We start from the raw sequence: 72,089 nt of genomic DNA on the forward strand, positions 1-72,089 counted from the left end.
CTAACACTGACCTGAGTGATGAGAACAAGGCTTAAATGATGGCAGAGTCCAGATAACTTGTGCCAATGAGTTTCAAGAAAGTTTCAAGTGATGGAGGTGGGGTGTTATTTAATTTAAAAATAAGCAGCTATCTTATTGGTGTGATGCTAACTGCTATCACCTTTCATTATCATTTAGCTAACACACTGCAGGGCTCTAGTCACTGAATTTCACATTACCCTACATAAGAACTGCTGAAATCTTCCTCTATGAATGTATAGTTAGGATTAACTCATTTGAATGAGGTTAATTACGATCAGCCTCATTCGTTAGCAATGTTAGCACTGTTAATCCTCAAATGACACAGACTGCAGAGCTTAACTAGCCTCTGATTTTAACCTTGACCTGAGTGAGGAGCAAATACAAACAGGATGGCAAGAGACAACACGGTTAATGTTAGACTGGAAAGAGAGAAAAGCAGACATTTTACAGATGAGTTTTTAGGAAATAAAAGTAAGAGTGAGCTGGTAAAAGAGGCTGATATATAAATTAACTGATTTACCTGCTAGAATGGCTAGCAATTAGTATAGAGATAACTGGATTCTCCTGCTAACAGCCTCATTTCAGTATTAGCAAATATTTGAGCTACTGTGTTTATAAAATAAGGCTATGATAACAAGACACTTAGCAATGTTAGCAAAGCTAACTCTTAATGACACAGAGTACAACTAAAAAAGCTACAAAAGCAAAAAAAATAAAGAAGAAAAAATCAAACGCCTGCTTTACAAATGAGTTTTTAAAGAAGGACATGGCTACAAGGAGCCCTGTGAAGGACTGGCGCCCCCTCCAGGGTGTATTCCCGCCTTGCGCCCAATGGTTCCAGGTAGGCTCTGGACCCACCGCGACCCTGAATTGGATAAGCGGTTACAGATAATGAATGAATGAATGGCTACAAGGATTACTAAACTCTGATTAATATAAATAAACCCACGTCTGATTTATAGATGAGGTTTAAAGAAGAAAAAGGGAGAATGTGTTAGGGACAGAGGCTTAAATACTGAAGCCCAGAAATGCTGATATGAACAACACTGACAGTTAAGATGCTTTTTTGAGAGTTCTCATGTCCTCATGTTCCTGCTTGACGTCATCTGCCCCTGTTCCATCCTAGTGTTCAAGGACACAGAAAACACAAAGACTTAAAATACCCAGATGTTGTTCTTGACGCATCGGATCATGACTTGCCAACACCTTTGACCTGAAAGTCCCATCATTCACTTCAGTGTCTTCCTAAGAACATTCTCCAGACTTTGCTTTTCTTGCTGTGGTGAAACAGCCACCATATTTGAAGCAAAACGCCTTATAGCGCCCCCTTGTGGAGCAGTTTATGAATGTGAATGGGCATGAGTAAGTTTAAAACAGTGCATCAAAAATACATAAATTAGTTTAATTCTGCAGTTGAAGTGAAATTTTATTGACAGGAATATGTGTCTTTTTTAATGTACCATTCAATCTCCAGTCCATATATATCATATGTGGCTGGTACAAAGCTGCATAATATACCTTTTACTTAATAGATTGTTGTTAAGATTTCATAAACACTATGACTTCTGATCAAAAGACCAAGTAAACTATCCTTCATCTGCAATATCTGATGGGTTTTAAATGAGAGAAGAGTGTGATGGAGATGTGTTCTTAATTATCACCCAAATATGGGAATATACCTAGGAAAAAACTTGTTTACTGCCATCTATCTACTTTCATTCATTAATTAGCCATGTTGACATTATAAATCCAGCTATGACGACAGAGACAACCCAAATCCATGACCAGACTGGAAAAAGGGAAAAGTAACAGGACACCCCCCCTCTCTCTCTCTTTGATGAAAGGAACAGACTGAGTGGGATTTCTCCTCAGATTTACACACGAACAGTGCCAGACTCTCAGTAATTCCCCAGCGGGGTGTGGGGGGGATTACCCCGTCCAGGCCTTTCCATTTTGGACTGTCTTTATTTAAATGTTTAATTCAGGTTAAGCAGCTGGGACAGAGGAGGACAGGGGGCAGGGCATGTGCTAGTCCTGCCATCATTTACAGTGTAAATATTTCACAGACAATTTCACTTACAATACTGTACTGGGAGTAAATTGAAGCTTGTTACTATGAGATTATACGTCATGAGTCATACATATCAGAAACCATGTTCTAATTATTGATTAATTAATTAAATTGTTCGTACGTTTGTTCATTCATTCATTCATTCATTCGTTCATTCATTCATCTTCTGTAGCCAGTTAGAAAGTGGCAACCTGCATGTTGCCTGGAGGCAGGTGTTCTCCCTGTGTACATGTGGGTTTCCTCCCACTGTCCAAAAACAGTTGGTAGGTGGATTGGCGACTCAAAAGTGTCCATAGGTGTGAGTGAATGTGTGAGTGTGTATTGCTCTGTGAAGGACTGGCGCCCCCTCCAGGGTGTGTTCCTGCCTTTCGCCCAATGATTCCAGGTAGGCTCTGGACCCACCGTGACCCTGAACTGGATAAGGGTTAAAGACAATGAATGAATGAATGAATGACTGAACGAACATGTTTCCAAACACACACCTGTGGACAATCAGCCAATCCACCTACAGTGGTGTGTGTGTTTTGGCTGTGGGAGGAGACCCACGCAGACACTGAGAGAACTGACTGTCCTCACAGACCCGAGGTGGGTTTGACCTCAGGACCATACAATTACCTGTGTGCATGTGTGTCAGCGACACTACATTGCCCCAAAAGCTCACTGAAAAAACTGTTAAAAATGAAAAACAATCCTAAGAAGTACGTTTGACAGACACTGAGTATGAACTCAAACTGAACAGACTCTGACGTCATGCTGACAGACGGAATGACCAGTCTCTCTTCAGAGGGGTGCTGACTTCTTATGCATTTGTGCTAAACTGGTTAGACCCTGGACTCAGACGTGATTTCAGAAGTGATAAAGCATCCCTGCCCCATATTTACACCATATGCTCCACACATGCTTCCTGCTGCAATGTGGGTCACAAGTCGATTGCATTTCTTATTTAGTGAATGTGGTCAGTCCACTCATTTAATCTCTCTCTCTCTCTTTCTCTGTCTCGCTCTCTCTTTCTCTCTCTTTCTCTCTCTCTCTCTCTCTCTCTCTCTCTCTCTCTCTCTCTCGCTCTCTCCATCTCTCTCTCTCTCATATATATATATATATATATATATATATATATATATACACTTCTCTGGGGTCATCTCAGGGCAGTGGCTGGAACTTGAGGCCTGGTTAATGACACGATTGGTGCTGCCTGAAATGTTTGTGTGTGTGTGTATTCTGTGTATCAGATAGTTCTTCATTATGATGCAGTACAGCTTGTATTCAGACTGTTCTGAGCTTGTCTGGGACATGGTGTATATATTTGTGGTCCTCAAAATTCCTAATGCTTTAATCATTATTTCAATGGAGGTCCTCTAAAGTACAGCAGAACCAACATGTGTGCGTCAGTGAGGCAACATGCACTCATTCATTAATTGTCTGTAACCCTTATCCAGTTCAGGGTCACGGTGGGTCCGGAGCCTATCTGTAATCACTGGGCACAAGGTGGGAACCCACTCAGGAGGGGATGCCAGTCCTTCACAAGGAGACACACACTCACACATTCACTCACACACTCACACCCATGGACACTTTTGAGTTGCTAATCCACCTACTAACTCCTCACAGACAGTCACCCGGAGCAGGACTTGAACCCACAACCTCCAGGACCCTGGAGCTGTGTGACTGTGCTGCCCCATTATTATTATTATTATTATTATTAAATAATAATTTTAATATAGCCCTGTGAAGGACTGGTGTTGGTTGGGGGATTGAGTGGTTTGGCGACTCAAAAGTGTGTGAGTGAAATTGTGAGTGTGTGTTGCCCTGTGAAGGACTGGCGCACCCTCCAGGGTGTGGTCCTGCTTTGCACGCAGTGATCCCGGGTAGGCCCCGGACCCATCGCGACCCTGAACTAGATAAGGGTTACAGACAATTAATTAATTTTAATATTAATAATATACCCAGTTGCCCTACTGGTTGATAAGTCATTTCTACTCTAAAAAAGGTACATTATTAAAAAGTGATGAAAGTCCTGGAGGTGAAGAGGGGTGTATGGGATAAACACAATTTTAAAATCTACATTTAATATAGAATAAGGTACAATTATTTTTCCTATTAAAGGGTACCACCACAGAGACAGTTCTCTACCGTTTCTGACCCTATAAGACACAAAGTCATTTCTGAAAATGGACTTTTGACCCAACTCATCATCACATTAATTTCATTTAAAGCTTGCTTTTTCCTCTTGTGAGTGCCTTTGCCTGTTCCTGAACTCACCAGGAACAAACAGGAGGGAAAGTAACTGTTCTGCTCTCAGCTCTTTGATGAAGTCTCTATCAGAGCGTTTGCTCTTTACTCCGGGTCATTACGCAACCCCTCTCCACTCGTCTGTCTTTCACTGCAGATTTGTGTGTCCTTAATGCTGAAATAAATAAGAGCTTTGACTGTCCACCCGAGAGGCCCCTGGCTTTGAAATATGAATCTGTGCTCTTCAATCAACTCTTATTCTGGGAAAGAGAAGTGTGTCAAGCCCTGGGACGGCTGTCTTCTGTTGTGTGTGATGATCTTTTTCTGCCCAGATAAGTCATAAGTCTCCTCATCATCTCAGAGTATAAACATAAGTGTCTCTCTTTCTCTCTCTCTCTCTCTCTCTCTCTCTCTCTCTCTCTCTCTCTCTCTAACACAAACACTATTTATCTATTATTGAATCTTTTTATTTTCTTTTGTCTAAATATATATCTCCCATCTCTTTGTCTTTGTCCCTGTCCCTCTTTCATTTCATTTATTTTTAGTTTTCTGTCTTTAAAGGAACACTAAGTAATATATTTACTTTAAAACTACAGCTCCAAAATAATTGTGATGCTCTGCTGACCTGTAATAGTGAGAACAGAGCCTCAGTCAATGCTTCTCCAAGTTCAGCACTGCAGAAATGACACTATGTAACTTTTGCAGGAGGGTAGAAAATCACACCCTTCACTCTCCACAGAATTACACTCTGCTGCCCAGGATCTTACACTCTGCTGCCAAATCTTACCTAGTGTTCCTTTAACTCTTCTTCATTCCCTCCTTCAAGCTTTAAACCCCTTTCCCTATTTTTGTCTGTCTGTCTGTCTGTCTGTCTGTCTCTCTCTCTCGCTCTCTCTCTCTCTCTTTAATCAAGCCCAGCAGCTAACCACTACTCATCAGATCCACATCTGTCTGAACAGAATGGGTCTGTGCTGTGTTTAAGCTCTGTGCAAATCTCTAATTAAAGTCACAGTATGAAGTGTTGTGGGCAGTTACAGTTACTGACATGGAACAGGTTTTTCCTTTTTTCTCACTGCTGAAAAACCCTGTAAGTTGTTTTTTTCCCCTCTTTTTCTATTTGAGAAAAAAAAGATGGTCTTTTTAGTGTGTGCACAGTTCATGTTAAATGGACCTATAGAAATTATTTAAAATATCTTGTAATAAAGAGGGAGGCACGGTGGAGCAGCAGGTAGTGTCACTGTCACACAGCTGCAGGGACCTGGAGGTTGTGGGTTTAAGTCCTGCTGCGGGTGACTGTCAGTGAGGAGTTGGGTGTGTTCCCTGAACTGGACAAGTGCTTACAGTAAATGAATAAATTAACTTGTAATAAAATATCATATTCCTCTTTTTAAAATATGTTCTAATGCAGTATATTATTATTAAAGCTTTGTCGTTCACTGTTTTTGCATCTAAAATTGGCTGTTTCTGTGAGGTCACAAAATATTGCCCATTCACCCTACAGCAGCCTAGCTGTAGTTACAACACTGACATTACAAAGGGTTTCAGTCCAGAGATCATTTCCATATGTGAGTCTGAATGGCACAGTTACAAAAGCTTATTGTTTGAGAAAACTGGCACTTTACACTATCTCTACGTTTCAGCTCTGAGAAAATCCACAGATGTCTGGATGGGTCTGAAAGGATGTGGAGATGTGTGTAAGAGTGTAACATGACACTGTGCACTATGTGTTTACTGCTGTGTCTGATCCACGCGTACCAGCACAACACACCCTAACACACCACCACCACATCAGCATCACTGCAGCGCTGAGAGTGATCCACTGCCCACATGATACCTGCTCTGTGGGGGTCCTGAGCATTGAAGAACAGGGGGGCAAGTGCGCAAACAAAGTATGCAGAGCAACAGTTGCGCTACAATCTGTAATTGTAGAATTATAAATCCTTCTGTGTGGTCAGTGGAGCTGATAAACTGAACAATGAGGGTAGATACAAGGAAGTAATTTTAGTGTGTGTGTGAGAATATGTATAAATGTGTGTGCATGTGTGTTTGTGTGTGGGGTTTCAGAGGCAGCACAGCTGTAATTATACTCTCACGTGGCATACAGAGTGGACTACGCATGGGTCAACAACCTGTGTGTGTGGGTGTGTGTGTGTGTGGGTGTGTGTGTGTGTGTGTGAGAGAGAGAGAGAGAGAGAGAGAGAGAGAGAGGGAGAGAGAGAGAGAGAGAGAGAGAGAGAGATGGCATCTGGACACTGAAGGATGATGCGTTGACACAGAGCACCTAACAATGTTAAGAGGAGTATGTGGACATTAGAGAAAAAGAGTCAAAAATGACCAAATAAGGCAAAAATCGCTGACTCAGACCCAAAGAAGCAGAGGTCAGTGTGAACAACATTCTGATCATTTCACTAAACCTTTCAACTACTGTCTCCAACTCCAACAAACACAAACAAAGTCATGTGTACTCTAGTGAGACAAGATTTCCCACAAAACATATGACAGCCACATTAAACCGTGTGATGGGATGAGAGTGACAATAACTCTCGCATGATCCATATATCACAAAGAACTGGCTGCTTTAAAAAATAATAAACCATTAACCTACAAACTATTCCAGTCCTTAAACAATGTTCAGTTAGCCTTTTCTTAAAATGTTATTTCACATTTAATGTTGTTATTACTTGCTAACAGTAGTTTGATTTAATTTGACATAAGCTAGACTTTATTTAAATATTTTGTGTCAACATTGTCTTCCAAGGATGTCAGAACCTTGCCTGAAAAATCATTCATTCATTAATTGTCTGTAACCCTTATCAAATTCAGGGTCATGGTCAAGTTCACTCACACACTCACACCTATGGACACTCTTGCATCACCAATCCACCTCCCAATGGGTGTTTATTTTGTTTGGACTGTGGGAGGAAACCAGAACATCCGGAGAAAACTCACACAGACACAGGGAGAACACGCCGCACTCCTCACAGACAGTCACCCGGAGGAAACCCACGCAGACACAGGGAGAACACACCACACTCCTCACAGACAGTCACCCAAAGGAAACCCACGCAGACACAGGGAGAACACTCCACACTCCTCACAGACAGTCACCCAAAGGAAACCCACGCAGACACAGGGAGAACACACCACACTCCTCACAGACAGTCACCCAAAGGAAACCCACGCAGACACAGGGAGAACACACCACACTCCTCACAGACAGTCACCCAAAGGAAACCCACGCAGACACGGGGAGAACACACCACGCTCCTCATAGACAGTCACCCGGAGCGGGACTTGAACCCACAACCTCCTAAGACCCTGGAGCTTTGTGACTGCGACACTACCTGCTGCTCCCTTATTTAAAAGCGATAATTCCACCCTAAGGACAGACGTAAACTAAATTCAAATCCAAAACATTCAACACACACACTACGAACTCCTTCAGTCAAAAGCCTTTTGTTGCAGTCGTTTTGGTCCAACTCTCATCTGGCCAGCGATGATATCTGTGAATAAACCAGAAGTTCATCACCACTGAGAGAATTTAATACATCGATAAGCGGCCAATATGGAGCTAATCCTTTATCTACAGGCTGATAAACCTGATAAACATAATCCTTTATCTAAAGGCCAAAGGATTCCGTAGAAAAACTGTTTGGCCCCGCCCACCTCTCCCCAAGCCAGTAGGTCCACATGTGTGTGTGTGTGTGTGTATGTATGGGTGAGAAATGGGCTGAGGGTGTGTATGTGAGCCTCATTATAATGATGGCAGGGTGTGGGAGGGATTTTGATTTGATTTAATGGTGATTTAGAGGGGGGTAGACAGGCAGCCCCCTCCTCTTCTTCTGTCCTTGACCCACTGAATCACAGAGGTTTTTCTCCCACAGGTGAATTAGTAGACACAACACTGACGGCACCATGCTGCTATTTGAAGATTGGAACAAACATGCTTTCAATCACAGAAGGGTGTGTGTGTGGTATGCATGGGTATGTTATTGTTTTTGTCCTGTTTTCAGACAACAATGTCCTATTTTGTGGTAAAACCAGAACAAGGCTTGCGACATTTATTCATAATATGGGCTTCACACCTCTCTTGCCCACAGTTGGCATTGAGCATGATGAGATTAAGCTCATGTGCAGCTACTTAGACGCTTCCATATTTCTGTTGCCGGAGGCCCACAGCAGATGTGAGTCTGGTGTAACTTTGATGTGAACTAGCACTGAATGATTGGGAGAGATGACGTTTGTTTTTGCCCTGAATGATTCAGCAGCAGAACACAACAGCTGCATTTTTTAGAGTGGAATGAAAAGTTTGAATTCCATCCATCCATTATCTGTAACCGCTTATCCAATTCAGGGTCACGATGGGTCCAGAGCCTACCTGGAATCATTAGGCGCAAGGCGGGAATACACCCTGGAGGGGACGCCAGTCCTTCACAGGACAACACAGACACACACACATTCACTTTCAAGTCGCCAATCCACCTGCAACGTGTGTTTTTGGACTGTGGGAGGAAACCGGAGCACCCGGAGGAAACCCACGCGGACACGGGGAGAACACACCAACTCCTCACAGACAGTCACCCGGAGCGGGAATCGAACCCACAACCTCCAGGTCCCTGGAGCTGTGTGACTGCGACACTACCTGCTGCGCCACCGTGCCGCCCTAAGTTTGAATTAAAAGTCAGCATTGTTGTTACTGGTGTCCGTTTCTTCACGCTAGGGTCTGAACCCTCGATTTCTGTTTCTGTTCATCACTTAGCATGTCTCAGAATGGAACTTATTCCTCAGTTCAGACACTCCGCAGCTGTACTGCTTTGTATGAGTTTTAGGGCGTCAATTACAATCCGTTAATATGAACTGAGAGATCAAGGAGAAATAGAGGTCTCCAAGCACACACACACACACACATCTGTGCTCCAGGTCACTTACACATTTAGTGTTCACATCCAGACTAGTGTCTCCCCACATCTGCCCCAATAAAACACTAAAAGACAGCTGCTGTAATCCTTTAAGAAGCTTAATCTCTCTCTCTCTCTCTCTCTCTCTCTCTCTCACTCACTCATTCTCCCTCTCTCTCTCTCTCTCTCTCTCTCATTCTCCCTCCCTCTGTCACTCACTCATTCTCCCTCTCTCTCTCTCTCTGTCTCTCTCTCTCTCTCTCTCTCTCTCTCTCTCATTCTATTCTCCCTCCCTCTGTCTCTCACTCATTCTCCCTCTCTTTCTCTCTCTCTCTTTCTCACTCATTCTCCCTCCCTCTCTCTCTTTCTGTCTCCCCCCTCTCCCCCTCTCTCTCTCACACACACTCATTCTCTCTCTCTCTCTCTCTCTCTCTCTCTCTCTCTCTCTCTTTCTCTGTCTCTCTCTCTCACACACACACACTCATTCTCTCTCTCTCTCCCTCTCCCCCCCTCTCTCTTTCTCTGTCTCTCTCTCTTTTCCTCTGGACTCCCCCAGTCTCTAACTTTAATTCACTTGTTCTCACTCTCTGTCTCTCGCTCCTTCTCCATCTCTCGCTGCAAAGCCCAAAGAAAAGGAAAAAGGAAAAGGAACAGTCTGAAGCAGCTGCACATGAGCCTTAGCTCAAAATGCTCGGTGCACAGAGACAGCTATAGAGGGGTATACATCCCCCCAGCACTGAGCTCTGGAGCAGTGGAACTGTGTTCTCTGGAATATTGCCATCGTCCAACACCAGTCCCTGGCCTGTAATGTTTTTGAGTATTAATACTGTCAAATATTTATTTCCAGTTCTGAGAGTAAAGCCTTGTGAGAAAGGAGAAGCTGTTACTGCAGAAGAGGAAGGTAGCTGCTTTTTTTTTTTTTTTTTTTGCCTGGATTTCAGAAGAAGTCTAAACTGAGCAGGTGCTCCTTTCTATCTCTTCATTTGACATGAAATGAAAGCTTGATGATGTCGAGACCCAAATGTAGGAGGTATAAACACATATCTCTGTATGAAGGACCTCAGCCTGGGATTGTCATGTGTGTACCGTCCACGCAATCTTCTTTATAGGAACTTTAAAGGCCAAACCTAATCCATGACCAGCTCTGGTTCTCTGGACAGTTCATAATGTCTCCACTGCAGCACAAAGCCGCCGGGATTAAACTCTGACAACTATGGGATTAAAGGAGAAGATCACATCAGAATGAGGCACAGATATCGATTAAGATGCTGCACCTATTTTAAAGTGTTTTAATCTACTTTAATTTATTTTTAATGTGTCTACACCAACCAGCCATAACATTAAATTATGTTGTTTCTACACTCACTGTCCATTCTCTCAGCTCCACTGACCACACAGGAGCACTTTACACTTCTGCAATTCAGACTGGAATCCTATGAATAGTCAGGAGTGGATCAGACACAGCAGTGCTATTGGAGTTTTTAAAAATGGTGTCTATTCACTGTCCAATCTGTGAGAGACTCCTCCCTCTTTGGTCCACCTTGTAGATGTACAGTCAGAGACAGTAGCTCATCTGTCGCTGCACAGTGTGTGTTGGTCTTCCTCTAGTCCTTCATCAGTGACAGAGGATGCTGTCGGCTGGATGTTTTGGTTGGTTTGGCTGGACCAGTTTCCAGGCTTCCCCTGCCATAATGATGTGTATTATGTAACAGATGCAGTAAACTTCAAATCCAGTGTTATGAGGGTAAAGAGGTCATCTATAGTTGTCTGCCAACTAATCCCCTCCCCAAGCCCTTCACACACACACACACACAAAAAAAAAAAAAAAAAAAAAAAAAAAAAAACAAGACAACGCAAAGAAGATACACAGCTTAGCTTTCCCCCCAGTTTCCAGCCTCTGTTCTTACCAGGCTTCACTCTAGCTACTGGAACATGGCCGTGAGAATTTGATTGCTTTCAGCTTCAAGAACAATACTGAAACCCCAAGTGCTGAATGAGTGAGTGAAATCATACGTGAGAGACTGAGAGAGTGAAGGAATGTGAGTGATATTATTGTCTTGTGCCTGTAGCCGACGGTGGGCGGCAGCAGGGGGCGCCAACGGACCTAAATCTCGTACCTCCTTTGGGCACGTGCGCTCAGGTGTGCGGAGCGCGTGTTTACCTGTCCGCGGAAAGAGTCGATGAAAGAACGAGCTCGTGATTTTGAGAGGGAAAAAATATATATATTTCTGAGGATTCAGAACGTCGAGAACGCGGTTCTTCTGAAGTGAGCAGGTTCTAGGGTCTAGAACCTTATCCGGTTGGAGCCGTAGAGAGCCGTGTATTCACTGTTTACACTAAGCGCAGGAGGAAGCGCGCGCGTCACTTGGCACCGAGGAGTCGCTGGGAAACGGCGCCAGTTAAACCGCGTCCAGCGAGCGACGCACCGGGCTCTTAAACCGGGTCATCTTCGCCTTTGAGAGTCAGACCGAGTTATGTGGGGGTCTCTCTGAGCCAGAAACGATGCCTGGTGTCATTTATCTCCTATTTGTTACAGGTGAGTAAATACATAAGCTGTTTTTTTCTGTTTTCCTCGGTTGAAGTTGATTTTAATTAGTTATATCTCATATCGGATATTGCTTTGTCATTTTCTGGATTTTAAATTAGCTATTAAAAACTTTCTGCCTTCAGTAAATCCTTCATATTCATCTGTAGACACATTTTATTTTTTTATTCGTTAGTGCCACCTTAAGCGCATTGTGCTATAGTACAATTTAAGGTGGAATTGAGAGTTCTAAGAACTCTGACAACAGTATCCCGCTGGGTGGAATGTGGGTTAATGGGATGTATGGGTAGGTATATAGGCTATCAATGGGACCCTGGTGGGCTGCCTGTGTTGGATAAAGGTGGGCAGCTCAGTAGCTAGCTCTATATAATAATGTTAATTTGGAGAGATGAAATTTTAGGTGGTCTGCCCTTTTGACCCGTTTTAACCCACACAGGTCTTATCACTGACCCTACAAAGTGTTAATATGGGGATGTCCAACATTTTACCTGTGGGCAGTACTTGCTGGTACCCAGCTGGGCTACTCATAAGGGCCCCACACGGGTGAGTTGGCCCCGTGACACCCCTCTAGTGCGAATTAAGTTTTTAATCTCGTTAACATGTGCCTGTATCACAATCAACCTCACGGCTGAGCATTTCCGCTTTGAAACTGACATGTCCCTAAGATAGTCTTGAATGGCTAGCTTCAGAGAGCAAGGGTTTCTTATTTCATGGTGCAGTAGCCTGCATATGCCTTTCTGCAGTTGTATGTTGAGGCCAGACACTTATCTCAAAATTCAAAAATGATAAACAACATCTCGGGTATCATGCTGCATATTTGTACTTATTGTACATGAAAGATCTGCTGGATCCTGTAAAGGCACGAAACTCTCCACGGTGAATAACTTGGAGTTCACAGAGTTTCTCTAGAACCTTGTTTACATCTTAATCACTTAGTTATACAGATTTGTTTCTTTTAAACATGGGTGGTGTTTCATTGTACGCACCTAGAAACGCTGCTCAGTGGTCAAGGTGCTAACATTATCTAGGACTGTATAAAATATATTGAGGTATTTATGACGAGATAAGAAACAGAGGCCTGACTCTTTGCCCCTAATCAAGATTAACTGAGCACTTTAGAGGTAATATTCTCCCACAGTTCTGGGTTTTAATGAAACATCGGTGACCAGCTTTGGTCAAAACACCACAAGGATCAAACTCCACAGCGGCGGAGCAATATCCCTATCTCTGTTTGTGCTTTTCAATGTTTGGATTTTCTCCGTTGTCTAAAACATGGACGTCTTTAAACCTGATTTACTTAGACTTGCTAATGAATAGCATTATGCTAGCAAAGGAAACGATCAAATCAAATCAAATTCAAGGCTCAAAAAAGAAGCCTGCTGAAGAAGCCAGTTAAAATGTTCATGCATTAAACACAGCAGTATTGAGGGCAGACTGAATTGATTATGTTCTTTTCTGATGTTATGGCTGTGTATTTTACAGATACCTGTATATTATGAGTTAATAGTTGACAACTCAGTTTTGTTTTTCTACCTGTAGAGGCAATTACCTCAGACCCCCCCCCCCCCCCCCCTCACACAACACACACACACACACACACACTTTTCTCTCCCATAAGCAGAGGTAGAGTAAGCCTATAACACCAGACTTTTTTTTTTTTACTGATTTACAGACACTGGTGCTTTGTAAAAACACATTAAAATGGTTTCTAGTGAGGAAACATCTTCTGAAATTTATAAAAGTGACAGTTAATTAAAATCATGAATATCAAATTTAACTGTGACATTTGTAATGCCTTTGGCAATTTCCCTTCTGGCTTAATCACACGCTCAGAAACCAACACCAAGTGCCTAGAGGTTTGCAGCTTGTTCTGTTGGTTTGCAGCTGGTGTGCAGTTGAATGTGTCACCTGTGGGCGTAGTGTAAAGTATCTGAATTTAATGAATAGAAAAAGTGTTTACAAATCATTGGAAAGGTCTATCTGCCTGCCTGTGTGGCTCTACCTGGAAACACTGACTAACCTCTTATCTGTCCTCTGGGCAGGGCAGGTGCTAAAAGAAAGAAACCACAATGCTGTGATTCCTTTGATTCCTTAAAGTTTCATCGCCCACGCATGTGCGTGCACACACACACACACACACACACACACACACACACACACAACAATAGGTTTATTTGTGCACACACTCCAGGATGTGTGTGTGTGAGAGTGTTCTGGTATTTCTATACTTCTGAAGATAACCTCACAACTGAACTCCATAAACACTTAACTACTGTCCATTTGTCTGACATGTAGTGTCTTAACTACATTTGTCTGAATGCTGTATTTTTCCAAGATTTTGGTTTTGAATAAAACACCAAAGTTCCAGAGCAGGACAGGTGCCACACCAAAGGATGAGATTAAAATATAACTATAAACAATAATGTTGCGTAGAAAGCCTGGTCATTTAGAAACTATGGATATGTAACTGGTTTTAATTTGATTTTAAAGCATGCAGGAAAACTTTTTTTAAAAGGACAAGTTTCCTTTAAATTAATGGCATTTGCTTCTGCACTGTATTTCAAATTTACAGCATATTACTGTAATTGAATAATGCAACAATTTACTGTAAATACTGTGGTTTACAGTAAAATACTGGCAGCAGAGTTCCCAGCCTTTTACTGTATTTTACAGGAACACTACTGTATTTCAAATTTACAGCATACTACTGTAATTGAATAATGCAACAATTTACTGTAAATACTGTGGTTTACAGTAAAATACTGGCAGCAGAGTTCCCAGCATTTTACTGTATTTTACAGGAACACTACTGTATTTCAAATTTACAGCATATTACTGTAATTGAATAATACAATAATTTACTGTAAATACTGTGATTTACAATAAAATACTGTAGCAGACTAAATTTACAGCATTTTTTTACAGTGTGGTTTTAATGATTTTTTTTTTTATTATTGTTTATTTACTTAAGGTCAGATTGTTCTCTGCTCTGCTCTGCTCTGGAGCGTTTAGTGTCTTAACATCTGAGATTGTGATAAGGATGAGAAGCTCGGCTTGTTTTCAGGAACCTGTTCTATCTTTTTGTCAAGGATTGTTTCCCAGCATTCTCCTCATTTATCACAGAGATCATCAACTCATCTTTCAGCTCTGGTTCAGTTCTGAAAGCACTCATTCCCATAAAACCTGGACTCAATCGTGACACTTTGAGTAATTTTCGGTCATTCGTCCAGTTTTTTTTTTTTTTTTCTGTCAAACTTACTGGAATGTTATTGCCTCCCAACTAAAAACCCACCCTCCATATAACAACAGTAATAATAATTACACCTCTTCCACTGCTCCTCTGTGCCATGGCATTGCCCAAGGCTCGTTGCTTGGTGCCTTTCTATTTATTCTCTAAAGACTCCTCTTAGTAACTTCCTTTGTCATCATGGTCTCAGCTTCCATTGTTAAACTAATGACATCCAGCTTTATTCATTCTTTCATTTTCTGTAAGCGCTTATTCAGTTCAGGGTTGTGGTGGCTTTGGAGCCTACCCCAGAACCACTGGCCGCAAGGTGGGAACACACTCTGGGAGGGCAGATCCAGCTTTACATCTTCTCTTACAAATCCTTCACTACTACAGCTCCCTCCACTCCGATCAACTGTGTCAGTGATCTAAGGATCACTTCCAGCAACAACCTTTCCTTTGAAATACATGTAATTTAAAACACTGGAACTGATGACACATCACACAACCTCTAAATGAACTTCTTCGGGATATCCAGAACTCAGCCGCACTATTTCTCATTGGTTCCTGTGACGGTGATCACATTATGACTGGTCTGCAGAAATTCTGGAGAAACACTGGCTTCCTGTTTCATATCAGATTTTATTTAGAGTTATTCTCTTCACTCTCTATAAATGTGCTCCCTCCTATCTCACTGTCCTGCTTCTTCGTCATCATCATTTATCATCGCCACACTCCTTCCCAAAGCCTTCGCTCCTCTGAAGGCAAACTCCTGTCCTAATCTTAATCCGAACAAAGTGCCGGACCTGGAGTGACAGAGACTGCATCCCAGTTGTGTACTACACCAATACAATACAGAATGTTATATGAAACAACTTAATAGTATGAGTTTGGCATGATATACACAAAATATTTACCTACTACGCCGTTTCTTACAAACAGGAAGTGATGAACTGTTGCTATGACAGTGCACTTCATATCAAGATGCATCTGCAAAAGCTGAAACTCAAAATGTTGGTCATTCAGCAGCTGTTTCTCCAAGAAACTATTTATATTCCATGTAAGTTTCACATCCCTATAACATTTAGTGTACTGTCTGTGTGTAGTAGACAGTTTCCCATTGGACTGTGGGAGAAGAGTGTTCATTATTACAGCACTGAAAACTGGATTTGTTTTAAGTGTGAACTGTAGATTTCTTAGTATACTCAACTTTGACACTTGTAACTATACACTACACACTCAAACACTAGTTTAGAATTAGTATTTATTGCACAACTGGGATGCGGAGAGACACCTTTTGTTAAAGTTCACTCTCTTTGTAACTCTCTCCTGAAACACATCTCAGAACACTTCTCAAAACTCCCCCTTTCAGATCTGCTTTTAATGAATGAGCTAATGTTGTCCGTATTCACAGCTCAACTTTTCAGATCTGCTTGTGATGAATGATGTAGTGTTTTGTTTTAATTGTATTTCATGGTATTGTATATTTTATTCACTTTTGTCTCCTTTGATTTATTTTTTTTTTTATCTGTGTGTAAAGTGACTGAGTATTCTGAAAAGTACTATATAAATCTAAGCTCATATTTTGGATTAAAGAGACTTATTGTGTTAATGTTATCTTGGCAAGAGTGTCTGTGTTTCTCTGTGTTGACGTCATCGCATGGTTAATTGAGCATGGCTCAACTTACAGTTACAGAAATTGTTCCCGCACACTGTCTCCAGATCTAAAACATTACTCCCCATTTACCATAAGCCTTAAACTTCCCCCACTTACTTACAGTCAGTTACAAACTGATCTGGAAATGTCTTGCACAAACGCCTCAGGCTGTTGGGCACTTCTCAGGAAGTCAGGAGTTTCCCAATGTGCACATTACGTTAGTAAAATGAAAGATTACTAGAGTATAGACATCAACTGTCGTAATTTTGAGAAGTGTTTGTGTCATTCTAGTTCAGCTTAAAATAGAGTAAGGAGAAATATTGCTTTAGGCAGATGTCATACAGTAAATGTTTTTGTTCTCAACTTATTATTGAACTGTTCTTTTACAAATCTCTGTTGTTCCTGGAACAAAAGTAGTTGCTCAAATACAAAAATTCGAAGCATTTTAGACACCCTTGTTTTTGGTAGTGTTGACTAACTTTAGGATCAAGTGTTTCTGTGATATTTAATCTCACCTGTCATTCTTTTAGAAACCCTGCAGCTCCGTCATGCAGGTGTACAGTTAGAGACTAGAGTCTGTTTGAATTGACAGTTTGGGAGTGTTTCCACTGTTCTCTGAAGGGTCCAGTTTGCCACATTTCTTGTGATTTAAATTATATACGAAACTGATCACACATTTGTCCAAAAATCTACAAATATAAAGTACCCTGGGTGGTTAATCAGTGCTGGCAGAAAAGTGTGATAGTTAGAGAAGAAAGTATAGAACACTCAGGTACAATTAGGACTTGATATTAGCCCTAGGAAATCCATTAAAAAACATAAATCTGGAACATTTTCTACTAAACCCATGGCACAGTTTCAGTTTGTGGTGCCAGAGATCTGATTTTTGCTTTAAAAATATCACATCAGGTTAGTTCCTGACCACAGATCTGCTCTTAATTCTTACTTAGTAAACCATACTTCCAGCTAATGACTGTATATATAGACGGCATGCCTTCATTCTTTTCTATTCTTTAGAAACAAAACTTTTCCTTTTCTCGGAACGTCTACGTGCCTCCTCATTTGGGTAAACCTGCCCCCTACTCACAGAGCTCACTCTCTGACCTGCCTACAAATTTGACTCGACCCAGCCCCCTTCTCCAATAGCCCATTCTCTGACACGCCTTCTCATTTGGGTAGACCTGCCCCCTTCTCACAGAGCTCAGTAGACCCGCCCCCTTGTCCCAGACCTTGGCAGTGCAAGAGCAGAGCTGATTTTTTTTTTTTTTTTTTTTTTTAACGCTGTAGACAATCTTAATTTCTCATCATAACCTCTTTTTTTCAACACACATCTGTGTATGTTACAATGCATGTTGCAAAGTCTGCTTCATTTAAGGCGGAATGAAAAGTTCTCCAAGAGACCGTTTAAGGTGGAATGGGTAATTCTGCCTGGGCCCCATAGATGGAGAGGAAAGTGCTGTCTGTGGCAGACTGTAACTGTTGTACCATGTAAGGTAAAGAAGAAAGTCCTGACGAAGCTAAAATGTCATAAAATAAATTTAATTAAAGATAATACATGCCAGTAACCGCTGCACTTTTTAAGGTGGAAATGAGAGTTCTAATAAAACGTTTACTTCACTCAGAGTGGCTGAAGACAAGGTGCCCTGCACATGGTCCATTTTCTGTTAATGCAGCTAACATGTAGATCAAACATCAAAATTCAACACTTAGTTTGCTGTACGTGTTTATCCTCTCCATTTTCTATATACTATAACATTTAAAAATGAGCCAATATTAGCACAAGGAAAACTAACAGCTGGAATTAGATGCTGGAGATGGGCAGTTTAGAAGAGGCTGAAAATGGGCTGCTTTGCCATTGAAAACATATGGGAAATACAGAGCTGCACATTATATCAACTAGCAGAGGCGCTAGACCTGAATTGGCTTTGCTCTTGAGAGACGTTGTGCTGTCCATGTTTTCTACAGTCAACTGGTCTGTATCAAGGCGATATCAGTGCTATGCTGAGAATGGTCCAGCACCCTAATAATATCATGTCAGTGGAGTCCCGTGGTATTAATTTTTCATTAATATGTGGGTCATTAAAGGTGCAGCAACAAGTAATCTAATGTTTGTAGCTAGAAGCCTACCAAGTACAGAGGTGTTTTTGGTGAAATGGATGCAAGTACAAGGCAGGTGTAGCTCATAAACAAGCAGCTAGTTTGGTTTTGTGAAGTGTGCTCTTCATTTTCCACGGATCATAACAAAGTGGCTGATGAATTGGCACTGAGACTGTGCTTAGAACCAGAGAAACCAGTCTAAATGCCATTCATGCCTAACTGTAAATACCCTCCCATTTTTCTCTCTCTCTCGTTCTCTCATGCCCTTTGTTGTACTGTAGTGTCTATCACGCACATGTTCAAAATCCACACACAAGCTTCTATATAATTTTTTAAGAGAATCATAGCATTAAAATGCTAACTAAGGGTTTTGTGGCAAAAAGTAATAATTTATTTTCTTTTACTTCAGGAAAAAAAACTGACTGTAAGTGTCTGAACACAGATGAGATCTATATACTTTGCCTAATGTTGCATTCTTTAATAAAAACTTTTGGTCAATTGTACAAGCTTTACAGAAGAGATAGAAAACATTCAATAAAACAATGCTGTTCACCTCTCACTTTTTACCAAAGTGAAGATGATTTAGAAGTTTTAGTAATAGATTTATGGTTAATGAATCATTCATTTATAATTGTATTAATATATATGTGTGTGTGTGTATAAATTAAATGCAGAAAACAAATTCCTCTGTGTGCAAGCACAGTGTCCAATAAAGTCATTCTAATTCTAATATATAGGGCATATCAGATGCAGGTTTTTGACATGTAAAACGGTTATGTGTTAGCATGCAGTGTTTTAGATTCTGGAACACTGGTCAGTAGCGGTTTGATCACCAGCAAACTAGCATCATCACTGTCCAAAGAAAACATATATCTCGAAAAATATTAACTTTACTATTGTCATACTTTCATACTTCTATACTTTCAATGGAAGTCAAGGTAAAGAGATGTCATTCCAAGTCATTTTGGAGCATTTTCATTGATCCATTCATCATGAAATTTTACACAGTGTGGAGGACAGCTGCTGTGTCCCTAAAAATCGACACCAAGTTCATGCCAAAATTGTGTAGTATTTCAAACTGGAATATTAACTCCAAAATATCTTTGTAGACAAATCTTATAGTCAGATTATTTATGAAAATTTCTGATTTTATTTCAGTTGTCCATTACCAAAGTCTTGCCTCCAGGAGTTGTGGTTGCTATACTTGCATCAACATTTCAGTACAAGCTGTTTGTTAGCATCTGTAGCATTTGTGCTAACAATCTGTACTACAAAGGAACATTCAAATACCAACAAAGAAGTAGATTTGTTGTGTTTTCCACAAGATCTTTCAGCCAGTGTTCATGAAACAATACAGAGGCATGCTGAGGAGAGCATTAATGTGTTTAGACATTTTGATCAGAAACCTGGGTGCTTGCTTTAATTGGATTTCTCGTGCAAACTATCAAGTTGGATGAAGCTAACTAGCTAACTGATCTCGAATCTAATCTGATATTTCTCATTATTAGACCTAATTTAAGTGTTTATGTATATATGAAACTGAATGAGGTTTAGCTTATTTAACAACATCGATTTCTTGCTGTAATTGTGTAAATTGTTGTTAGTGCCACTGTTCTTCCTTTGCCTGATGGAGGCAGAAATGTATAGTGATTAGGCATAATTTAGCAGATGTTGTGTCAGCTGTAAATCTTCATTTGTCTGACTTGGGATTTTTATGTATGTTTTGTAAAGCTGCTCCAGGACAGCAGCAGCTTCTGTGAAACGCATTCATGGGCACAGTTTTTATTGTTGGTTTTGAATGTGATGTATTGAACATTGGAGCAAATGTTCTTGGATAGCAACTGACAAAAATTTGTTTTACTTTTCTCTTTCACTCTATAATCCAGGTTGTTTCTTTGGTGTTCCAGTCCTTTCCGGTGTGAATGTGACGTGTGACAGTTACAGTGTATTGGTGGACTGGAATTTTGAAGGTTTCAGTCCAGATGCTGAGTTCATTCTGGAGGTGGTACCAAACATTCCGTAAGTTTAGTGATATTTCCTTAGAGACTGAGTACTGTGTTCACACAGATGTAAGTGTTGGAAGATGCAGTTTTATAATAGAATATTATCATTAAACAAAAAATAAATATATATATTTAGACTTTTTTCATAATGAAGCCCTTTATTTGCTGCTTTTGCCTTTATGTAGACTTCCAGAAAAGGTTCAATTTCCTACAAGGAGCCGTTCATACAACATATCAAAGCATTTGCAGGACACAGGGTACAATTTGTTTATAGTGAAAGTGACAGCCAGGAACAGCAACAATGAAACCAAAAGTGAAAATTCACCGAAATTTACTTTTGATGATGCACAAAACGCAGACATCAAATGTGAGTTTACATATTTAATTTTTATTTTCTATCAGCACTAAATTCTGTGTGTGTTAAAATATCAGGGTTTTTCTGTCCACAGGTGAACTTGAGTTCCCCACAATAGACCTGATTCCTGGAGATCACCAGCTGACTGTAAAATTCAGAAACCCTTTACAGCTCTACAGACACACACCTGCTCTACGCAACATCACTGACCGTGATCAACTCCGTTATGAGGTCATCAGTGATGAGCCAAGCATTCAGGTACTACACTCACTGCTCCCTTTAAGTATATGATTACACATATTACTTTCCTGCACCAACAATAGCTGCTTTTAGGATATTAGGGCAATAGGGCTTTTAGCTTATACACGTGTGTAAATAAACTTTTTTCTATTTATACCTTTTAACTGACTGTTCTTAATATTGTCTTTTTAGCATATGAACATATTTATTACTAGAGGAACTTAAAGCATTGCCTATATAATGCTTTACTGCAAGTGGAATACATTCAGAGCATGAGATGCACGTCTGCCACGTTTTATTTTCCCGGCTAATGTTTGCAATAAAACCGGAAGTGACGTCATCACCAGCCATGGAAGCCAAATTAAAGTGGTCAAACTAAAAGTTCTTCATATAGATATTATTTTAATATTGTGCTGGTCACTTTTACACTAAACAACAAACAATTATTCATTTTAATAATAGAAAAAGAAGAAACTAAATAAATGCCTCAAGAGCAACACAGAAGTCGTAACAAATGCAGCGACCAATAAAATTATCTTGCTCACCATATTTAAACAATTTAATTCTACGTGAATTTTTTTGTTGAATAAATAGTCAATTGTCATTTTTAATACTACACAACCCTTAGACAAAAGAGACATTAGACAATAATTTGTCATCAAATTCCATTCATACTAACTTCCCGATAACATAAAAGTTCTCAAAATCACTGAAAACGCGGGGTTAGGGAAGAGAGAGTATCAAAATATGCCATGGTTTTCTCATTGCTTAAAAAAATTATTTATTCCATGAGCCACATCTTTAAGTCAAAACAAATCTCAACAGAAAGAGCATGAAATAACCACAATAGACTCCTCATACCAGTCAGAGATTTTATGGACTTTAATTTGGAAAACTAATACATGAGCCACAATATTTTTCTTTCTCTTGTAGAAAGCTGAGCAGGAGTGCCGTCTTGAGGACGACACGTGTGAGAGTAATGTGTTATTCCCAAAAGAGAAAGAGCATTACTGCATCACAGTCTCTGGATGGATCAGACACACCAAAGTCAAGGAAAATAGAAAGTGTTACAGTGGCAGTCTTAAGCCCAGTGAGTACCAAAAACCGAAATCATTATTTTACACTTTAGAAAAACATACAAAATAGTAACTCTATAGTAAAAACTACTCTGTAAATTGACTTTTACACAATAGACAAATAGCCATTGTCAGATTGCCAAAATAATGAAATAATGCTGATATTATTCATTTATATCTATTTTGAACACTGATGATATTTAATAGATATATTGATTTTGCTTTTACTTGATTTATCTTTAAAAAAAATTGGTGGATTACAGCATTTATATTTTTTGTCTGATTTACATTAAGAAGTGGTTCTCAAACCTGTACCTAGAGTACCAATGTCCTGCATATTTTAGAGGTTTCCCTTCTCCAAACATGGCTGTGGAAATTGATGAACTAGTTTCCAAGCCCTTTCAGAGGTGTACTGAGAGTTGGGGTACCGGACCAGGACTGAGAACCCCTGTTCTAGCCAAGAAAGCAACAAGGAAGCAACCACAAGAACTTGACACACTATAAGATAACAGTAGCTAATGCTAACAATGTGGCGTAAAAAACTGGAAAACAGCATCACATTAATTTGTCAGCTCTATAGACCATTGTTTAGTTAAAAAAATTGTATCAAAATTAAAGACTACAAATTCTTTGTTTTTTTTCCGTCACAGGCATTCCCATCACTGTGTACATCATTCCCCTCCTGGTGCTTTTTATATTCACTCTGATCATGGTAATTTTGTGTAAGCTAATTCCCAAGAAAATGAAAAAGGAGGATCTTACCAAATTCCCGCCATTCCTGGTAAGTGACGTGGTAAAACCCAAACTTTAACTTTGTGAGTAGTTTTTGGTTAGCTAATTTATGCCAATACGACAGAGCTCATTTCAGTCAGTGCCACTATGGTAACAACAGTGGGCAAATGGAGTTATTTTTTAGGCTGTTTTCTTTAGATGTATGCAGTTTGTGTTTCTGTGAAATCCTGCTGGTGTGGGTTACTGAGAGTTCCTTCCCTTTTAGGAATGCACATAAATGTTACTTGACTGATGCATTTAATTACCTACAAAACCCATTTCCAGAAAGTTTGGGATATTATATAAATTGCAGTAAAACCAAGAATATATAATTGGTTAATTCTCAAAGATTTATTTACCTGAAAAAGCACAAAGAATAGGTATCCAGTGTTTTCACTGAACAACTTGATCTGTTTTGTAAGTACAAACACATTTTTTATTTGGTGCCTGCAACACACTTTAAAGACGTTGGAACAGAGGCATGTTTACCACTGTGTTATATCACCTTCCTTTATAATTACACTATTAAATCATTTGGGAACTGAGGATACCAGTTGTTAACGTATTGGAATTGGGATTTTTGTGCATTCTTTCTTGATATTAAACTTCACATCAAGGGAAACTTCTCACATATCATCACTGTCCATTTGAAAAACACGCATCTTCATTTTTGTGGATTTTTACTTCAGCAGCTCTTTCATCTTTCATGATCCCAGACAGCGAGCATATATTGGTCCACTAGCATTTAAAGGCTGGCACACCACTGACTGTAGACCACTGCTGGTCCACTACCTCTCGGACCTCTCAGATTACTGTCCTGTGTACAGGATATATCTAATTTTTAATCTCCTCAAACAGATTTAAATTCACAGAGACTTTTATTCTGGAAAACAAACTAATACAAATATTACCAACAACTATGAGAGAAATAATAATGAGTATAAGCCTGATAATAAAATGATTATGCTGAAACTGTTGACACTGTGCTGGATTAAAATTATTTGCTAATCTTATTTATAAAGGATAACAAAAATTGTAAAATGGACTGTGAATGGAAAAGTGCTAAAATTTGGCATTTTGTCTAAAATTCTGTTAAATCACCAGTGGTCCGTCCTGAAAACGCTGTGCAAAACACTAGTGGACCTCCAACTTTCCCCTCAGTGGTCTGCCATCTCCTTGCTCTGATGGAATGAAATATTTTTACATTGACTTCCATTGAAAGTTAAAAAGGTTTTTCCTGCTCCTATAAAATTACTATTTGGGGAGATGCATGTTTTTAATTGGATAGCGACCATATGAAAATCACCCATGCAGGTCACTGATTCACCACATACCATGAGAGATGTCGGCTTTGGCACGTGTTGCCGATAATTGTCCGAATTGTTTGTTCGTCGTTAGCATGGAAAACACAGCGTTCACTTTTTCTGAAAATAAGAGTTTCTGGTTGCATTCCTTGATGCAGCAGCAAATTCTTTTAAATGATACCTTTTTGAAGGGCTTAAAGATCATGCTCATTCAACACTAGTGTCCAGCCTTACCGTACATGGACTGGTAGTTCCTGACTCCTTTCACATTATTAATTTCAGTAGATTTCAATTGAATGTGTTTCCGTTTTAAAAATCCTACCCTGTTCAATAAAAAAAAATGGAGAACAAACCAGCTCCTGAATAAACGCACGTAGAAAAGAATGGCCAGATTCGTCAGTGAGTAAATGTTTAACTTTGAATCAGCTGATATTTAATTGGTGTTTTTTAAAGCTGCTAAAAATAACCTACATGAGACTTTAGCAAAGAGATCTGTTTTTTGTGTGTTGAGTAATTGCGCTACATTTAAGCTGTGCTACCACTGTTTGATTACTGGTTTAACTCATTTCTTCTCTGACAGGTTAACAAGGACATGCACCTGATCTTGCCTTTAAAAATGGAGAAGGAACCTGTTGTTGAAAAGCTCCTGTTTATACCAGTCACCAAAATTCCCCTTATTGTCGACACAACAGGAAGCACTGCGCAACCAGAGACACGCAGCAGCCAGTCTTTGGATTCCTGTGTCAGTCTCATTGGTGAAAACTCAAGAAATGAGTCAGATGGTGATGAGCTGGAAGAAACAACTGTCCACGAGTTTGTAGATCCTTACACTAACGCCATGAACATGTCAGATTATGATTGTGCTCACTGTCCTATTTGATCAGAGCCACTTGGATAGTATGGAGGTCTATGGAATATGTGGATTTGTTTTGAACTCTACAAGGTCTACTAAGAGAAGCTACGAAATACAATCTATAGGTCTGCGACTGGATATAATTTATAAAGCTGTATTCAAAATATAATTACTGTTAGTGTTACTCCTCTGGGACGGAGGAGTGGCGCAGCAGGTAGTGTCACTCCAGGTATCTGAATACTGTGGGTTCAAGCCCAACTCCCGTGACTGTCTGTGAAGAATGTGTTCTCACGGTGTCCTCGTGGGTTTCCTCCCACACTCCAAAAACACACGCTGATAGGTGGATTGGTGAGTGTGTGTCGCCCTGTGAAGGACTGGCGCCCCCTCCAGGGTGTGTACCCGTTTTGCGCCCAATGAGTTTGTGTCTCCAATCATTATGAAATTCTCATTGCAATGCAAAGTGCAGCTTCATTTCTTATGTTCACAACTGAGGATCCAGCTTATGAGTTAAAATTTGAGTAAACAATACAGTAATCCTATATCAGTGCAAACTTAAATTAATATTTATAAATAACCATTCACTTGCAGGTTAACTGTCATCTACGGTCTGAATTGAAATTAGTTATTGTTGAGTACAGATGAATGTGTTTTAAACTATGCTACTAAATTCTCTGGGGAAAATGGATGTGTTTTAAGCATCTGTAGGGAAATTTTCTATATTAACTTTAAAGAAATTGTCTTTATGGAAAGAGTGGTTTATGTTTTTTTTTTTATCACCAAGTCCACCATGACCTTGAGGTTTGTCAGTCCTCTCTTGCAGTACATATGCTCAGTCAGATTCAAGACTGTCTGATATTGCCAGGTGCTCCAAGAGCTTGGATACAAGAAGAACATGTAGTTGCTCAGGACTTGGACTGAATAGGCATTAACACTGCATTTGCAGTTCAGTTGAATAACAGTTTTACGTATTAGGTGTGTTACGTTATGCGCAATTATGTTTATATATATTTTTATAGAATTTTTTTTTATATAAGAATTATGACACAATACCCGATCTAACACAAAATGCCTTGTGTTAATTGTACGTGTGTTATTCATGTTATCATGTATGTTTAAATGTGAGTACCTTACAAATGGAACCCTTCATGTCTTACACTTACGATATCAGATGCTGTCCTCAGCCTTTTATTACTGTTGATATTAAATTGACCTGACCAGCAGGTCCCCCACCAACTTCACTCTCCAGATTAGCAACACTCCAGTCGCAAGTCACATGCAAGATTGAATGCAGTCAGACAGGACGTGCGAGGCCGAAACCTCACAATCACAGGGCGTGCACAGGTTCAAGTGCCCTTTTGTTGTTAGGTTAAAGAATAGGGCAGAGTTAATAGTGCATTATATTGTGACAGCTATGAACAAGGGTTTGAAGTATTGTATTTTTGGACCAAGATTTCGATTGGTCCATTCATTGTGGAATGTTGAAGCAACATAAAATCATTCGGCGGGTTCATGTTTTAAAAAATAAACACTAACAAAGTTAGTTTTATTTCAACTAACTATGTACAAATTAACAAAGTAGGCTTATTTCACCAAGCAGTTTTTCCTCATTAACCCAATAAGCCAAGCCTAGATTTTGAGGACTGTCCGGTAGGAATGTCCCTTAGCTTTTTTCCTATTGGAAAAGTTTGGCTTAATTCTGGGAAAATTCTGACTTGTGGAGTACACCCATGGTATGACACTGGTGGTATTCTAGTTGGAAGAAGCAAAGAACAGCGCTCAGATATATACATACAATTGGGCCACTGAGGCAGCTTTAGGTGAAGTGCTGTGAAACAAAATAGTGCAGTTTCGTGATAATTTTTGATACATTTAAAACATGATTTATTGTATTTAACATTCGTTTTTCCCAATTACAGGAAGTCAGATTTTACAACAGCATCTCATTCTAAACAGGTTAGGAAGGCACACTTCTGGTCAGTCATTTTCTTATTAATGTACACATCCTCAAGAAAATATTATAGCAGCTTTTTCGAGCTGCTTTGTGATATAAACTTTAAATATTGTTGGGAATTCTGATGCTTTAATTTATAAACATGTATATTAAAATAAACTGTTTTGTGTAATTGTATATGTGATGTTAAATGGAATAATCCATAAAAAGTGAACATTTGTAAAGGTCCCATTATGAACTCATTAAAAAAAAAGGAAAATCATGACACCCAAAGATCAGATCTAAACATATACATTTAATAATAGGTTTATTTTTTTGTTTAAGAAACATTTCTGCCATTCAAAAAAAGGCAGTGATTTTCAGAATAACTACTTCAGTGTAGCTCCACCCACTAGGACATGCCTGTTGTGATAATAGAAAATTCTTGAAGTGTTCCACGTACTATTTCCCCTAAAGCATATATCTTCTCTGAACTGCATGGTCAGGTTGCAGTGGGTAAAGATGAAAATGGTTTAAAATCCTAGCTAGAACATCGCTCCTAATATTAGGCCTGAGGCAAGAAGGAACTACTTATATTTATTCAGATACCACTTCGGCACAGGTTTTACTTAACACTTTAAGGAGCTTTAGCATTTTATGTCAGACCAAAAAAAAAAAACCCAACACACCCTGTGCTGACAGGTATACAGTGGAGGTGTAAAGTTCCACTGCACTTCGAGAAGTTATTCACACATTTTTTGAGCTGTCAGTTTTGTTTTTGTTCTCTAAGATAAGTTGCTGATTGAGTTTTACCTGGATTATGGATTCTTGAGCAAAATACCCATCTCTGGCATTAAATAAATTTAGAAAATCTTGAGGTAATAAAGAGAGAGCAGCCAATGTAACAAATCCACGTTGGCCCACTGTGAATCCAGTCTGATCCTCCTTACAATTAAATCCATGTGTTCTCAATAAATGATTTTTTTGCCATACTGAATCCATCAGCAACAACAGAGGGTCTTAGCTGGGCGCTAACAGCAGAGATGTACATGTACATTTATTCTGTGGAAATCATACAGGGAACTGAATATGCAGTTTTCAAAGTCCCACAACCCCATGTCCACTGAGGCTATGACAGCTTCATGCCCTGTACATTGGCCCTCAGACTAACCATCTGCTTCTCCTGCATCTGCTTCTCCTGCTTAAACGCTACCTTATTGGCCTTCTTCTCCATCCGTCGCTCCTGAAGGGAAATGGAAAACAAGGAGACACCTTTAAAAGTCTGCAATCACCAACATGACACAAGCTGATTATGGCTGTTTGGATTTGTAGAAATCTAACCAAACTCTTCATTTACTGTGGGAATGTTAAAATTTCTGCTGAAAATGTTAAAAAGTGGTGTCAATTATAACACAAAAATTGTTTTAATTTGGGATAATAACCCAAACAAAGACATTAAGAGCTTTTCAAGAGCTCCTGGATGTAAATCCAAGGTAGATATGGCATAAAACTATTTTAACAACCTGTTGAAGGCAAGATCAGTTTATTCAGCAGCAATAAACACTCTTTCTGACTTGAGTATGCTGCACTTTATCCCATGAAACCAATAAAAGGGTTTCCACTGTCCCATGTTTGTTCTGCAGGGCTGTACATCGCCATCTCCTGGCTGATTCTACCACCACCGGGAGAACAGGAAGCACCAGGCAGAACACAATCGAGGACCAGCTTTATGAATAAAAAGTCTAAACGTCAGAGAAAAGGCCCAGAGAGAGACATGTACTGCACAGACATCCTTATTTACTTTTCATTGGTGTTTATGATATATAAAATATGAAAATAGTAATAGCTACTTACATCAGAACAGCTTTTTATTGATCATGTGCTGCATCTTATAGTGATGCAAGTTTGTCTTAACAGATCTTTTTTATGTTTTACTCTGGGGCTAGGAATAGCTTTCACATATAATCTATTTTCATAGGCGAACCAGTCAGGATGGAGTACTTTCTTGACGTGTACAACTGTATTTTGAAACAGAAGAGTCGTCCAAAACATGTGCTAAAAATTTGCTTACCACCAAATTATCTACATCTCACCATCACTTGGGAAACAACACGGCTCTGTCCTGTTACTGCAGCACTGTGTGGTGTGATGGCAAACTGTCAAATGCCAATATAAAACACTGGACATGAACACACACAAAAAAGTACCTTCCGCTCTTCTTTAATGGCCTGTTTTCTGAGCTTCCGATCCTCTTTGCTCTCTTCTCGCGACCGTGGCTGTGTGGATGCTCTGGGCATATCAGAGTCGTTGATTCTCTCCATCTGCTCCACCTGCCTTGCCGTCAGTCCCTTCTTAGGCAGAACGTCCAGAGGAATACCGGTCTTGTTTGACACACAAATCTGCTTCAGCTGCCACAGAGACACACACACAGCCATTGCTATAGGATGCAAGGATTAAAGTGAGCTGCTTAAGTGTTGTTAGGCTGCTGCTATGATATCTCCGGTGGTTGCTAAGTGTGTTGCTATGGTATTTGAAGTGGTTGCTAAGGCTGGTTGCTAAAAGACAACAGTGGTGGTATCCCAGGTGGTTGCCAAGTGATTCTTGAAGGTTAATGTGCATAGGTTTATTTGATGTTACCAAGTGGTTATTGTGGAGTTTAAGGTGGTCATGAACTGGAAGCAACATCTAACATGAATCCCAATGTCATATGTGCTAGCAGCTAGACAGTTCATGGTCAAATGTATTACTAAACTGTTTTATTACGACATTACCTTAGGGGGGTCTTCTATCAGTTTTGGATGATTGTAGAGGTTTGAATAAGTGCCTGAAATAGAAAAAAAAGTTTCTTGAATCAGATCATTCAAAACACAATGTAAACTGCATAGTGTCTAATGCCTAAAGACACAAAAACTAGTTTGGTCCCAGAGGTCAGTAAGTCTGAACATATTTTAATCAGCTAGCTAGATGGGGTATTACACATGTTTTATAATTTCTCTTTTTATTTCCTCTGACAGATCATTTACAGTCGTGTAAACCGAAGGCTACATGCAGCAATGCTAAGGTACATATTAGGACAGCATTTTAAATAACAAACAAACATTCATTGTTTGTACGCACTTATCCGGTTCAGGGTCGCGGTGGATAAGGAGCCTACCCTGAATCACTGGGCGCAACACGGGAACAACAAACAAACAAACAAATCAAATTAGTTGTAGCTCTGTGAGTGAATATAAATATCTTACTAATGATGGTTTCGCAGTCCCACTTCTCCGCAGGAGGCTCCTCAATAACGAGCCTTTCCATCTCCTGCTCTTCATCCTCCTCCTCCTCCTCATTTACTAAGGGCAGTTCAGCTGGTCCCAGCTGCTCTGGTGTCTGATATCTACAAACAACAATGAGCTTAGAATGACTGCTGTGGCTGAGGGGGTGTCACTGTGTGTGCTGCAAATGTGTCATGATGCTGGACTATTCACTTGTAGGGTGAGATTTACACTGTTTATTGAAGATACTCTGAATTTCTATATACGAATCTTTTCTATATGCACAGGCGCAAGGTTCAACTAACGATGATTTTACACTGTACGGTATCTACTCGACTCAATCCTGCATGTGTTATATCTTGTACCTGGTTTGTTTTCAACTACCATAGCTTCAACCAGAAACGTAGCTGGCGACAATGCAAAACACGGTCCTTAATGGAAGCCACAGGCTTTGGAATCCACAATAACGGTGGCAGTAATGTTAAGCGCTGTTCATTCACTGTGTATACGAGTGTTACGGTTGTTGTTTGGGACTGAACACAGCTCTGTCATTAGTTCAGACAGAGCAGTAGAGTTTGTTTCTTCCTTGTTGCAGCGTCCAGCTCTCGGACACCAAGGCATGTTTGAACCTCTTCAAAAGACCATGGCTGGGTGTCTGCATTACATGGCATGTTGTGACTAGTCTCTCTGGAAAATCAGCACTCTGCAAGGTTTATATGTCATTATTTAGTCCCTACTCGTCGTTTGGAACCATGAGAGAACAGGGACTAAAAAAAGAACCCACTTCCAGGGACCAAAGTTGCCTAACAGAAAAGCAAAAAAAAATCTGTAGAGACGAGTCAAGTTGAGTTGGTACCATGCAGTGGAAAAATACCCTAATACTACAGTTCCCTTAGGTTTTTGGTATTAAGCACCAATTTTAAAAAATGTATTATGAATATCACTTCCTCAGGTTTTTTCCTTTTAATTTCTTTATCCTTTGAATTCACAAACACGCTCAATGAGAACAACCAGAAATAAAGGCGTGAACTCCTTTAAAGATAAGAAAAGTCACTGTGAGCTGCCAGATGTGTTAAACACTCACTCTTTCTCCTTCTGTTTGAAGTAATCCTGGATGATCTCCTCCAGACGGGCACTGGAAGGGTTAATATAGCCCTCCAGCTCTGCGTTATCCAGAGCACCGATCTCATCATCGTCAAACTGCTCATAAAACTACACACACAAACACACGGTTATGCTCAAAGCCAGTGATATATAATACGTAGTATTGGGACTAGATACCAACATGCAGTTTTCAAAAAGAAGAAGAAAAAAGTAAAGCAAGTCAACAGAGTATGTGTCATATGACCAGGTGTGTCAAACATTTGCCCCATAGCTGTTTGCATCTGTAGTTCACCTTCTCAAAGCGATCGTCCAGCAGAGTGAGATGCTCATTTCTCCTCATCACAGATGAGGTGAGGGAGTAGTCAGTGAAGCGACTCTTTGTCTCACAGTCCATGAAGGTAAACCGCTGTCCTCTACCTTCATCCTCCTCCTCCTCCGACAGCCCACCCGCTGAGTCGTAGTTCTTCTCATCCTCTTCGTCCACCTCATCAGTCCACTCATCATCATCATCATCACTGCAGAAGGGAAGAGCATTGCACATCAATGGGAATTTGTTTTTTCTTCCCAGTTTTCCCCCAATTTTAGTTGTCTACTATTCCACCAGTATTTAGGACCCACCCACAATCATACACAATTCCACCAGCTAGGGCGATATGAGCACAAATCAATATCATGATTAACTGTACATTTTACCATGATTACGATTAATGAACGATTATTTTGTGTTTGTATTTATGACTCTCATAGTTCAGTGACGAGGCTTGTGCTGTAAATCTGCTCCAGTGTTAAAGCTGGGATATATTTTCTAACGTCGCTGGGAGCTTGTTCCTCTCTTGTTTTTCTGAGCACTGTTTATATTTGGCTGAAACTGTTTTTTCTCAGTGTTTACATTTGACTTCTTTTTGTTGAGTGTTGTCCTAATTATAGTCAACATACAGCACGTCCAAACCACTGTTTTTCTTTGGTATGAGCTGCTTGAATCCTATGGGGCAGAGTCATGTGACTACAGCTTGGTAGCATGTTTTTAAAGGGACAGTACAGGAACACACAGTGGGGACATAACAGAATAAAAATAATCGATATAGACAAGATTATGTTGATTAGAAGTTCTGAATTTCAATTTCGATTAATTGCCCAGCCCTACTACGAGTGGCACATGCCACTGGAACACACTTGGAAAAGACCATCAACTTTAAATCTGCATCGCCAGCTTACATTTGCCTGCAGTGATTAGTAAATGTAATGGCTGTATATCTGCAGAAGAATTTGACCCCAGGTTCCTATCAGTTCCACCATAAAGAACTGTGAGTAATAAAGTTTTATAACAGAAAGAGCTCGTTGTTTTGTAATAACTTTTCTTTACTGAAGGAAACAGTCTTTATCCTGACACCCAGTGATCTACATGTGTCAGAGATTCTGTGCTGACCTGTTTTAATCATGGAGGCCACCATGTGGAGGACTCTATAGAACGAAACAGCGCATTCAGAGATGACAAAGCAATTTGATTCTTCATCTCATGAGTTGTACTAAATACACAATCACTTTCATAAATTATGATTGCAAAGTTATGGTGGGGTGAAGGAAGAGGGGAAAAAAAACAAAAAAAACGTAATCCTTTATAATGTTTAGATTTAGTAGACCATTGAAAATCTGTCCTTACCCCATACCACCACCTCCTTGCAGGACGTCATTGGCCTTAATGATGAAGTCATCCTCCAGAACATTCTCTGGGTCATTGAAGTCAAAGTCTTCGTCCATCGCAGCAACAATGTCTGGGTCCATGTCCAGCCTCGGACCTGACGGGGCGAGAGAAATCATTTCGGTTTTTACAGGTTATACCCAGCACAGGATAAATTGAAAAAAAAAATGTAACAAAAAACAAAATAAATTATAGTAAATAATTATATATTTCATTTGATGTTTATGTCATACTCAAAACATCTCAAATCAAATGGAGGCAACTAGAGTGACTGTGATGGATCACATGGAATGGAGTTTATTTAATGTGCTCAGGAAGGAGCAACTACACACGCGCCTGCTGGTGACCTTCTTCCACTCCACCATAGAGAGCCTACTGACCTATGACTGTGACAGTGTGGCACTCCAGCTGCACAGAGGCTGACAGAAAAAGGCTGCAGAGGGTGACCAATACTGCAGGAAAAATCACTGGCTGCCCTCTGCCTTCCATAAACTCCTTCTACAATTCTCGCTGTCTCAGTAGGGCCAGGAACATTCTGAAGGATAACACCCATCCTGGCTTCCACCTCCTTAACCTGTTGCCTTCTGGTAGGCGCTACAGGTCCATACCGGCCAAAACAAACAGACTCAGAGACAGCTTCTTTCCCAAAGCCATCACGATGCTAAATGGGAATCTGCACTAACTGACATTTACAGTGTCTCATCTGTTTTGTCTGTCCTATTTGTCTATTGGGTACTTATATGTGTAGTTCTTGTCTGTGCACAGTAGCGTTTTTACACAGTAGTCTTTATTAGTTAGTTCTAACTTTTCTATTTAAATATTGCACTGTGGGCACTTTTTAAGAAGCAGCTTCCAATTTCGTGGTACTATGTATACTGTGTATGCTGTGTATTATGACAATAAAGGCTTTCTATTCTAATGGTATATATTGGGAACTATATTTATACACTTCCCCTTACCAAAACATTCTAAAGGGTCATACAAATTTTTAAGGTGAGATAAAGGGAGGAGGGACGGGGCGGGGGATCACTGTAGGTGTACATAAATGTGGGGATCTGGACCCCAGCAACCAACACACTGGGACATATAGGCCAACCCAGTCTGTAATTGGTGTTCAGTTGTAGAAAAGTAGTAAAATATGTCTCCTATTTTTACAACATGTAGTCACTGCCAACTCCAAGCTCTTAACAAGATCTCAAGAAGTAATGAATTACTTCATAGACTGACTGGTGCTAGAGGTCATGATGTGTAACAGACGTTACACCAAGAGGATCTACAGCACAAAAGGTTTCTACACTTCTCGTTCTGAAAGGAAACACTTGGGCAAGTGGTTTCATGTTGAAGGCATTAACAGGACACCCATCACCACGCCTGACAGGAAACAGGAAAGGAAAAGGTAAAAAGCAGTCATATTGCAACATGGTGTTCATCACGTGTCTTAAGGTGGGTTAAGGCAGTCAGATCCACAAATACTGCATCCTCTAGTTCTCCAGTGAAGGGTCACACTGTAGGGGTGTTTAGGGTCAACAAGTTATCTTTTGAATAGGAAAATTAATTATTCTCCATCGTGAAAGACAAACATGAAAAATGCATTTCTCTACACACTCAAAATTTCCATTTTTTTGTATGGAAAAGAAGCAAAAATATAGACTCTATACATAATGTTATTGTTTGTTGGGTTTTTAAGTTACAGTGTTTATTAACCTAGTTACTCCAATTTAGAGTTCAGAACAACACTTGGAGAGTAAATATCCTGCTGATCAACTAAACCTTGAAGAGTGTGGAGATGGAATACTGTCCGTATGTGATTTTTTGACCACTCCTTTATACATTTGTTTTGTTTTTAATCAATGTTATTAATTTATGTATAATTTGATATAAACACAGAACATACAGTGAATCTAGACAGAGTGATGGAAAAGCAATTTCTCATCCCTCAATAAAGGTTTGTCACTCTGAGCAAGGCAAAACCCAACTGCTCCCAGGGCACGTGCTGGCTGCCCCTTGCTCGAGTGGGCGGTCAAGAGTGCCCCATATGCACACCACTTGTAAGACTGTAAGTCCACTACAATCTTGTGATCATCCTCACACAATAGTAAAGACAAAGCTCTAAAATGTGAAAAAAAAAAAGTCCTTAAACGTAATTGAAATCTTTTAGATTTTTCTTTATCACGATTCATGTGGTTTCAAAGGTCAAATAATTAAAAAAAAAATTAAGTTAGGAGAAAAACACATTATTTAACCTGCCATAGTTTTAACCTATATAAAAGACACAGTCCATGATAATTTATGTATCATTTTCCCCCAAGGGGATTAATAAAGTATCACTTCTTTTCCCTCCTCCACTGTAATTTAGTACTTTTTGTATATTATGTACTAAAACGTATTTTTACGTGCACTAAAAGATATTAAGAAAGTGTTCATGTCTAAAGACTAATGATTTTAAGAAGTTATGAACCAGAAATTTACATGAATGTCCATCAGCCGCTAAATAGAGTGTATAAAGCAGTGCAGTAATGTGAATGAAGACTTTATCTCGTTTGAAATCTGATCTAGTCATACATTAATTTATCATACTCATGGAAAAAGAACTGGTGACTCCTGATCCTCTCACCTGACACTGGAGCTGCTTTGTTTAACAAACCAACATCCTCCTCAAACTCAGAGGCGAACACAGATGACGGGAGGTTGATTGAAGCTGCCTGCAGCAGAGAAACAAGATGAATACAGAGTAAGAAAAGGGCATCAAATTATGAGCTCATTTGCATATCACGGCCTCATGTCAGCTATGTAAACGCCAATATATTGATAATGATAAACACATACTGTTTGACTCATTCAGAATTGTACAGAGATACGTTAATGGTGCTTTTCCACTGCATGGAACCTACACAACTCTACTCGACTCGGCACGGCTCTTTTGCTTTTCCACTGGTTACATCTGGTCCTGGTCCCTGGAACCATGTAAGTTTTCAGTCCCAGCTCACTGCAGGTTTCTGCTGTGCCAAGTAGGTACTAAATGGTGATGTAAACCGTGCAGAGCGCTGAATGGCCAGAGTCATGTCAATCACCACGAAATGTAGAGCTCATTCAAACCCAGCACAAAAACTCACCGCTTGTAAAATACAGCAACTTTCACATTTATTTTTTACCAGACTCACAACAGCAGCTCAAGTTGTTTTGTAGAGGTTTATATGCTCCATGGCTGATGACCGAAAAATCTCCAGCAAAAGCGAAACGTGCAACAAGGAAAACTGATCTGAGAGAACTGGGGAGCAAAACCCCAAAAACAACAACAACGCACCAATACATGATGAGTAAACATCGTTGTTGTTGTTGTGGTTTTCAAAGCCAGCGATTCCTGTTACAGACTGGGTTCTGTGACGTCACCGGCTCCATTTGTGGGGGAGCTGTGTTAGTGGAAAAGCAACAAGCTTTAAGCTAGCAATTCAAAGTCGAGTCGTTTAGAGCTGGACCCATGCAGTGGAAAATCACCAAAAAGATGCAAACACAAATCTTTATCATTTAGACGGATGCACAGATAAGGAAACCTGGACTATAACAGATATCCACAGTGTTATGTGCATCTGCTACTGCTGGTGATACACAAGCGTTTACAACTTGTAGAAAATGAGATTCCATTCACGTAGATCACAGAGGAAATAAAACGTATTTCTTTTGGGTCTCAACAGAAATGTTCACGTATTATCACGAATAAAACCGATATACTTTAGTAGAGAATCAAAGTGATGTCTCAAAATGTTGCCTTAAATGTACCATAAACACATCAAATATTTGTTTAAAAAACGTTCCTGATTAATAAAACAAAAGTGATCAAATAAAATTAAGCAATTGTTTGATTTTATCAATAAAACGCCATATTAGGTTTAAAAATATTTACATACAAACGTAAATAAAACACAAGCCTCACAGGAATAGTGATGACCTCTTCCTCTTCCTCCTCCTCTTCTTCTTCTTTAAAGCTGACTGATGCCGTGTCTCTGTGTGGTCGAGAAGTGGAGACCAGCTCTGCCGGCTGAGAGGCCTCTCTGAGATGCTGTAGGTAATCATAATCATCATCGAAAAACACTCCAAACTGCCTCTGCTCCTCCTTTCTCTTCTCACTGTCCACCTGCAAAACACACAGAAGACACACTCATCTGAGACAGGGACAAACAATCAACACTAAATATGTTTAGCACTGATCAGTGTTTTATTGGTCACATATTTACAACAAGAAATGTCACAGGAACATATTTATCTCATTGGTTCAGGTCCTAGCTCATATTAAGTGCAATTCGTTGTGTCATATCATTTAAAAAACTTAATTCCTGCTTCTTCATAAACTTTAATTAAACTGTAGTGAGATTTTCTTGCTGTAAATGCTCTGTGGTGTGTGTGATGTACCTGAAGTGAAGAAAATTAATATTAAACAATGCATTAGAGGTCATGAGTGGGTTAAAACACTTGAATGAGACTAAAAGATTAGACTCTGACTCCTTTAAAAATAATTGTTGCAGGAATATAAGTCAAAAACATGACACTTCAGTCTTTCGCCGTCCAACTAATATCTCGATGGATAAAATCATGTCCCTCTAGTATTAAATCATGATATAATTAAATATGTCATAAAGTGATGTCAGTCTCATTGTGGAAAGTAAAATAGCAGATTATTGTAATGGAGTTTCTCAGTCTAATTAAAACTGATTTACTTCTTAGCATCAGACTCAACAGTGTCACATATCACCCCTGTAACAAACACACTGATCTGCTGCAGATACACAACTCAACACTTCGTAAAGCACAGAGGGAGGGACACATCAGTGAGTCTGGTCACCTTTGCAGTTGGTAAGAGCACATGTTGAGGAGCCTTCTCATCTGCTGCCAGGGGATCTTTCTGACTCCTGTGAACCAGGTGGAAGGACACTGCGTTCTTCTTGTTTATGAATGACTTCTTCTTCTTGTGAGGCTTTACACAAGAGACAGTTGTTAGAGAATAAACATACAACTTGCTGAAATGTATGTGACGTATACACAGATTTGTTTTCCAGTTTGCATATTGCGTTACAAAGCATTCAATACAAACAGACTAAATATGAACACAAACTTTCCCTGCCCTCCACACATCTAATTATTTCACTGACAATACTTATATTTTTATTCATTCATTATCTGTAAGCGCTTATCCAGTTCAAGGTCGTGGTGGGTCTGGAGCCTACCCGGAATCACTGGGCACAAGGCAGGAACACACACTGGAGGGGGCGCCAGTCCTTCACAGGAAGACACACACACTCACACCTATGGACACTTCTGAGTCGACAATAGACCTACCAACATGTGTTTTTGAACTGTGGGAGGAAACCCACGTGGACACAGGGAGAACACACTTGTATTTTCAATCACTTCAGATTTAATAATCCTTTTAGTTATTGGGTTAATGTGGGTTAAAGCAGTATATGCTTCCTCCAAGGTACATGAAGACAATTACTGCTTCTTCTCAAATTGTCACAGACAAAATTTCTGAACAGCACACTCCACTGGACTGGTATTAAAGCAGCACTATTCAGTATTTTTACCATTGAAATTACAGCTTCGGGATCAGTGTGATGCTCAACTGCGCTTTAAAAGGGAGAACATAGTTGCTATTCTGGGCTCAACACTACAGAAACTGCACTATGTACTGTTTGGATGAGGATATGCTCTTTATTTAAGCTATGGTTAAATTTGTACCCAGGTGGGCTGTCCATCTTGGCCCCACATTGTTAATAATGCGAGAGAATGATTTAATAAAAGGTGGGAAGGGATACTTATATTTATTGTTCCCTTGTTAATGTGTAGGCCTCATTTTAATATGTAGGAACATCACAGATTATTAATACACAGTTGAGTAGTAACACAGTAAAACTGTCAAGGCTTTCTACTGTTCACATACAAGAGAGACAGGAATGACAATGTATACTGAAGAATAAAAGCTATATAAAGCTAATTAACCACTATAAATACAGTTTTAAATCAACTCTGCAGAACTCAGCCTCCTGTAGCGGTTAGTGTAGTCCACTACAGCAGTGTAAACACTAACACCTCTCACCATTTTGTCCAAACCTAGCGTTCACACCGGACTCGACTGACTTTCCCACTTCTTTCCTCTCCTCCCCGCTCAGAGTCCGCGGTCTGAAACTTTTACCCTCAGAAACAGCGAGAATAAACCACAAACAAGAAAAAAACAGCTCAACCGTCTCCTCTCCTTCCACATGGGTCTTCGGCCATAACCGGACCGCACCACAGCAGCGCAGAGGGGGAGACAAAGTGGACTAGAAGGACACAGTAATTCATCTTTGAATTAGCTTCCGTTTATAGATAGAGTGATAATAATTATATTTGTATGTAAGTATATTGATTAGTTCACTTCGTAGTGAAGTAGTTAACTCAGAAATGCAGCGCGTTTAAGCGGTATCCCCTACTGTATTTTGGTTTAGTCCAACACGTCACCACCACGTTATGGCTAAGAGCCCCCTCTAGCGGTGATGTATGGAGTCAGTATGATATAATCACTACCAGATACAGTCACATCAACAGGTGGACCTCTGGTGCTGAATACGGGAGTCAGTTTATTGCATTCACCATCAAATTCATGTATTCATTCATCGTCGTTAATCGGTTCAACCTGGTCACTGTCGCGGTGGGTTGAGCCTGTCAGGAATCACTGAGCGCAGGGCAGGAACACACACAGGAGAGGGCGCCAGTCCATCACAGTAACACCTCTGGATAATTTCACACACTGTCTCAGTCACTCACACTCACCCAGTAACTCTCTCTTTCACTCTCTCTCTCACTCTCACCCAGTCACTCTCTCTCACGCTCACACCTGTGGTCAGTTACACACGCTCACCCAGTAACTCTCTCTTTCACTGTCTCTCTCACTCCTGTGGACAGTCTCACGCTCTCTTTCTCACGCGCACACACACACACACACACATTAATATACACAATAATATATAATTAGTTACCAAAGTTCTGTGAGTCACTGAACACTTATTCCTTCAGTAATTGTAGTGTTTTTGTTTGTTTGTGTGTTTGCATTTATAGTTTACATTTTTATTTCATTTCAACACAGTCAACCCTGGTATATATTTTTGTTATTGTATAAATCTTGTTCAACACAATCCAGAGTCAACTTCATGAAACAAGTCAAATTCAGTTCACATCAGATCAGGTGGAATGAGTGTATACACTGTTTAATTCTTACCAAACCGACTCAAAATATAGAAAAACAAGCACAATGGGCAAAATCAGTATTTATCTGTAATAAAAAATATCCACCATATGAAAAAACAGACAGAATTTAATCCCAAAGTCAAGTCTGTTCAATTAGAACAGAGCGGATGCCCGTTCCTATCAGACATTCCTCAATTTTGGCTAAAGCTGTCCAGCTAACTGAGAAACCCCCAAAACACTCTTAGATCCAGTGAAAACACAAGTACACGAGTAAACAATGTAATATTTGTCGGGGTGAAAGGTTTATTTTATCTTGTGGAGATCATAGTCTTGGACTGAATTCCACTTCAGTTTGATTCTCTGTTTACATTTCTCTTTGGCTGTGAGACAGCAGGGGTCAGTGTATGGGAGAGTAATCCGTGAACGAGTCCAGGCTGTTGTACTATTCATCATCTGTTCTTCTTGCTGCAGTTTTCCTCCATCCCTCAGACGTTCATAGACAAGGTCAGAAACTGTAGAAATAGAAATAAAGATCAATGAGGTTTATTCAGAGCTCTCACTCTGTTCATATGAAAATATCCGCAATCTCTTCATGTTTATGACAGAAGCGCGAGGGGCAGGTCACCTGCTGGAAGTTCAGGGTGATTTCTCCTGTGTTCTTTGTGTCAAGAGTCTGGAAAATTCCTGGGAAATAAACAAATGTAACACAGATCTAAAGCCAAAGCATCCATGACACCTGCTCTTTGTAATTTATTCAGTAGGCTTCAAAATACTAAGCACAAAAACATGACTTCATGTAAAATTAGTACATACAGTGTCTTAATTAGTACATGTATGAGATAAAACCTCAGCAAAACTGAACAAATAAAGGTGTGCAATAAAGAAAGGTTTTGAATTTATATGTGTATTTACTTTTACATTTATTTCTCTTCATGCTGCAAATAAAGAAGGCAGATTGACTTCAAGCCGATGCTATTTAAAAATATTACACTATATATTTGTTACTAAATTACCACACAAATATACAAATAAAGACTTGTAAAATATGTTAGTTCTCCTATTAGAAGTGAGGGAGCAATGCCTTGTGTATCATTGTGTAATTATCTGGAATGCTACAGTGTCTGTGGTCACTCACGGAACATGTTTTCCAGCCGGACGATGCAGGTGAGATAATCATCAAAGTCAAGTTCATAGTTTTCATCGGCGAATCTCAGACAAATCAGCTGCAGCAGTTTATTGTTCAGCTGCATCCCTTTATAAAAATACGACAGCAACAGGGCGGTTTAAAGACACTGTACTTCATCACACATCATTCAGCAACCATCAGCACTGTAATACCGTAACACTGAGCCCCTCTGGACACGTTAGAACAGTCTCATTTCTACATAAACACTTCTTTACTATTGAATCGTATGTGTGTCCAATAAAAAACATGGAACAAATCTTCATAAATATCAAACAAATATAAGAATTTGAGAGAAATTAAATCTTACAGAAGCAAACTGATATCAAATATAAAACTAATACATTGCAAATAGACTATTTCTTTTGTAAAATATTGGTCTTTTACTAATTAATAAATTTGAAAGTATGGGGTTTTGCTGACACTGCTCTCTGTGTGTTTCTCTGTCAGTTCTTTCGCTCGCGCTGCCTCTCGTAGGCTTTTTTTCCTCAAGGGTGTCCCCCATTGTCTTATGAGTCTGCTCAGTGTCCCAGACGATATACAGTGTAGCAATAGTCATTATCACACTGAGCTGACCTGCTGCTTTCAGAGCGATGCGAAGCTCATAGGACGACATGCGCCCACTGCGGTCCGTATCGTATGTCAGGAACAGCATCTGCAACAAAATGAATCACAAAGTTAAATCCAGCCCACACTAAACATGTAGCAAATGAAAGAAAATCACAACTTTTCCCTCAAGCAGGTTCAATCTTGGATTAAACCTTATAGATTCATAGAACTGGAATAAAAACCCTTTAATTGTTTGCCCTTGTGATTTTTTGGTATACTTTATAAACAGCAGTTCATTCAGTGTTAAAATGTCTGTATTAACCGCCTGTAGAAATGATTTGATCAAAACGTAAACGCGCTTGTAATGTCATTGCACAGTCTATGATAAAAAAGTGCCTCTGGATTTAACCCATTCTTCTCAGAGAACTGGGGCAGTTTGTGCACACACACACACACACACACACACACACACACACACAGAGTGGAGGACAGCCAGGAAGCAGTTGGGTGGTTAGGTCCCTTGCTCAAGCCCCCTGTGCCTTTTTTTCTGCCTAAAAAATATAAAAACTATTCTGGCCCACATCCCCCCATTTTCTTGTCTCATTCGCTACACTAAATGGCAACACACTGCTCCAGCTTGCCTCAAGGTCCACATAATCACCAAGTAAGAAGTCCCATTCTGCATCATGCCTGACTCATACCCAATTTGCCACAGGCAGCACAATCAATGCTTTCCCAAATGGGCCAATCATTCATTCATTCATTGTCTGTAAGCACTTATCCAGTTCAGGGTCTCAGGGGGTCTGGAGCCTACCCGGAATCACTGGAGGGGGCGCCAGTCGTTCAGTGAACACACACCTATGGACACTTTTGAGTCGCCAATCCACCTACCAACATGTGTTTTTGGACTGTGGGAGGAAACGGGAGCACCCGGAGGAAACCCACACAGACACAGGGAGAACACATCACACTCCTCAGAGACAGTCACTTGGAGCGGGAATCGAACCCACAACCTCCAGGTCCCTGGAGCTGTGTGACTGCGACACTACCTGCTGCGCCACCGTGCCGCCCGTGCCGCCATTCATGTTTAAAATGCAGGCCACTTTGGGTTCACATGCAGTTTGCCAGCACCCAGAGTGGGCCAGCACTGCTGCAGCTTTGCCCGAGGTGACCCACATCTGCAAGTTATCTGGGAACACAGCTTATGTAAAGGGCTTCATGTATAAGACATTGCACACAACTGCACTGTATTAAATCATTAGGGCTCAGCTGTTTCATCCTCTGCTGATTTACGGTTTCTAGCCTAAAAGGACAGGATTATAAATTACCATCCATTTCTTCAGCTTTTCCCAGAAGACTTTAAACTCCTGGAACTCGATCATGCCTGAGTTATCCACCTGCGCCGACTGGTTAAAGAAAGACTCACAGAAACAAGTCAGAAAATACAATAAAAATCTACAATTTGAGAATGTGGAGGTGTTTTTGTGGCTTATAAATAATGAGCTGAGCTCTAAAACAAAGGTGGGGCTGAAATTTAGTGTCCTCCCTCACTGGATACAGTTTACACTACACAGAGGAGGCTCAATAATGCTCTCCAAGACCTGTGGTGCCTTCAGCTTAATCACAGAATAAAACACAATACCATGCAGCGCAGTTAGACGAGACAGTGCAAGGCTATACTGTAAACAGTACAGTAAACGTACACGCATACAAATGACAGCGTAATATAATATAGGCTGATATTTATGATGCGTTTGTAGTCTCTTATTATGAAAACCCTGATTAAGTGTCAGTGCAATGTTACATGACATATTCAAATCATTTACTCTCTTTTAAAAGCTTAAATAACCTCCACATAATGTCAATTTTTTGTAACAGTTAATTTGTCCTAGAATTGTCTCGGGAATCCAAGCCAAGGAACCCAAGAGTACCTTTATTTTGTTTCACGATCCTTCAAAATAAAGGTACCTTTGGGTTCCTTGGCTTGGATACATACACACACACACACATTTTCAAATCATGTAATTTTATATAATGAAGTGCTGACATCAAATATATGCAAAATCACAAATAATTGAAGACAGTGAGATAACGGAATCTATCTGAAATTAGCTTCATCTAAAAGCAGAGCTAATTCCTTCCTTTTGGAATCAGTTTGATTTGACAGTGAAGGATTGTTTTTTTTTTACCCTTTCTATATAATCTGTCCTCTGTGTCTTAATATAATGATTTCTCGGTTCAGAAGCAGCTAATATGATTCAATTACAGACATTGCTCCGGTGAATAAAGGGGCTGTTGTTAAAGGATACATCCATCAGGTTGATGATGCTGTGGCAGGTGTTCAGACTCACTCCATCAAACCTAATCTCCTTCCCTAAATACACACACACACACACACACACACACACACAAGGAGACAACACTTAAGTTCCTCACTGAAACAGTGTGAATGTAGACTCTATGTTAACCAGGCATTAGGTTTTTAAACTGTAGGGGACTCACTCCTGCTGAATATTCCGTTCAGGACGTCCTGCAGCTCGTAAGCGCTGATGGCTTGATCCTACAACCACACCACGGCAAAAAGAGAGGGTAAAGAAAAAAACTACTCAGATAAAATAATTCCAAAATCACTAAGCCTCATCATTATAGTGAGCTTAAGTAGGGCTCTGAGCTGATGGTGGATTAAGGAAAACGCAGAATACTTTGATCAACGCTAAATATACAATTCTACTTTATAAACTCTTAGACAGTTACCAGATTGCACTCAATGTTCTCTCTCTCTCTCACTCTGTGTGTGTTTATGTGTGTGCGTGTGTGTGTTTCACAAGCTTTTTCAGTACTTGCCACACTATGTATTTTATTAGCTTTGACTATTTTCTTAATGTCAGTTGACATTTCTTTCTAAAATTAATACCCACAATTCCTCATCATATAGAAACATTCTGAAGGCAAACACATAATTACACTCTAATATTTGTTTATTGTAGTCTTTCAAAAATTTAGAGTACTTCTCTGAAAATTCATTTAGGCAAATTTCCATTACGTCAAATCATGACTCCTAAATATGCAAAGTGATTCGAATCATTTGAGCGGTAGTGTAAACAGACTCAAAAGTTCACTGTTCATTCCTTTTTATTCTCTGCTGTCTTACCGAGCCTGCGATCTGTTCAAAAAGCTTCCTGAGACCCTTCTCCTCCGGAGTTTCCTCTTCTGGGGCACTGGGTGGAGGGGGCTGGAAGGTAAGGGGGGGGAGGGATTAATTAATTAATTAATTAATTAATTATTAGACGGACTAGCAAACAAATATGTTATCTGTGCTAATGAAATTAACGTGAATAAGGCAAACGGGTTACTCACTTCAGGCAGGTCAGCTTCAACTGTGGTTCCCATTTCACTGTACACACACACACACACACACACACACACACACACACACACACACAAAATCAGCATTCACTCAATATAGCTTTAAATCTTATAGATCTGAGATCATCTGGACATCTGTTTAAGATGTGAGAGAGAGAGAGAGGGGGGGGGGGGTCACAGAGAGGGGAAAAGGTGGAGGTGGGGGTGGGAGGTTGTGTGTGAGAGAAACCTACAGGGCTCCAGCCTTGTGCTCAGAGAAGATGCGGAGGGTGAAGTCTGCCTCTTTGTGCGGTTGGAAGGTGGTGGGCACCAGCAGGTAGTTGCCGGGGGGCAGACAGAAGCGCTCAGAAACCTCTCGCAAGTTAATGTAGCTGCGGCTGCGCGCTTTAGACGGGTTAAAGCGAAAGAAATCTTTCTCCAGGTGTTCTTCATCATGAGGAGCCTGTGAAACAGAGTGGATTCCAACTTCCAAATGTGTTCACTCAACACTGATCAGCCATAACATTAAGACCACCTCCTTTCTACAAACAATGTCTATTTTAATCCGCTCCACTGACCACTTTGCAGGAACGCTTTGCAATTCCACAATTACAGCATGTGGTCCATTTGTTGCTATGTAATATTTATGTGCCCATTTCACATGTGTGTTTCAGTGGTCAAGACCCCCACAGTACCTCCACAGACCAGTTATGATTTGGGTGGTGGGTGGTGGTGACACTGACGTGTTGGTGATGTGTTAGTTTGTGTTGTGCTGACATGTGTGGATGAGACACAGCAGTAGCTGCTAGAGTTTTTAAAGCCCTCAGTGTCACTGCTGAACTGAGAATAGTCCAACAATCAACAACAGGACAATCTGTGCAGCAACCAATGAGCTACAGTCTCTGACTTTACATCTACAAAGTATATATATATGTCTCATTTTACAGACCTCATAAATTGCAAAGCCAATTGTCTCCATGTCGAGCCCCTCTTTGCGGAGTCTGCGGCGATTCTTTTGCATGAGGGCCACGATGAAATGGCACTGACCGTTAAGGTCAGCGTCCTCCAGCTTCAGCTTAAACTGCGGGTTTGTCCAGAAAGTGTCTGAGGGGAATCAAAACACAGTCAGTAGAGACAGTGCTGTTGATGCACTAGAGAAACTCCCTAAAGTAAGCAGATTTATTCTAACCGATGTAGTTCCTGCAGCCCCCTGCAGTGGAGCCCCTGGTCCAGCTGCCCTCCAGCATGTTCACATCCCATTTAATCTTGGTGTCGTCTGTCAGTGAGTCTGGAGTGAGGTTACAGATCTCCACTCTGTCATAGTTCGCCTTAAAGTCCTCAAACTCCATCCTGTAAAACAGGCATAAGACTGATCTCTGGCCTCAAACCTTGCCACATCAGTTGTACACAAACCTGCACTCTACTGTTTAAATCAATAGATTTTAAAAAAAAAAGGTATACAAACTCTTTCCTGCTTTGCCAATTTGTTAAGATAGTTTTTAATCCACAAAATATTCATATGTCTCCAAATTATCACTTTAGGAAAGAAGGAAATGTAAAATGAGTGAAGTCTGATGTACTCTGTTGTTGTTCGTCACTTTAGCTTTTGTAAATGTGGAACATATAATAAGTCATGACACATTAGAACAACAAAACACTACCATTTAACAGTGTAGTGTAGAGTTTAACAGCGTCTTTTACCAGAATTCTCCATCGTCTGTGGCGTTTTCCAGTAATCTGACCTTCTCTGATTTATCCACAACGCTCCACTCTCTGGAACTACAAGAAACAAAACCACAAGGCAACATTAGTGTTGGGTTAAATCTGCAACATGAGACTCAGCTCTGATTCAGGATTTGTGTCTCCTCTAACATTCAACCTTCAAGTCTATTAATCTCAGCTACGAATGAGATTTAAGGTGGCAAGGTTTTAGCATAAGATTTGCACTGTCCTTATCTGTGATTAATAATCATTTCATATTAATGCATTCAGGTTCTGTAACCCCTTCATTTTCTTCTGGTGGTTCTGGGGGCCACCTGGAATTATTGTGCACAGTTCAGGAACACACACTGGACAGAGCGGCAGTCCCTCACAGGGCTTTTGATTACTAGCTTCATTTAATTATTTTTTTAAATTAAATTGGTTTAACTTTAGACCAACTTCGTATCACATTCTACTCTCTGTACTGTAACATTAAAGGGCACATACTTGTCGCTCCAGGGTCCGTTCCACTCAACCTGACCCCAAGGGTTCCTGACTCTGATCATTTTGACCTTTCTCCCTCTGTAGTTTACCTGCAGAACAACAACAACACAAAACAAATAAAAAGATTTAAAACAGTAAACAACACTAAGAAACAGCCTCAGTCTCTCTGAGTGAGTAAGATGGACCTCCTCCATCACTTAGACCCTCCCCAGTCACCCAAATGTCAGCAGTGTGTGCTCTCCTCCATGCATGTCCAGCTACAGTGGCCTTACACTAGCGGCAGTTTGAAAAGAGTTGGTGGCTGACATTCACATATCTCGGAGGAAGCATGTGCTTGTAAATTATGGAGTACATTAAAAACTTAATTTAATGAACACCCAAAACAATGTGTTTTATGCATCTACTCATATAATAATAAAACTAAAAACACAATTAGTGTGATTGATGGTTGCCATAGTTACCTCGTCCAGGCCGGTGATGGAGTAGGCATGGCCCTTGACCAGTCCTGTCGTAGTTTGAGCCTCGGACTCAGCCGAGCTAGTGATCTACAAAGAGTTTGAAATGCATTCATTCACATTTTACACCCTCCCTTTTTTTTATACACAGTACTACTCAAAATTGGAATCACAGCTCACATAAATTCCCTTAAATAGTGTAGTGTGACCGTTTTGTTTTTACTGTAGGGAAAACTCGCTCTTACATCTATGGAGCAGCCCATCATTGAACCTCTGTCCAGAGCTTTCTTCAGGATGGTATAAAGGTCACTGGGAGATTTCTTTGTCTCATACGTCTCCCCCACACCCCCAGAAAAATCCTCCATAGCCTCCAGGGTACTGCCTCCCTTCAGTGATTCATAGCTGCCATTCAGTCTGTTAAGAGCACACACACAGATATACCCCCTTATCACAACTGTAAGGACTTTTGAATCTTCAAATGTATTTCAAGACATATTAATTGCTGAATAACTAAAAATCCAGAGTAGTAAGAAATAGTTCATAACAGTTAATGAATGATTTGTAATAACTATTGAACAATTACTTGTAGCTACTTAATACTACGTATACAATATTAAATACAACATTGAACAATAATGGCACTCTGACCAAAGCTCTTCAAGTATTACTCCACAATATACATGTAACCTAGCAACAACGCCAGCTCTTACAAGATGGTGGGGCGGGTTGCCTGATAGCCCGGCTCTGGAACCATATTCCAAAACACTCTGGACCTATTTGTTTGTGTGTGTGTGTGTGTGTGTGTGTGTGTGTGTTTCACAAGCTTTTTTAATACTTTTCACAATATCTTTTGTGTATGTTTGCCTAAGACCACAGCAGTGCCAGTATCTTGAGTTATACCATGAACCACGAGTGTATTATTGCTTTACTGTATCGTGGTTATGGTTGGAGCTAATCTATAGATTAATAATAATCACTAAATAACTTATAGTAGTCTCTGAATACATTAAATAAGGTACAATATGATTTGTATTACTTTGTATAATGTGTGTGTGTGTGTGCACTCTTACTTAGCGTAGGCCTTCTCCAGCAGGGCACTCCAGAACTCATTACCATCAGCTGAATGAAGGAACACAAGCTTGTTCCTCACACAGGGCAGTCTGTCGTCCACCACAACGTCCAGCCAGCGGTTATTCTGCCAGAACTACCAAATACACACACACATACACACACAAACACATTTAAAGTCCCAGATTACATTATAATCTTCAGTAACTTGTTGGCTATCTAACCGAGAAACCACCCTGCAGTCAAAAAAACTAATTCTCACCTGGAAGTGAAAGATTCCGGCGTATCCTCGATCAAAGCTCTGATCTGGAGGAACCACCCTCTCCAGAATATCTTTGTGCAGCGTCAGAGATGCAATCGCTGCTAGCAACCAGCAGTCTCCTGTACAAACACACACATACACACAATACAGCAGGGTTACAGACTGCTAACTGAGCAAGGTTTAAAAAAACAATCAATAATGAGATGTAAAAAAAATCAAACAAGTGTTATGATGTTGTGATAATGAAATTCTCTTGATGTGCTTTGTTCACCCAGTTGTCCTTGACATATGTCAGTTCTGTCAGCTCCTCCAAGGATGAATTTAGGATCTTTGCAGATTTCCTGGATATATACGAAAGGGACAGACAGAGATTGTGTGTGTGAGAGAGAGAGAGAGAGAGAGAGAGAGAGAGAGTGATAGTGAGAGAGAGAGAGAGAAATAGTGAGAAAGAGAAAGAGAGAGAGAGATAGTGAGAGAGAGAGCGTGAGAGATAGTGAGAGAGAGCGAGAGAGATAGTGAGAGAGATATAGTGAGAGAGATAGTGAGAGAGAGCGAGAGAGATAGTGAGAGAGATATATATATAGAGAGAGAGAGATAGTGAGAGAGAGATAGTGAGAGAGAGAGAGAGATAGTGAGAGAGAGAGAGAGAGAGAGATAGTGAGAGAGAGCGTGAGAGATAGTGAGAGAGAGCGTGAGATATAGTGAGAGAGAGCGTGAGAGATAGTGAGAGAGAGAGAGAGATAGTGAGAGAGAGCGTGAGAGATAGTGAGAGAGAGCGTGAGAGATAGTGAGAGAGAGAGAGAGATAGTGAGAGAGAGAGAGATATAGTGAGAGAGAGAGAGATATAGTGAGAGAGATAGTGAGAGAGAGCGAGAGAGATAGTGAGAGAGAGATAGTGTGAGAGAGAGAGAGAGAGATAGTGAGAGAGAGATATATAGTGAGAGAGAGAGATATAGTGAGAGAGAGAGAGAGATAGTGAGAGAGAGAGATAGTGAGAGAGAGCGTGAGAGATAGTGAGAGAGAGAGAGAAATAGTGAGAGAGAGAGATAGTGAGAGAGAGCGTGAGAGATAGTGAGAGAGAGAGAGAGATAGTGAGAGAGAGCGTGAGAGATAGTGAGAGAGAGAGAGATAGTGAGAGAGAGAGAGATATAGTGAGAGAGAGAGAGATATAGTGAGAGAGATAGTGAGAGAGAGCGAGAGAGATAGTGAGAGAGAGAGAGAGAGAGATAGTGAGAGAGAGAGATAGTGAGTGAGAGAGAGAGAGAGAGAGAGAGAGAGAGAGAATTAATATGGGAATCTATTTAAACCACCGTTAAATTCTTTTTCATCATTATTAAAATGCATGAAAGATGTCCTCAACTTAAGGTTCCACTGCTGAGTCTCTGAGTGTGAATGTAGATATTAGCTGAAATTGATCTGTTTCGGTTAAAGTGGAAATTTCTCATTCCAAACATATCACACTGCATTTCTGCTTTGTTGTGAATGTGGGGGTGGAAGGGAGGAACAGCTGCTGCTTCTGAAAGGTGTGGCCACATTTTAATCAAACCTTGACCCAGCAAGAAAAATGTTTACACCTGAATGACACACACACACACACCTTTCTTTTACTTTACAAAGACTTTCATTCATTTGTGGAGATTTCACTAACCTTTTTTATAAGTACTACAAGCTTAACCTAACATTTACCTCGCCCTACTACTACTACTACTACTACTACTACTACTAACACAACCACCCTAACACTACACTTAACTACTACTGTTCTAATACTATTTGCTGCAATCACCTTAGGAATCAATGAAGTATTATTTTGTCTTATCAAAGTACAACTACCTTAAACCTTACTGTAACACAGCTTTATGTACTAACCTTGACTCTAACTTTAAAACATGTCTTCAACTCAAAATTTCATAGTTTACATTATGAAGATCAAACTGGTACCCGAAAGGAAGAGATGCCCCCACATATTCAGTGTTTAAACAGGTTTTGGTCCCCATAAATACATTCCTGGTACACACACACAAACCAATACATACACACACAAAAACCAGCTCAGACAGAGCTACACCCCGGTGAGAAATGCGGTCCAACAATCATTACTAGCCAGATCATAAGCCAGAGATGTGTGTTGTGAATATGGGTGTGGTGTAAACCCTCACTCACCAAAACCTAAAAGAATGTTCTGATAGCTTCTCAGAATCGAAAACATTATATTTGCCTGCAAAAAAAAAAAAAAACACTGCTAAGCTGAACTAGCGTGTGCTAACTGTATACATGGCAAACAATAGCTTGCCTTGTCTTGCTGGCTGAAAACACACAAGTTTTGTTAGACCATGCTGCAGGTTTTTCTAGCAGTGATGATTAATATTTATATAAATATTGGTCTATACATGTTTTCACTTCTTTTTATTCATTCATTGTCTGAAACGTATGCAGTTCAGGGTTGCAGTGGGCCCAGAGCCTAGTCAAAATCACTGAGTGCAAGGCATGACACATCCTGGAGGGGGCGCCAGCCCTTCACAGGGCGATACACACTCACATATTCATTCACACTCTCTCACGAACACTTTTGAGTCGCCAATTCACCTACCAACGTGTGTTTTTGGACTGTGGGAGGAAACCGGAGTACCCGGAGGAAACCCACAAAGACACAAGGAAAACACACCAAACTCCCCACAGACAGTCACCCGGAGCGGGACTTGAACCCACAACCTCCAGGTCCCTGGAGCTGAGACACTACCTGCTGTACCACCGTGCTGCCCTCATTTCAGTTGTTTATTGCTGTTAAATACATTACCCACCACTGCTAGCAGTGCTAACGATGAAGTAAATGTCACAGTTAGCATTGTTCATTCATTTAACTGCTATATCCAATGCAGGGTCGCAATGGGTTGGGAGCCTAAAACACCCTGAATGAGACACCAGCCCATCACATGACATCACACACACAAACACAAACATTCACCTTTGAATACTTTTTTGTTTTTTGAATAGCCAACCCACCTACCAGCATGTGCATTTGGACTGTGGGGGGAGACCTGAGCACCTGAAGGAAACCCACACAGACACAAAGAGAACACACCACACGCCGCAGGAGTTTATTGTCCACCACAACAGGAAGTAGCTTTTTGTTTATTTTTATTAGCTAGATTAGAGCACCCGCCGGTTACAACTCTCTTTCAATTTGTAAAGAATTTGGAGTGTTGTATTCATTTAAATAAACGAGGAAATCATTCCTAACATAGCATAGTGCATTTCTGCCCTTTAGCAGAGTTAATGGCCCTGGGCAACTGGCCTGGCATCCATCTCACCACTGTGCAAATTTTCTCTACAGAGAATAAAGTCATTTTCTTTCCCTTTACAGAAGAGCATGCAGGTTTTAAAACTGATATCAATGTTGCAAAATCACCGTTGTGATACACCTGCTTTTTCTTCTGACAATGTTAAGAATTCATGCTTGTCAGTGTTAGCTTACTGACCGACTTGTCAGTCTAAAGTCCTCAGTCATTAGACAGTAATTACTTAAGCATGATGCAAATTTCCTTTTCACATAATGTGCTTGTGCTTACACTGTGAGACAGAGAGATTACAAGCGACATATCACAAGCATCTGGGTGATCTTTCCTAGCATCATGCTAAGACGAAACGGGTGGATAAAGATCCCCTTGCTAAAGACCAGACCACCAGTGGTTTACATTCAGAAACCACTCGTTAGCACTGTGGCCAATAAAGTGATTCTAATTCTATGTATAATTCTAAAAATAATGATCATTATGTGAGAAATGAGCTACCTTCAGAGCTAGGTGTAAAACTGAATCATAAAACAGCTAAGTCACTGATCATCAATGAGTGAATGAATGATAGAATAAATCCACTACAATGGCATTAAATATTCATTATTCTTTACTATCCTTATTACTGGGTTCACGTTATGCATAAAGAAGTTTTTTTTATGTTATTATGTTATTATGTATATATTGAGGATATACCTCAGGGCTGTTTTGTTTTACCATCGTTTAGTCGAGCAGAGAAACTTGTTCCAGCGTAGACAAACTCTTGGTGAAAGAACGAGAAGAATCCAACTTCGCCTTTTAAATGGAAATATGTAATTGCTACATTGATCAGTGTGGGTTGACCTACTCCGCGAGATTTTCATCTGGTGTATCCCAATATAACAATGTGTATGTACTACAGTACTGTGCAAATCAGAGACACCGTCACTTTCATTTACTGACATTTATACATATATTTTTAGAGTCAGAACATCCATTAAGTGTCAATTTATGCATTTTCCAGCATCAGGAATAGGAAAGCATCGTTAAATCACAAACAAACAAAAAACTATGCAGACATTTCACTGAATAAACGTCACATTTTCAGCCTAGAGTCTGAAATATTTTGCCTAAGCCTTCGAAGTTCAGTCTAGAAGTTGCTTCTCATGTCTGATCCAAGTATTCAGTGAAGTTGAGATCTGAGCTCTGTTGGTCTGAGAACACCTACACCTTTATAGTTGGAGTCGAAACATTCTCTTCTTTCAATCTCAGTAACTCCACATCCTTTCAGACTCAGTCTGGGGTTATCTTCTCACAGTGGATCTGTAACTTGAAGGGAGTCTGATTTCTCCCTATATCTCAAAGATGAGAGTACTGTTTATCTGATGAGGAGTTTTTTCTCTAGATCTTCTACATCCCTCTGTGTCAGTTTTAGACACAGCCTTTTCTGGGAAACTTTCCCTTTCTTCTGCAGGTCTCCTAACAGCCCTGTTTTCTGTACTCATGTTTTGTCTTGTGCAGTACGTACCCCTGGTCTCTTCCACTCGAAGTTGACTGGCACGCTCTCGCTGAAGAAGAGCGAAGAGTCGGTGGCTGGGAAGTCAGGATCCTCAAAGAGTTTCTTCCTCTGGAGACACTCCTGCCTCAGCTGCTCATATGTTCGCCCGTCTGACTGACAGCTCTCTGCTACCACCTTACCGCTACCGAACAGAGTTGAACTGGAGGGCATCCTTACACACCTGCTGCACGACACACACTCACACACACAGAGAGGAGCAGCACACAAGACTCTGGCCTGACAGACTGACTCGACTGAGTGAGGGTTCTTCACTCATTCACGCCTACTTGGTCTCACCCGACATGTATGACTCTGTGTGTGTGTGTGTGTGTGTGTGTGTGTGTGTGTATAGACAGGCTTGTCTGGTTGCGCCAAATCCTGCAAACGAAACAGGTTTGTCCTCCTGTGAGAAATAGTCACCACGCCTGTAACTTCAAGGCCCAATTGGACATTTCTCACTGAGCTTCTACAGAGACAAAAATTCCAGTCTGAACTTTTACTAACGCTATTGACATTTCCAGAATTTCAGCATCTCAGCAAATCTGCACTTAATAAATAATAGACAATTAAATTCTTCTTTACATTGTATAAATATAAATTAATTTTCATGCAGTAAAACCTGGGTTTCCCATGTTTCCACAGCAACCATGTCACTTAGTCTACTGTTGGATTTTCACTCGTCTGTCACTTCCCAACTCCACATCAATGACACGGAAACAGCTTCCAGTGAATTAATTAACAGTGAACAACGGGATATATTATAACGAGCAGAGGTCTGCAGTTATGAAGACAATCAGATCCTTTGTTGACTTCTAAACTCACATCACACCTAAGTCGGTTAAATAAATATTAAAAAATTAAATTAAATATTAAATGAATACATTTCTAATTGCAAGGCTTGAAAATAAAAAAAATATTTTCTTCAAAAAAAACTTTCTACTGGATTCTCTTGTGAACTTTCTGAGAAGTTTTTAATCTTGTCATGAATGTCATGTGAGATATAATCTTTCATTCATTAATTATCTGTAAGCACTTATCCAGTTCAGGGTCACGGTGGGTCCAGAGCCTACCTGGAATCATTGGGCGCAAGGCAGGAATACACCCTGGAGGGGGCGCCAGTCCTTCACAGGGCAACACAGACACACACACATTCACTCACTCACACCTATGGACACATTCGAGTGGCCAATCCACCTACCAACGTGTGTTTTTGGACTGTGGGAGGAAACCGGAGCACCCGGAGGAAACCCACGCAGACACAGGGAGAACACACCACACTCCTCACAGACAGTCACCAGGAGCGGGACTCGAACCCACAGGACCCTGAAGCTGTGTGACTGCGTCACCGTGCCGCCCATGTGAGATATACAAGAGTGAATAAGGCAATGAAGAGTGAATAAGGCAGTGCTGTGATACTGAACCGTGTGGTTAGAACCTAAAAGTTAAACAAGCTACTTCTCTTTGCTCAATTTCGTTTATTTATTGTCTGTAACCCTTATCCAGGTCTGGGTCGCAGTGTGTCAGGTGCGTACCCATAATCACTGGGTGCAAGACGGGAACACACCCTGGAGTCCTCCACAGAGTGACACACACTCACACCTACGGACAGTTTTGAGTTGCCAATCCACCTACCAACGTGTGTTTTTGGACTGTGGGAGGAAACCGGAGCACCCGGAGGAAACCCACGCAGACACAGGGAGAACACACCAAACTCCTCACAGACAGTCACCCGGAGGAAACCCACGCAGACACAGGGAGAACACACCACGCTCCTCACAGACAGTCACCCGGAGGAAACCCACGCAGACACAGGGAGAACACACCACGCTCCTCACAGACAGTCACCCGGAGGAAACCCACGCAGACACAGGGAGAACACACCACGCTCCTCACAGACAGTCACTCGGAGGAAACCCACGCAGACACAGGGAGAACACACCACGCTCCTCACAGACAGTCACCCGGAGGAAACCCACGCAGACACAGGGAGAACACACCACGCTCCTCACAGACAGTCACCCGGAGGAAACCCACACAGACACAGGGAGAACACACCACACTCCTCACAGACAGTCACCCAGAGGAAATCCACGCAGACACAGGGAGAACACACCACGCTCCTCACAGACAGTCACCCGGAGGAAACCCACGCAGACACAGGGAGAACACACCACACTCCTCACAGTCACCAGGAGGAAACCCACGCAGACACGGAGAACACACCAAACACATTATAGCTCAATTATAGCTTTTGAATATTACACTCAGGACGATGGTATTAGATATAACAAAAATATATTTACAACTTTGACTACAATACAAACTGAGGAGTTTTTTGCAGGCAGGTATGAAAAAGTACAAAGTTTTGATACAGGTTATTGTTTTTAACTTCTCTACAGAAACAATATTATGAAATTACTCTAGTAATGTCATTTATCCTCCACAGATTCATACCATACATTTCTCAGGCCTTCACAGAGGCCCAGCTGCAGGGCGTCAGAATGAGTCACAGATACAAGTTACAGCCTCATATCTGACATTGTTTCTCTCACCATACTCTTCCCTTTACCCTTTCACTACCGTCAGACCTTCTTCATGTTTCTCTATCAGGAATGAATGGTGCCCCATGCTATACCTGTTATAATTCTCTTTATTCTTTTGCAAAACACAGAAGTCATATAAACAAAGAAAAAATTGACCTTAAACAAAATATTTAACACTGCTGATGGGCTTATAATCTGTACAAGATTTACTGATTATTCTTCTGGAGCTAGTCTTTATCTGTAATACCTTCATAGACACCAGCTCTTCACAACTGACTGATAATATCAACCAGCTGATATCAGTCACTGTGAAACATCCAGCTTTAGATTTTATTAGAACGGTTGAACTGATTGCATCTAAAGAAATAGTAGCAGGGCAATTCCACTTAAACTGGTTAGATACATGAACAGTAGCTTCCAGAAATGTACAGAACACTGGATTCTTTCTCTTAGGAATACTCCAGAGGATGAGTGGAACCTGCAGAAACATCTGGAGGCTGCAGCTGGTCTACAATATCATCAAGTCATATACGGTTTACAGGGGGTTCAAATATTGAGCTGCATGTCAGAAACTGGATAAAGATAGTAGCTCTTTGGGACTAAATGAGTCTGCCTCAATAAAGAATCACACCGGCCACATGAATGTATGAAAATAAACCCAAAAAGGAGTGGTTTGAGAAAGAGATACAAAAGAAAATCAATTTTCTTAGTGCACTTTTAAACACGTCTGCAACCGACATTCAACCTTCGTTCTTAAATGCTGATGAGATCCTATGTACAATCCAGAAGTGAATCCACATCCAAAAAGTCACAACAGATATTTTCGTATATATGAAACAACAGAAAAATGTAAGGACTTTGTACATCTTGACTTTAAAAATGAACATTTGGCTCTTGGCAAAACGTAAACAGAGAAGTGTGTGACACAGTCTGGATTACACAACTTGATTGACATCAGCTTTTTTCTTTGATGTGAAATTGCAAACACTTCTCCTCAGTGTCCACAGCAACAGCAGGTCACAGACCAAAACTGATCTAGGGTCAGATCCAGTCTGTCCTGTTTATTTGGACACGAACAGCTAAACTTGATTCTTGACTCTCTTTTCAGCACAATACACAAGCCACAGAATAAAGGCTAGTACACTACACGAGCACAGGGCCAGTCAAACGTCAGAAGCCACACAAAGATCTGTACAAGTCACCTCACATTTATATAGTTTTAAACACTGGGACCCGTGCTTTCAATCACCCCCACAGCATATTACTCCGAGTTGTTAAGTTTCTGTGCATTTCCCTTTAAACTCCTTAAAGATGTTTGTGTGGCCCTTAATATTCAACTCACCCAGCATTATCTGGGATATATACACACACACACACACACACAGTCACTGGTCATTGCTCTTGTTTTTCTAGTGCTGTACCGGTCACCAGCAGCAGATTACATGCCATGAACTGGACATTAAGAACTCCGCTGGTTTCACCTGTGTAAAGTCCCACCAGTTCTCCACTGGATCCGTCTGCGGCTGCTGCTGCCCCTCCGTGAGAATTACGGATGTCCCAGATTCGTACTGTATTATCCAGGGCAGAGGAAGCCACCAGTGCACTGTCAGGGCTGAAGGAAAGGCTTGTTACGCTGTCTGCATGACCCCGCAGGTCTTTAAACAGAGTACCAGACGCCAGGTCCCACAGTTTGACCCTCTGGTCCTCTCCAGCTGAGGCCAGGTACTTGCCGTTCGGTGAAAATGCCAGGGACAAAACAGGGCCTCGATGACCTGTGAATAAACGGACAGAATTGCCTTGCTGAGTGCTCCACAGCCGCACGGTCTTATCTGTGGATCCTGTAGCGATATAGTTAGAATTAGGGTGGAATTTAACACAGTCTACGTCGGACAGGTGCCCTGCATAAATCCTCAGTGGGTAAGTGCGTTGGAAGGTCCAGAGCCGTGCCGTACGGTCCTGGGATGCCGTGCAAAAGTACAGGCTGCAGGGGCTGACGTCCACATCCCAAACTGGGTATGCATGTCCCTGGTATAGAGCTGCGTTTGTGAAGCTGCTCAGATCCCAGTAGCGCACCGTGGAGTCTTCAGAGCAGGACAGCAGGCCAGAGCTGTCAGTCAGGAAAGCCGTGCGGTACACAGGGCCACAGTGAGCATGCAGCGTCTTAATCTCACTGCCTGAGGCATCCTCCTCGTCTGCCTGAGCAAAGAACATAGCATCATTAAAGAGAGCAAGGATTTATAGGGGATTCTGAGGTGAGAAATGAATATATCACATTTAAGAACCATATTTTAGCAGGTTGACTTATTTGAATTCCCAAATATAATAAATAAATAAAGATTTATTACAAACACATACAGCCTTTCTATGTCCACACTCTTTTCTACTTGGATTAGATCAATGCACGATTCATATGTTTATATTACACACACACACACATTATATATATATATATATATATATATATATATATAATAAATAAAATACAGATCCACATAAAAAAGTTTAAGAATGCATGTGCTCCAAATATGAGAAAAGTCAGTTATTGATCCAGCTTAAGTTAAGAATGGGATTATTAAGTAGGGTTGGGCGATATGGCCCTAAAATTATATCATGATATTTCAGGGTTTTTTGGCGATATCGATATTGTTGGTGATATGAAATAACACGGAAAACGATTTTTTTTTATTTCAAGAACACACTACTGCAACAAAATAAATGTTATGTTAACATTTATTATTCATTCATTCATAATCTGTAACCCTTATCCAGTTCAGGGTCGCGGTGGGTCCAGAGCCTACCTGGAATCATTGGGCGCAAGGCGGGAATACACACTGGAGGGGGCGCCAGTCCTTCACAGGGCATATTTAGATTACTGATATTTTATTTCCAAACCACCTCCACACGACTGAAGTCACTCTTCTTTTGGAGCAAATATTTGAACGCAGAACAAATTTCCACTGTATCTGTCTCTGTGCCTAAATGACTCACGTAATGAATGTACGCCATATTACGTGTAACTGCAATGATGCATTATGTAAACAAGTCAGAATATCACGATACTGATTTTTTTTTTTTATCATTTAAAACATTTTTGCAATATTATTGCACATGATACGATACGATACGATGAATGAGAAATGTGGACAATTATGCAAGACATGAAAATGGTCTGTGAACTCTTAGTATCGTGGACAGAGAGTAAAAATACTTTCACTCTAACCCAGGGGTGGCCTCAAAAAGCCGGTGTGGTTGCTGGTTTTTGTTCCAACCAAACAGGAGGTCACATGATCAGCTGTTTTACTGAGACCTACTAATTTAAGGAGTGAAATCAGATGTGCTCTGGCGTGAATGGACTAAAATCCAGCTGCCTCACTGGTTTACTTTACAGGTAAGATTTCCATCGACTGACTGTGGCCACTTACTTCCTCCTCCAGAACGTCACAGGCCAGCCGTATTTTGGCTACGTCAGCTCTGTGAGGGCCTGCCTTCAGTTTCCTCGCCCTCAGACTCCACAGTTTAACGGCAGAGTTATCGAAGCCTGCGGCGAGCAGGCGGCTGTCGGGCGATACCTCTGCCGTGTTGAGGAGCTGCTCCGTGTGCTGGAAGGCGTAGAAACACACAGTTGTTAACGAAGGGGGTCCCTCCCTCACACGTTTAATACAGTCCTGAAGAGCCTCCAGAGTGGCCTCGTTCTGGGGTAACCCCGTCGTGACCTCCACTGGCTCTGGACCCTCAGTCCCATCCACGCCAGCCCAGGTGCTGGAGGAAGTGGAGTTGGAGTTTCCAGAATTGAGCCCTGTTCCGTAGAGCTGGTAGTCAGTTCGACGCACAGCAGTCACCTCCACCTGCGGAAGAGTAAAACAGTATTTCAGTTTCCCATTCAGAGCTGATTATACACAACATCAGCATGGCTGGGATTTGGTCCTAGACACAATGACACAGAAAAAGCGCTGGTGTTCTGCAACAACACCACCTTGAGTTTATTAAGCACCATAAATTAATAAACAGCCACAATAAGCCACGAGACAATATTTCCACCCTTTATTTGGTTCCAACCAAGTAAATATTATGGTAACTAGACTGTGACAGGACTGTTGCCAAACAAATGTTTTTCTCCACACTAGCGTGCTACTTTGTGTAGGTCTATGTTACTGCAGGCCAGTTTTTGCAAGTGGAGAAGGCACTGTGTGTGTTTAAATACATCGACGTTTTCAGTATGCAGAGAAATAAGTTACAACAGTGTCCCATCGTAGATTTAAAGCTGTTTTGAGCAGAATACTCTCCATTGTCTAAACACAGGTGAAGGTACCCGTGGCACTCTTTAAATCTCCCTCTCGTGTGACCGTGCTAACGGTTAATATAACAATCCTGCAGAGCAGAGTGAAACAAAAACATTTAAAAGTCCCAGGCCTCTTACACTCTATAAAAGCAGTCATGCAATTAATGTCGCTTGTCCAAACCGATTACATGGTCAGTGGAATATCACTGTGATTTTGAAGCTGGAATTATAAGGTAAAAATACTACTTAGAGTTGCTTTAAAGAATTTGACCATCTGATTAAACAAGCAGAATTAAGTTGGACTCAGAATTAAGATTGAGACTCAACAGCACAATAAGTTTTCTATTATAAAGAGAACCACCTAAAAACTTGCATATATTATAATCACCTGAAGATGTGTGCTGAGCACTCTGCAGATGGTGCTGTTGTCATCGCTCTGCAGGTAACGCAGCAGGTAACTGTACGCTTGGTCAGTCAGGTGGACCACGTATTTGTGGTCTAGCAGAGCACACAATTTGGAATTAGAGGCCACATCCTGCCAAACACATAAAGTGTGGAAGTAAATAAAGATTAGACAGTCTAATTCCTGAGTGACCGCTGGTGCAAGCTGGTGACATCATTGTGACTGACCTGTGGTGTAAGAACTCCCCGAAGCTGCTCCACAATAGCTTTCTGCTCAGCGTCCTGCTGAAAGAAGGAGTGGAAACGACTGTAGAAGGCATCTACTGCCCCCTTCAGGCCACAGCGTGCCATGTCCAGGTGCAGGTAGAGGAAGAGTGGAAACAGCACAACGCTTACCTCCCTCGCCCATGGAATCTCTGTCTCTGAGAAAGGGTGTGGGGGAAATATAGACAGAGGAGGAGAGAGAGAGAAAGTGAAAAGAAGCCTCCAGATGAAGTGACTCTCTAGCACCCAGAGTGTCTAATGTCTTCATATTTAAAATCACTTTTACAGCAACTATAATAAAAGGCCACAAGCAGGGACAGATTTTGTTATCTGTTCAGAAAAGGACAGATATTCTTCAAACATGTGCCTTCATTTTGCAATGACAAAGTATCACATAAATATTGGATCAAGTTCACATGGTCCTACAATGTTCTGCCTGGGTTTACACCAGCAGTATTCATTTAAAATTCAGTGATTCACATCGCTGTTTAAGATTAATGCCATGTTTTCTGAACCTTTATGACACTGGTTTAGAACCAGCTGAAGGTAGATTTCCCACAACCTTCTCTGTCCCCATCTTTAAACACTCGCTTTTCAGCAAGATTTTGGAGCAAACCACGTTGTCCTCACGTTTACGTCCCTCTTGCTGTCTCTAGTGAACTAGGGTACTTGAAGGGTAAATAATCAGTTTGAGAAAAGCTACTACCATATTAACTGGTTTCTCATTAATTTATTACATATTGGTGATGGATACAGGTCCAGACGGAGGTGATGCCCAGTTTATTCCATTACAGGATGCCTCTGATTACACATTGGAAATGTTCCTCCTTCATAAACAACACTTTTGAATTCTCTCAATCATTGATCAGGTCTAACAGGACAAGGACTGTTCAGCCTGTGCTGTACTCACCCGACAGAAAGGCTCGTAATCTGGAGAACTGAGTGTCATACTGCTGAGAGTCTGACTGGCACGGAGCTGCAGATACCACGTTGGCACAACTAGACTCTGTCTGGACTAGAGACAGAGAAAGAGAGGAATGTTCCTTCAGAATAAACAGGCAAGTTTGGACTACAAAGCAAAATAAAACCTCCTACAATATCTTTAGTTAACTGGGTTCAACCAGATTCTGACAAAGAACAGGAATACTGATCAAAACAAGAACAAGCTAGTAGTCTAAAAATCAACAGATCAACAATCTGAGGCCAACTCAAGTTAAAACGTTCTAAATAGAAAACCAACTGATTAAAACCAGCAAGTAACTTTATAAAATTTATTTATTTGCTTTTTTCACACAAAAGAGAGAAAGTGTGTATTAATCATGGAAAATTATATTTATCTTCTACCAGATTTTTTTTCTGTAGAGAATCAATATTTTCTTTCCCACAATGGTTCACTAACTTACCTGTGAGACTAGCTGCCATTTCCTCCGCAGACTGAGACAGCTTGGCTCCTTTCAGTGAGCCATCAGTGTCCACATACTGCCTTCTCTTCAGATACTGCGTCACTGCGTACTGGATCTGCTCCGTCCGGGCTCGCTTCATCCCCTGCACAAAAAAATATCATAAACTTATTGTTAGATTAGTCACAAAACACCAAGTTTGTTATTCATGCTCATAATGTACATTTAACATGGTCTTGTAGGGCTGTCTTTCAACAAAACCCCTTGTAAATACACACTGATGCATTGCAATGCATTATTCTGAAGATACTGATTTTATTTCTCAGGGGTTTATATGTTTGTTTCTACGTGCTGTGGTGTGATACTGTTGTGCAGTTTGCTGTAATGGTTGATCAGTTCTTTGCCACTTTTTCTGTGTCAATTATAATTATTATATTTCAAAATCAAGGGGACTCATCTTAATCCTACTGCCCAAGTCAAAATATTAAACAGAAATATAGGACGATAATACGTTATATTTGACTTAAGATATCATGTTGGCAACATTGTTACTGAAACAGTCATGCCAATAAAGCCAAGCTTAATTATTATATCTTTATATACATTAGAAAATAATTAAGGGAGAGTTTTACACATTTAAACCGACGTATAATGGTCAAAAATCTATAGTTTGTCCATTGTAATTTGTTAATAGAGACCCTAGTGTCTTATCAGATTAAGTAGCTACCGAAGCTGAGTTTAATTTCTTACATGAATTTCCCCCTTCCACCTTAAATGTTACACATTTACACCAATGTCTTAAACCGTATCCAGGACATTTACGACTGTAAATGCAGACCCAATACCCACACTGCAGATAAAAAAAATCGAGATTTCTGTCAGCTCCTTTTTTAAATTTCCCGTTTCAATTTAATTAGTGTAGACGTTAAACCGCTGTTCCGTTTAAGGTGGAACGGATGAGGAGCTAACAGCGGCAGAAGTCGCTAGGTAACACTGCTTCTTGACCGTGCTTTAAGTAAATTTTCTTCACTCGAAACCACTTAAATAGACCATATACATTCATACTCACTGCATATCTTTCGCTCTTCCACTAAAAAGAAGGAAAAACAGATTTTTCGTATTAAAAAGATACAGTAAGTTTGAAAGTGTTGAGGTTCATTATCTGTTCAGAGGCTCCATTCACTGCACCGGCCTCGGTGAAGCCAGCCACAACAAACAAATACTTTATCTTAATATTCCCTATTCTTTCTACACTGATTTCACTTTATTATTTATTTGAATTCTTTAACTGTGGTTAAATTTTTTTTATCAGAAGAATGTTTTTTTCGTTTTAATTTTTTATTAAAAAAAAATTCAAAGAGGCTTTTAATTTGTTTTATTACGGTTATGTATGTGTCAATGTCATAAGTTTTAAAAAATGTTTAAAAATAGTTTTAAAATAGTTTTAATTAATTGCTAATTATTCCATTTTAAATTGCAAGTAATTAGGTGTAATTAATTTTTTAAGTAGCTAAACATCAAAAATACGTTTTTGATCATAATTCATAAGTATCAATTTAAGGTAAAATAACAAATATCAAATAACATAAATACAACATTTAATAATTCATTAAAACATAGTTGATATAAAATAGTTATGAAATATTTTGAACACAATTTTGAATAAATATTAATAAAAAATTATATTAACAGGAAATTATTTTTTATTACCAATTAAAATACAAATCTCAGTTTATTACTTAGGTAAAAAAAATAATTATTTCACTCAAGAGAAACTATTATTATTTACTTATTTTTATTTTATAAAGTTAAAATAAATAAACCAAAAAATGTATTAGTTTTATTTTGTAAATGTAAATAATTATAACAATTTATACAATTATTGTTAATCAATTTTAAAATGCGCAGCACGGTGGAGCAGCAGGCTGTGAGGAGTTTGGTGTGTTCTCCCTGTGTCCACATGGGTTTCCTCCAGGTGCTCCGGTTTCCTCCCACGGTCCAAAAAAAATAAACCCATGTTGGTAGGTGGATTGGCAACTTAAAAATGTCCATAGTTTTGTATGTGTGTTTGTGTGTGTGTGTGTGTGTGTGTGTCATTATTTGAAGGACTAGCACACCCTCCACTGCCTTGTGCCCAGTGTTTCTGGGTAGGTTCCAGACACACCGCAACCCTGAACTGGATAAGGGTTACAGACAATGAATTAATTCATAATTTTAAAATATGGTTAAATTAATATACTTATTTTATTAAATAGCCAAAATATCAGAGCTACATTTTGTTTCAATTCATTAAGAGTAATTAAATAAAATAAAATAAAAAAAATCATATATATTATTCATCAAATATATTTTATGAACAAAATTAAATATATTTAAAATTAAATGCTAATAAAATATGAACAAATATTATTAATTATTAAGATACCAGACTCAGTGTATTACTTCAAGTAACCCACCCCAGTAAGATCTATTAGGAACAATATTTTATTTTTTATTACAATAGCCATCTTGCAAGACTAATGTAATGAACAATAAAATGTTGTTCCTTATAATGTTAAAAAAATGTGTTGTTTGTATTTCTCTACCATAAAATCTGTGTTGGGGTGATATTAAGGCCTGTTCCAAATAAAATATGTCCTTTTCATGACAAAGGAAAAACATTAATTAATTCATTCATTGTCTGTAACCCTTGTCTACTTCAGGGTCATAGTGTGTCCGGAGCCTACCTGAAATCACAGGGCACAAGGTGGGAACACACCTTGGAGGGGGCACCAGTCCTTCACAGGGCGACACACACTCACACATTCACTCACACCTACGGACACTTTTGAGTCACCAATCCATCTTATGATGTGTGTTTTTGAACCATGGGAGGAAACCTGAGCACCTGGAGGAAACCCACACGGAGAAAACAGACCAAACACCGAACACAGCTCAAACCGACAGCCCCAGGATCCTGGAGCTGTGTGCCAGTGACACTACCTGCTGTGCGCCACTGTGCCACGAAGGAAATACACTCATTGACAAAATAAATAATGTACCAAGGAATAGTTTATGAAATTTCATGTGTGAATGTAACCCACACATTGCATATTTGCCCACAGATGTAGCTGGGCCTGTAGATCCTGCACACTCCAAGGTTGCTGAAGCTGGAGTACAGGCTGGTCCCATAAATGCTCAATTGGTGATAAATCTGATAACCCTTCAGGCCAAAGAAGTGTTGCAATCATGCAGAGACATTCCTGGGATACCCTTGCTGTGTGTAGGCAAGCATTATATTGTTGAAAAATGCCCATTGAAAGCCCTGCCATTAGAGACAATGCATGTGGCCGCAGGATGTCCTGCACATACCACTGAGCTGTTAGTGTCCCTAGAGGTACTGACTATATCGTATGCAACGGCCATCTTGCTTCTCTCAGTCCAGTGCTGGCCCCCCATCTCATATTCGGTCAACTTTTCAAGATATCTTTATATGCATCTTTAGAGGCATCTAGCAGTCCACAATCTCTCACCAAGAGGTACACAACCCAAAAGTAGCCTCTGTGAGCCTTCTTATAGGGCAGTGGGTGATGCACTTGTTTTACACACACTTGTGGCAAGACCCAGTACATTATCAGTCCACAACCTATAACCATTTACATAACTATCTGAGACATAATTGCATGCCAAGTTTTGTAGCAATCAAGGGTGCATTATTTTTCAGTTTAGTGTAATTTTATTTTGAGGAACTACTTGCAAACATAATGTTTATTCTACGCATGTGTTGACATTTTGTATGGCTATTGTAACCAGGCTGAGACATTGTAATCATTCATATGTTTAAAATGGGAGTGAAAGCGAGAACTTAATTATCACATCTCAGTTTCATCCAAATTATTTTAATCATTAGCTCACTGTATTCACTGAATACTAGAATATTTACATCTAATTTATTCAATCATACAATTAGAAACCAAGAATAATAAACAGTAATTATCTAAACTTTAATCACCTGTATATTTATTTTACAATAAAAACTGCATCAGACATCAACCAACAAACATTGTATCCATAGGCATATTGCTAGCTCAGTAGTTAATGCAAAAAGTAAAAGCTAGGGGTGAATGCTTAGCCTGACCTTATTTTCATGTCCTAGAGCCATGAAGCTAATGTAGCTAACAAGTATGAGCTTACACTCCATCACACAATATATAGAACTAAATAATTACACATTTGAAGCCCATAAAGGTTTTCTGTTGCTTGAAACAGCATACTTTTCTGGCTTCTGACACTGTAACATAAGCCCCTTAAACACATGCAAAACCTGATTTTCCAGATTGTACCTGGAGGAACTCTATGTGTGAAGGTAAACGACCATAATATCTATATTGGACATCACACAGACTTTATGCTGCTAGCCCCCTAGTACAAACTCTGGGTAATGTTTGATCGAGCAAATGTGTGAACAGAGTCAGGAATATTCTGGAGAATCACGCTGTATTTCTGCCCACGCTGCACAGGTGCCACCCCATGCCTAAAGCACGTAGAACATTTCTAGCTGCAAAAACATGTCTGATGCAGAAAATCTCCTGGTCCACATTGGAGAAACTGGACTTTTTCTGGGGTTCATATGAGAAAACCGCTTTACTGTTACTAAACAGAACAAAAGCAAGTTGCATAGCTAACACCAGTAGAAGCAGTAATCTTGATGGCTGAATCAAGAGAATTTTTTGGTTTAGAGAATGTACATTTGTATTTTTACTAAGTGAATGAAAGATGATACACAATTGTTTAATACACAGCTCACTGGAAAAAGGGAAACTATAAATAAAAGCTTGTCCTTCTATTCTAGAGCTGTACTCAGTTCAGCTTTAAAGAGTCCAGTTCTGGAAAAATTAGCTTGGTTCTGGCTTCAGTCTTTGCTCCTGAAGCTTCTTCCCACAGTTCATGGCTAATGTAGCCACAGCGTAGGAGGACAAGATAACAATGGTGCTGCCTACAAAATGTGTGGAAGCTCCACGTGGGGTGACTCGCAAAACTTTTCTGGGAATTGATCCCTCTGCTCCAGATAAGGCCTGTGCAACTGGCTCCATGGATCCTTCTGGGGTTTTCTAGCTTTGTTATATTCCAATGCTCACTTGGAAGCTAATGTTATTGTATGTCCAGTTTAGACAAATTCGGTCTAATGTTCAAATTGTTGCATTAAAGTTGTTCTTGAAAAAATTTCGAAGCTGACAATGGCCCTGGGACATCAGTGGTACCTCCAGCTGAAAAACAGTGTCCAGTTTAATGTTGTATCCTTGAAATGCCTTTGAGGAAAGTTCAGTTGAAGGGTCCTTGTGCTTGAGAGTCTCTCAGTTAGTGTGGACGGTCACATCCTCCTTTCACAATAGAAAGCCTCTGTCTTGTCCCTTCTTATCTAACCACCTATTCCTCCTCTAACCCCGTCCCATAGCACGTCAAATCCCCCTCGTTAGCCGCTAGTTACATTGCATCAAAGGGCAAAGTGATAGCTGGCCAAGCACTAGATTAGCTAAGCCTGGATCACTCAGATGGACACTTCTGGATTTAATTCTATTAGAAGAGCCCTACTGGGCATGGAGATAGGCCAATCACTACAGAGGATTTAAATGAGTAAACAGAGCAGCAGGGAACATGCTAGCCTCAATTGTTTAAAGAATTATCATATTTTCCACTGTTTACAGGACCAGAAAACTTATCAAACATAGGATCAGATATCTGCATTCACCTTCATCTCTAGATAATTGCATCCTACATTAAAAAAAGTTTGGAATCAATGGTTTTCAGTGGTGTAGAACCTTTATTTAAAAAATTATATATTTTACTTATTATATATACAATAAGTCACCCTCAGGGCCACCTAGGTCTTCAGAGAAGGTCAAAGATTAATGATTTCAGTGAAAACAGGTCAATGTTAATAAAGATTATCATCATGCTTGTTGTTTTTAAATATTGCATATATTAATGTAAGTTGTGTTAAGATTTCTTTGGAAAGAAAAAGCTTTTAATACCTCTTTCTCTGAGGTATCTGGGCAGATAAACCCAAGCAAGCTCTCCCATTGATTAGAACTTCATAGATTTAAATATTGAATATATTCATTCATTCATTCATTGTCTGTAACCACATTCAGTTCAGGGTCGTTGTGCATCAGGAGTCTACCCAGAATTACTGGCGCAAGGCGGGAACACACCCTGAACGGGGTGCCAGTCCTTCACAATGTGACACACTCACACATTCATTCACACCTACGGACACTTTTGAGTTGCCAATCCACCTACCAATGTGTTTTTGGACCGTTGGAGTAAACCAGAGCAGCCAGAGGAAACCCACACAGACACAGGGAGAACACACCAAACTCCTTTAATCAGTATATTCAGAGATCTTTGTTATCGCTGTAGGTAACACTGGATCCAGATATCTTTGCTGCTGTGAGAACAGCTAGAAGAGTAATTAGTTATGTGCTATCACAAGGGGGTTACAAACTCCTGGCTGCCAGCCAAAATCTGACAAAAAAACCTGACTCCAGGATCCTGGAAACTGCCCAGAATGCGCACCTGGCTTATCTGATATAGATACAGCAAAGGAAACCGTGTTTATCTACTGAATCAAAGTCTGTCATGATTGGATGTATACTACGAAGAGGTCAGTATCAGTCAGTTGTATATTTAATATTTCTGGCAAGGCATGAGTTCACTTGACCCTGCAACATGGAGGAAAGAGAGAAAGGATGCCCTCTAATCACAGGATACATACTTTGCCTTTTAACATGCCACACTGTGTTTTCCCAAGAGACAAAACTGGAGAGGAACATAACCTTCCTCTAATGCCATCAATTCCTTTGAAATTGAAACAACTCATGTTTTGCATGTTGCACTATTCATGTATTCTATATGACTCATCATACATGCAGAGAGCGATTGCATTGTGCCACAGTCTACAGCTATTGAAATGAAGGCACAGCCTGGAGCTTGGAGACCCAGGCAGCAATAGGTCACTAAGGTCACAAGAGGGCAACTGGGGCCTTAATCTCATTCACTGTCTCAATGAGTTTCCAAGCTGGATCAGGACCCAGTTCCTGTACTGCTCAGTCAATCAGTTGCGGTAATTAGATTAGATGTACTTTTCCACTTATCGCTATAACAAGTACTCTTCACCTCCTGGGGCCTTTGTTCTCCTTTGAATTCAGTGCCATGTATCCCTTTTTATATTCCTTGAAATACAATTTGTTCATTAGATTGTGGTTCATTAGAGGTTATCAGATAAATTAAAGTGATACTCATCGTTCATCTCATTTCGTTACATCATGACTGGCCTACAGCTGCTTCCTTCTCATTGGTGTCCTATACAAAACAATCTCTCCTCTCCGATAATGGTTTAGCACACCGTAGTCAGTTGGATTCCTGCACCCCTACTGTCCTGCTGCATATAGATGCTTTGTTACTGCTCTTCTGTTTTTCCTGAAGTTCAGATTTGTCACTGCTGGGGTTTGATCCTTCAGTGTCATGGCTCCCAAACTAAGGAACACAGTGCCACAATCTCATAAGGGACATATTCTCTCAGAATCCGAATGAACTATTTAATTCCATGTTTTGTGACTTAGGCACATCACAAAAACTGACTGGGTGGTCTTCTTTCTTGTTTCACAGTGCGTGGGTTGGTGGACTCAGGATCCATACACATGCAATGAACAAATATTCTTTTCATAATATGTCCCCTCAGCTTAAATTTTCTTTTTATCACAGTATTTTCATTTGCCTCTTTTCTCGAATGCATTTTTTTTAAAGTTACCTTGCGTAAGTGAATGGCTTTTTATTATTATTATTATTATATTTTACTGTGCTTACAAAAACTACATAAAATAAAATTGCTGGTTAAATGATACCTATAATAGAAGTCAGTTTTCAGATGCTTCTGAAACTCCACTGTATGTGTTTTGAGTTTTATGTTTTCCAGTTTTCTAGACATAGAGAAATCTGAAATAATTTCCCATGTGATTCATTCTATGCTAGAGATGAGGCAGGGAGATTGAAAAATAGTAGAGTATTTCTTTAAAAGAAAAGGTCAAAAGCACAGGGATTAGCAGGGACACGCACACTGAGACAATAATACTCATTACATACAGAAAGGGGCTCTCATAGCAGATAAACTGTTTGAAAATGAGGATGTTACTCTGTGCTGCTGATGCAACAAGCTGTAATTAGTTAATTGACTGTTCCAGGATGACTCGGCGTGCGTAACTGATTCCATTAAGCTGCATTTTGGTGCCGACTATAAACCATCCATCATCTCTGCTCCAAAGCAATGGAGTGAAAGTATGGAAATTAGATGACAGAAAAAGCAGGAATTAAAGCAAATTAGGGAAATACCTCATTTTCAAAGGTGCATGGACAGTTAGTGTGAAATTGTCCACAGGTGTGTGAGTGTGCGAGCGAGAGGGTGATCCCCTGATGGATTGATGCTGTGTCCATGCCTTATTCCTAATGATTATAGGTAGGCTTTAAAGAAACCCTAAACAGGGGCAAATGGTTCCAGAAGATGAATGAATAATTCATGAATGACACGATCGGTTGCACAGCATCTGTACGGTAAACATGAATAACAAAATGAACAACACTTGCCTAAAGTGCGTCATAATAAAAAACAAACACACATTTCCCTCTCAACCTAAAAGTAGCTGTTCAACCAGCTCAGAGAGTTGAGGTGACGGTTTGTGTTTCTCAGTAGAAGAAACCATGGTCCATGTCTTCAC

At 40.2% G+C, this 72,089-nt stretch overlaps 4 protein-coding genes across 5 annotated transcripts; 1 reads left to right on the forward strand and 3 right to left on the reverse strand.

Moving 5' to 3' along the window:
• Positions 1-11,373: 11,373 nt before the first annotated feature.
• ifngr1 (interferon gamma receptor 1) lies at positions 11,374-27,337 on the forward strand. Its single transcript, XM_066660871.1, has 7 exons — positions 11,374-11,755; positions 20,631-20,763; positions 20,933-21,114; positions 21,197-21,360; positions 22,276-22,432; positions 23,069-23,199; positions 25,074-27,337. Exons 1-7 carry the CDS (start codon positions 11,722-11,724, stop codon positions 25,371-25,373), a joined length of 1,101 nt encoding a protein of 366 aa, XP_066516968.1. The 5' UTR covers positions 11,374-11,721; the 3' UTR covers positions 25,374-27,337.
• On the reverse strand, positions 27,337-39,618 carry ltv1 (LTV1 ribosome biogenesis factor). Its single transcript, XM_066660870.1, has 11 exons — positions 39,428-39,618; positions 38,177-38,308; positions 37,271-37,471; positions 35,954-36,041; positions 33,301-33,436; positions 31,933-32,155; positions 31,621-31,748; positions 30,519-30,658; positions 30,048-30,100; positions 29,484-29,684; positions 27,337-28,519 (listed from the first exon to the last, which is right to left on the reverse strand). The coding sequence occupies exons 1-11, from the start codon at positions 39,428-39,430 to the stop codon at positions 28,406-28,408; spliced, it is 1,419 nt and encodes a 472-aa protein (XP_066516967.1). The 5' UTR covers positions 39,431-39,618; the 3' UTR covers positions 27,337-28,405.
• Positions 39,619-40,477: 859 nt separating this feature from the next.
• capn9 (calpain 9) lies at positions 40,478-54,745 on the reverse strand. Its single transcript, XM_066660872.1, has 20 exons — positions 54,422-54,745; positions 49,893-49,962; positions 49,622-49,740; positions 49,362-49,495; positions 48,537-48,705; positions 48,298-48,381; positions 47,840-47,925; positions 47,333-47,410; positions 46,821-46,981; positions 46,581-46,735; positions 45,886-46,094; positions 45,644-45,680; positions 45,438-45,518; positions 44,789-44,846; positions 44,596-44,660; positions 43,615-43,683; positions 42,314-42,392; positions 41,690-41,806; positions 41,180-41,238; positions 40,478-41,066 (listed from the first exon to the last, which is right to left on the reverse strand). Exons 1-20 carry the CDS (start codon positions 54,620-54,622, stop codon positions 41,040-41,042), a joined length of 2,058 nt encoding a protein of 685 aa, XP_066516969.1. The 5' UTR covers positions 54,623-54,745; the 3' UTR covers positions 40,478-41,039.
• Positions 54,746-56,766: 2,021 nt separating this feature from the next.
• Positions 56,767-64,542, reverse strand: taf5l (TAF5-like RNA polymerase II, p300/CBP-associated factor (PCAF)-associated factor). 2 transcript variants are annotated; one of them, XM_066660874.1, is made up of 7 exons: positions 64,409-64,542; positions 63,343-63,484; positions 62,850-62,954; positions 61,904-62,091; positions 61,662-61,808; positions 60,417-60,839; positions 56,767-59,190 (listed from the first exon to the last, which is right to left on the reverse strand). In XM_066660874.1, the coding sequence occupies exons 2-7, from the start codon at positions 63,479-63,481 to the stop codon at positions 58,387-58,389; spliced, it is 1,806 nt and encodes a 601-aa protein (XP_066516971.1). In that variant the 5' UTR covers positions 63,482-63,484; positions 64,409-64,542; the 3' UTR covers positions 56,767-58,386. The 2 variants fall into 2 exon arrangements, with proteins under 2 accessions (XP_066516971.1, XP_066516970.1); XM_066660873.1 differs by having other exon boundaries at positions 61,904-62,097.
• Between the last annotated feature and the right edge of the window lie 7,547 nt (positions 64,543-72,089).

The sequence above is a fragment of the Hoplias malabaricus genome, chromosome 2 (genome assembly GCF_029633855.1).
Source record: "Hoplias malabaricus isolate fHopMal1 chromosome 2, fHopMal1.hap1, whole genome shotgun sequence".
Taxonomy (NCBI): Eukaryota; Metazoa; Chordata; class Actinopteri; order Characiformes; family Erythrinidae; genus Hoplias; species Hoplias malabaricus.

Excerpts from the sequence above, each read along its gene's own strand:
- ltv1 (XM_066660870.1), bottom strand. Across the intron at positions 37,472-38,176 it reads TGCTCTTACCAACTGCAAAG|GTGGACAGTGAGAAGAGAAA; the intron begins GTGACCAGACTC and ends TGTGTTTTGCAG. Across the intron at positions 36,042-37,270 it reads AAGAGGTCATCACTATTCCT|GCAGCTTCAATCAACCTCCC; the intron begins GTGAGGCTTGTG and ends TCTCTGCTGCAG.
- ifngr1 (XM_066660871.1), top strand. The coding sequence starts at position 11,722 with ATGCCTGGTGTCATTTATCTCCTATTTGTTACAG. Across the intron at positions 20,764-20,932 it reads GAGGTGGTACCAAACATTCC|ACTTCCAGAAAAGGTTCAAT; the intron begins GTAAGTTTAGTG and ends GCCTTTATGTAG. Across the intron at positions 21,115-21,196 it reads ACAAAACGCAGACATCAAAT|GTGAACTTGAGTTCCCCACA; the intron begins GTGAGTTTACAT and ends TTCTGTCCACAG.
- taf5l (XM_066660873.1), bottom strand. The coding sequence starts at position 63,481 with ATGAAGCGAGCCCGGACGGAGCAGATCCAGTACGCAGTGACGCAGTAT. Across the intron at positions 62,955-63,342 it reads AATGGCAGCTAGTCTCACAG|TCCAGACAGAGTCTAGTTGT; the intron begins GTAAGTTAGTGA and ends CTCTGTCTCTAG. Across the intron at positions 59,191-60,416 it reads GTGACGTTCTGGAGGAGGAA|GCAGACGAGGAGGATGCCTC; the intron begins GTAAGTGGCCAC and ends TTCTTTGCTCAG.
- capn9 (XM_066660872.1), bottom strand. The coding sequence starts at position 54,622 with ATGCCCTCCAGTTCAACTCTGTTCGGTAGCGGTAAGGTGGTAGCAGAG. Across the intron at positions 42,393-43,614 it reads AAAAGCTGAAGAAATGGATG|ATGCTGTTCCTGACATACGA; the intron begins GTAATTTATAAT and ends ATTTTGTTGCAG. Across the intron at positions 41,239-41,689 it reads CCGGCTGGAAAACATGTTCC|GAATTTTCCAGACTCTTGAC; the intron begins GTGAGTGACCAC and ends TTTATTTCCCAG.